The following is a 72,089-nucleotide window of genomic DNA, read 5'->3' as shown; positions in this document are numbered from 1 at the left end:
CAGTACCCCGAGACCACAGGGCCAGCACTCCCACTCTTGGCCGTGACAGCGCCGCAGTCCAGTACCAGGGTGAAACTGATGTGGTCCACAAGAAACACGCTGTTGTAAGAGCGCTTGAGTGAAGTCCAGCTGTCACCTGACCTGACAGCACCGTCACCCCCATGACAGACAGGCTCATCAGTTGTGACCACCGCCGGACCCAAACTGAAGCTTCCCGCTTCTCTGGACAAGCCTCAATGGAAGTTTTCCTGGCCCAATTCAAGCTCACAGCTACCGAGTATGGCTGGAGCTCCCCCGTAAAAGCTTCCTACTTGACTGCATTAGAAATACTGCTGGACAGATCCAGATGAAAGAGACAAATATCAAGCCCTTTTATGGGACCTGAAGAGACAACTCATTGCAAGACAAATCCACTTGCTACTCCAGGACCAGTTACAGAACCGCAGGCAGACCTCCCAAAAAATGATTGGGAGCCCTGGGAGCCGACTTCGCCTGCCTAGCCAGGAGAGCATATAGTGATGAGAGCAGTAGCTTTGTTCGCGGTGTCGTGCACCATCAAGTTCAGCTCACTACCTTGGTCTCTTTGGACGAAACCATCTAACGGGCCACAGCCATTGAAACAGTGCTTTAGGACCAACCAACCCCAGAGCGCCGCTCCACCTGTCGATCAGTATCCTAGACCCAAGCTATGTTGAGAGGCGAGAGAGCGCATGAGAAAGAGACCAGAGAACTCCCCATCGCTAAGAGTAGAGTGCTAACCCGTGAGAAAGGTCACAAAATGGAAAGGATCTGCTGGTGCTGCAGAGAGCCCGACCATGTGATGGCTGATTGCCACCAGCTAGAAGAAAAACTGACCACAGGAAAAGGAAGCGGTTCCGTGTTGAAGGGGAGAGGCACCTGTTACTGCCACGAGATCTGGATAGCAGCCTGTGACAGAGAGCAAATGAATCCTAGTCAACAGTCTCCCTCTCAACCTGTGAGGGTGCGGTATAACAACAACAGTGTTCCTCGTACTGGATGGTTCGGCAGTTCATTCTAGGGTCAGTCAGAAGCCGGCCATCCAGGAAGGGGGTGGAGTCACAATACCCGAAGTCATTGCCCTAGTACGATAAGCGATGTATCAGTAAACTAGCTATCTGAGGGCACATGACTAAGGGTATTTTAGGGGATTTGATGATGCAATCTGTTCCTTTGTTATGGTTTTACAAAAGGACCAGGAAGGAGTAAAACAAAACTGTGTGTTTGTATTTGTTTTGTTAACCACTGGTTATCTGTATTTAGTAGATGGCTAACAACTGTGAGCTGTCGCTGGTGCAGCCAGCATTAAACCTGGATTCCAAATACTGCACTAGTCACACACACACACACATATATATATATATATATATATATATATATATTATATATATATATATATATATATATATATATATATATATATATATATATATATATATAGTGGCTGCTATTCCAAAGACTGAGGCAGAAACAGAAGTGCAGAACCAAAAGGTGAGAATTTATTTACAAGGAAAACAAAAATGGAGAACAAACCAAATATAAACACAAAATAAAAGACTAACCCAGTTCTGGGCACTAACTCACTTCTGGAACCCTAACTATTTATTATGGTATGGCTAATCCATACCATAATACAAAAATGTGCACACAAAATATGTCACTTAATTCCCCATAGAGTTTCACTTTAAATCCACAGGTAAGTGCACAGTTTCTCATCAGTCTTTTAAATGTCCACAATTGAATCAATGGTGGAATGATTCAAGTAACAGTAACAGTCTCTCTTTATTTATCACCGGTATTCAGGTTAGCGTACCAGCAGCCCCACCAAGTAAGTATGGGAATTGCACACATGTTGTAGTGATTGTACTCATTGGTAGATGTAGTGTTGCAGGTAAGTTTGTATCCGGTTTCAAAGCGCTGTCTTCAGTATCACTGTTCTGTTACAGTCCATTGTCAAATCCTTTGTTAAACAATTCTGTCCTTAGCGTTTGTCTAAAGGCACCAAACATTCATTACAAAACAGCACACACTGCTGTATTTACGTATTTCACAGTCCTTTGTAGACGGTCCTTTACATCATCCACTAGCTGTGTAACCGTGCTAACGTTCAGTTTATTAATAATAATAATAATAATAATAATAATAATAATAATAAATAATAATAATAATAATATGCTCTTCTGCATATCATTCATGCAATCAGTGCACAGTAATTTGCCCTAGGCTGCTCTCAGTCTAATTACTCCATACACAGTGTGTACAGGAGCATTTTGACTAGGTTTTCATAACACTTAAAAAAAACAGTACACATACTTGTCTTTTCTGTGTTGTCCTTTTTTGTTTCCAACCAGAGTGGTCTCTACTGGTTGTAGTTCAATCCAGTCCCTTCTCACTCGGACAACTTACTGTATCCAAAATATTCAAATTTTGCAGTCCCTCACTGCCAAACCACCCTTCCTGTTGCTGCAAAACACACCCCTTTTTATTTCTCAGAATCCTGCCATTACAGATCCCCAGAGTTCCAGGAATTAGGCGAATTGTAGTTTTTTTAGTGGCGGCCATTTTATAAAATCCTGTAACAAACAGTACAGTTATCATTGTCCTTTAATAGAAATCCCCACTATTTCTATCGGGACTAACATCTGATAACTGTCTATTTATGACAATATATAGTAAAATCGGTAAACATATAGATTAACCGGTAAATCCACTCCACAATAAAAATAAATAAGTTATCTTCACTACGCCTTAGGCTTGCCTACTGTATATTAGAAAATGTTTTGTGACAACTTTGGGAAAATGAATGCAAACTCGTTTGAACCAATGTAGTTAACTTCCAAATACCACTTATTTTTTACCACTAGTTCATGTACCCCCAAGACCGAATGTCTAAACACTCATTAAGCGTACATTCATTTAAATGTAAATTTACAGCCTGAGAAAAAACAAACAAACAAATGCAAACGGTTTGGTACACAAACCATTTATCTTAGAATCGTTCTTATTGTGATGTCTTCTCTTGTTTCTTGGTACTAAACTTCACTACTACTTTTATAAAAGTTCAGGTGTTGATTTAAAAAATATGTAATAAATTAATTAGCTTTTTTTTTCCTGTGCAGGTTTAAGGAGGGCATGAAAACATGTGGAATTTTAGAGAAGATTAAACAATACCCAGATACATTTTTCCCCAACTTTGTCAAACTCATTAAATTAACTGCTAACATCTTGGACGACCTCTTCCACATTAAGTGTAGATGGAAGTAACAAGAATTTTTTTGAAAGCAGAGTGGTGGCATTTTGGCATGGTGTGATTACTTGAAGATGTAGGAGGCAAGACATTTGGTTTAAATTCTTTTTTTTTGTGGTGGGGTGGAGGGTTGCAGATTATATTTTTTAATAGAAAAAATACCTGCAAACTTATTTGCAGCAATAATATACTTTATACTTTCCAGATTTTTCAAACACATGCAAAGAGATTTCACTGTTGAACTTGTGCCTTGTTATTTATTCAAGGCAACAGAGTACTCTATTAAAGTAATTCACAATATCCTCTTCATTGCATTTGTTGTCAAAAGGGAATATATAAAAGCACAACTCAAACAAAAGATAATCTTGATTTCAGGGTGAAAAATATTCTACAGCGTTACTATCAAAACAAAGGCCTAAGCTTTCAAATAAATCATCATTATTTTGTCAATTTTAACAGGTGTTTATTTGTAGTTTTGGCAAAGTAGTTAACAGTGTTCAGGTGCAAATGATCAATAAACAGATAGACAATTATAATCCAGGTACAATGTTGTTTAATGGTTGTATTTTGTAATCCAAATGCCTGATAACAAAGTGCAGTGTTGTGCAGGTTTGTGCTGGTCTTTAACGACAGCTCCTGGATCGTGTTTAGCTGTCTAAATAAATCACAAACAGTATTATTCCGACAACAATAAAAAACAACACTCACAAGGGTTGTGACCCCTTGGCAAACGATTGCAGATGCTGCTCCAGTCCGTGGCTGCAATTTTTTGTACCGAAGCTCTGCCCCCATTCTAAATGACTGACTTCCATTTAACCCTAGGAATTAAGTGTCAGTCCAAACAGTACAAGGTACTCTCTTCCCGTTACTTAGCACCCTCACAGGTCAGGAGGGAGATTTACTACCAAGAATCATTTTCTGTCACAGTAGTGTAAAATTATTAGTGTATAAGGTTTCTACACTGGGCAGGCATTTCATCTCTTTTTCTCTGTCTCCGCAAACTCTTTAACACCTCTCCCTCCCGCTTCAACCCCAACACCCTCTGTCTCCATTACTATCTCACCTTCCTTCTCTCCCCTCTCAGACTGACCTCTCCTCCAGGGCCACAAGCCCACCACATACACCCTGGACCCCCTCCACACTCACTTCTTTCAAGCTGCTGCTCCTGCTCTACTCCCCTTCTCCTCTCTGCCCTCTTTCCCTCTGCCTTCAAACAAGCCTTATCACTCCCCTCCTCAAAAAAATCTACCCTCAATCTTACCTCCTTCCAGAACTACCATCATGCTCCCTCTTACCTTTCCTCTCTAAAACCCTCAAGCAGCAGTACACCTCCAGTTCTCTGCTTTCCTGTCTAACCACTCTCTACTCGATCCTCTCCAATCTGGTTTCTACTCTGCTCGCTCCACTGAAACTGCTCTCCTGTCTGTCACTAACTTGTTAAACTCTGCCAGTGCTGCCTGTCTCTCCTCTGTTCTAATTCTCCTTGATCTCTCTGCTGCCTTTGACACTGTCGATCACTCTATTCTCCTATCCTCTCTCACTGACCTGGGAATCTCTGGCACTGCTCTGGCCTGATTCTCCTCCTACCTCTCCAACCGCACCTACCAGGTAACCTGGCGTGGCTCAACCTTCACACCTCACCCTCTCAAAAGGAGTCCCGCATGGATCAGCCATGGGTACTCTCCTGTTCTGTCTCTACACCCGCTCCCTAGGCCCCCTGCCTCCAGAGGCCTCTCCTTCTCCACCCTCGCCCGCAAGTGGTGGAATGTCCTTCCTACAGATGTCAGGACTGCCCAGTCCCTGACCACCTTCCAGCACCTCCTCAAGACACACCTCTTCAGACAACACCTGTAAAACTTAACTCTTCCCTTCTAGACAATATAACAATCTACTGTTAATGTACTTTAACATGCACTTACCTGCTCTCTATGTTACTGTATTTAATCCTGCACTCAAACCAATCTGTAGTACTTTGTATTTCACCTGCACTCGTATCTAACCATGATGTAACTATCAACACTGTTATCTGCTCTTGAACTGCCCCGATATCAAATCATACTGTGTTTTGTATTTTCTCTTATTAGGAATGAAGTCATTGTATTTTGTATCTTGCTCTTAATTGTACTGTAATTCTTGATATGCATTTTTTGTATACAACTGCAAGTCACCCTGGGTAAGGGTGTCTGCTAAGAAATAAATAATACTCACCCATTGAATGTATTAGTTATCTATAATGACCTCAACCTCTTTTGATTCTGATTGTCTAAAGTCTTCCTGCCCACCCTCAGCTATTTATGAAGAAACTGCTGGCAAATTAAGTAAGCACTACATGCCTGTCTGTTTCCTGGTTCCTAGGTGAATGTTTTGTTATTTCAAAATAAATATTTAATTTAAAAATAGTATATTTAAAAGAAATACAGTATTCAATTTCAGGTTTAACAACCAGCTTTATACATTTAAAAAAAAATAATAATAAAACAAACACCTTTGCAACTGGATATTGTGATTTCTTTTTTTGTTTTTTTTTTTTTGTTTGTTTTTTTTTTAGATCCAAAGGGAGGCTGTTTTTAGTTTCTTTTTAAAATGATGGGAAGCACAAAACGCAAATGTAACATTTTGTGATGTGGACTACAATACAACAGATATTTTAAAGCTAGTTTACTATGAATGTGAACTAAAAATAAAATCAGCCGTGTTTGAATTGTTATTCACTGTATTTGCTTTACAGTGTCTGGAACCATCCCAGATAGGGTGACCACATGGCTTCCAGTTCACTGGAACAGTTTAGGCTTTTAAACTTTAATCACAATGCCTTTAACCTATGCCAGGTACCTATAACTTTTAAAAAACAAGCAGTCATTTGGCCACCCTAGTCCTGAAGGAACCATATGGGTAGGGATGGGTCGGTATACCGGTTTATGTACATTAAGGTATTAATACTATTCCTATTATTCTACACCGCAATTATTGTAATTCCTTTATACAACAGTTAATGCATTTTTCAACTGCAAACATGCTTCTTCTAAATCAAGTGATGGTACTTCCAGCCTTAGCAAAGTGTCTGAGGAAGATTTTTTTGTGAACTGATACTGTATTTTGATAATGGTTTTGAAGGAAACTGTCAACGACACAGAATACACGTTTCAATTGCTGTGTTCTGTTACTTTGTTTTGCTATACATATTTATCCTGTTGAAAAAATAAACGATTAATCTCTGCTCTTAAATAACCTGTGGTACATGTTTGTGTTTTAAGCAAAAGACGGATCATTTCCCAATTCTATTTACCATCATCTAAACAAAGTATTTATTTATTGAATTAATTTTATACGTTAAAATGTTTTAACAAACTACAGCACCACATCATTTTGACCAAATAGATCGTAATACTGTTGTAGTATAACACTGAGAGTGTACAACTTTAGCTTTTTTAATTATTATTATGATAAGTTATTTGGCATAGTAAAATACTAAATACCAAATGTTTAAATCATTCCATGAAAGGAAGTGTGATTTGTTGGTTTTATTTTTATGAATTAGTCTTTCTTCATTTAAGCCTTTATTTTATAACTTGCTTGATGTATTGTATACCGTTAAGGTTACCACAGTATTTTTCTGTGGTTATCATACCATGCAAATTTCTTACTGTCCCATCCCTACATATGGGTCTATATAGAAAACCTGGATAATCCAGGCAAACTCTTTTGTAAGAATGAGCAGAATGCATTTGTTTCCTTTTTTAGATATTTTTTAAAGATCCTTGCACAAACACACACAACTACATTATACAATGCGTTCCTCTTCAAAGGCCCAACACATAGAAGGGGGGTTCCGTCACTGAGGAGCTTTGACAAACAAAAGGGGTCAGCACTTCTGAGGAGACCCGACACATGAAGAGTCTCGCGAACCAGAAAGGAAGAAACATGGAGTTAGTACATATTAAAACATATAAAGAGAGGGGCTCCTCCTCTAAGACCCACCATATAGCAGGGGGGTTCCGTCTCTGAGGAGATCCAACATACAAAGAGGGGTCCCTCCGCTGGGGGCCTACACAAAATAGAGGCTTCAGAACCTGAAAGAGAGGAAGAACAGATGATGTGATGCTAATAGGTGGGGTTTGGCAGGGGGTCCCCTCTGACTTCTGTCAAGGGTCAGCTCTCATTGCAAAGTTTTCAATAAACCTTTGGTAATAACCTATCAGACCTTTGGCTGGGCATCTACAGGACTCCTTTAATCTTATTAACGTAAAGTTTTAACTCGAAGAACCCTCCTCTTTGAGGTAAATGAAGTGCAGCTTAAAGGGTTGGAGAAAGTGGAATTGCTACCCCTCCAAAGATGGACAGGCAATGTTCAATGCTGTAAGTTGGTCGTTCTACAAGGGATAAAACCCTGTGCCACCCACTTCCTTTAAATCTTTGCAGGTCCAATGTCGAACGTGTCCGAGAACAAAAGACATAAAGCAGGGTTTTTGTCGTTTTTTCTCGTCAGAAAAACGAGCTCACTTTAATGGCCGAGTGACGACCGGATAGGAGCTAAACAAAAAAAAAAAAAGGGGAATGAAAAGGAGCCAAAAAAAAAAAAAAAAAAGGAAAAAGGGTGTTTCTCACAGCCCCATGCATTCCAGGACATAGCAAAGGAGGTAGACATTTGCAGAGCTTTTTGAGATGTTATAGTAATAAAATAATGACTTGGATCGCATTATTGAGGAGTTTGGTGATAAAACGAGTGATCAGGAGAGGATTTATCAGTATGCACGTCTATAAAGAGGTATGTGAAATACAGCGAACAAAGGGCGGGGCTTGGCTGTAGATACAGTACTGAGTTTTTTTGCAATTCAATGCCTTTTGAACCTGTTTTACTCTGAAATTCTTTTTTAAATAACGCATGTAAAATAAACAGCGTGTGTGAAAATAAATTGCACCTGACGTGCCTGACGAGCGCTGAATAAATGGACTGCAAAGGGTTAAACCAGAAAGCAAGTTTCTTAAATGGTCCATCACCAGCAACTCCACAATGCATGCTGGACTGCTGACCTTTGGTTGTGCTGCTTCTCTTATCGTTACAGCCACGCTCACCTGGGTGAAAAGACTTTGCCACTCCCCGCCAACCTGTTCTGCTTGCTCTGCTAAAATTCTGTTATTTTCTGCAGGACAGCAGTGGCGTGTTGCTGCACAGTAGTGGCTTTCAAAACAGTTTTTAGTACTCCTACCACTAAGTGGTCTGCAAAACTCCACTTCTGGTACCATGTGTGATAAAGTGCCCCTTTTATTTTACTTATTGAAGCAGCAGCCCTGACAATAGGACAGATGAGACAGTAGGTAAACTGAAAATGCCATAGTGTGTCTATTATTTACAAACAAAAACAGAAATAAACAAATCAAAACAAACCTAAAATTTCAGGTCCTAACGAATCTGCAGTTGACCCAGTCCAGTCAACCAATACTAACTGCAAGGGGAAAGGCTACTCCTGTTTACCCCTCAAACAAAAACAGTTTATTTTCTTTAAGTTTTTACAACTGAATTACCTACTACCAGCACTCTCCATGCTCTCCTCCACCTAACCAGCACACCTGCAGGGATTTTAAAGGCACTCTGATCAGGCACAGTGAATCCTCATTACTCTGTCTGGGTCATTAATCAAACACCTTTACCAAGATGGAGTTATTCAGATTCCTCCATCAAAATGGAATGCACTTTCCCTATTCCTAGGGTCCTGTAGCTTCCTATTCGGAATATACACCCCATCATATATAAGTGTGTGCGTTAAAGTCTTTGTTACAATACAGTATACCATTAGTCATGCAAGCTGGTATTTAAAAAGCAAAAAAGTGTTTAGATTTTACTGGTTTACTAGTTAATTAACTTATTGCCTCTTAAATAAATAATCTAATAAAATACCATCTACAAAAGCAAAAAAAAAAAAAAACATTCTATTGGTGTGCTCATCATAAACCAAATGTATATTTATATTTATCAGTTTAAAAATACCACAAAGGTGCCACCTTGTGGATAAATGTAGACATTATAAATGTGTCAGTATTTAAGGTTACATACTTTAAATTGAGTGAGAAAGCAGACCTAGAAATAATCGTTTACAAAGGTTGCCATGCTTATTTACTGTATATACGGGGCAAAATTGAATTATTATTGAATTGTTTTTTTTGTTTTTTTTTTGTCATTGTGTAAGCAATATATATGTTTACCATAATACAAGCATAGAAAAGTTTTAAAGCATGTTACAACAAAGCCTAGCAGGTAGGGAAAAGCAAAATAAAATAAAAAAAAGCAAACCATTGTGAAATATGAGAAACGCGTATTTTAACTATGGGGGAATCATGGGTAAAATGCTAAATTTCAGTGCAAATTTACTGTGAAACTTATGAGGGACCAATTGTGGAAAACTTATGCACTTCTGTATATATGTACAATACCAACACAAATTATGGAAACAGCAAATGATCCTTACTCAGACCCCTTACTTACTAAATACCTTGCTATCTCTGAATGGAAAAAAAAAAATAAGTAGTCTGTCCCAGTATGGTATGTAGATGAGGTCTTGGCATCCAGACTACAAGCTCTGAAGTTGTTTCCTTTCTATTAAACGGGAGTAAACATTTTGAAAATTCCCCTTTAGTGCTCTATGCCAAATCAGCTGCTGAAGGAAGGCTAAAAAAAATGCCTTTGAAAGACATGGTTCGTTTTTTACCAAGTACGGTAGATCTTCAGCTTGTAAAACGTACAATGCAACCTCAGTGTCTCTTAATTGATGACTTGCAAAGTTTGGAAACAGGTTTAATTATGCCCTTAACAAGCTGAAATAAACATGATCATTTTCTAAAGGGCTGTTATGTGATCCGATTGGCTGAACCAAAATCTTTATATTACATACTGTCGCAGACCATTCCCTATAGTTCTGCCTTCACTGAATTTTTCAAATATATATTTTCAAATAGTCTTGTAATCTTGTATCTGAGACTAGACTTAACAATTTTCATGTTATGTGCTTTATCACTCGCAAGTAGACTGAAATCAGCAATGGACTTCATCGTTGTCATCATCTACAACTCCCCTATTACACCTCCTTATTCCAGGTACCCCCTCCTGGCCATTGGTTGAGAGCCTTTTGGACATTTTATGGAAAGGCAGACTAAAAAGGCAACACAATATTATGGTAAACTTTCATATACTCAATACATTAAGTGAATTTGTAAAGTTTAGTTGCAGTTTGTAAAGTGTAGATTAGGTTTGGATTATCTGGGTAATATACTAACAATTTGTGAAAGTGATTACAATATATTACAGTACAAAAACTTGAATGTAATTTTTACTGTAATATAACAGTAAATCCTTATTAAAAATATAATGTAGAACCCTATTGTGATTGTCTGAGGAATCAATTAAATGATCTTTTAGCTTGAAAATTCATTTTAGAAAAATATTAATTTGAGATTCTCATTACAATTATTATTTGATTACAATATCTATTTTATTTCTACACATTTACCTTTATGTTAAATGATAAATTAATAAGAAAGAGGTTGGTGTTTTCCAGGCTTTATGGTAAATTATTACAACAGCAGCAGGATATGACTTGACATTGGTTACTAACAGGGGTCTTTTTAAACAAAAAAAATAATCATTTTTTACATACAGTACACATTTTAACCAAATACTTACTAGGCTACTAACACAATACTTGTGTAATGTTGTTGTTTGTCTGTGTGTAGCTTGAATACCATAAACAATATGGTGATATATTTAAGATGAAACTTGGAAATTGAGCCTGTGAAGATTGGACATTCTATACATCTGGAAGAATTGTTAAGAAACGAAAGCCAGTTTCCACAAGGACTTGAAATCAGACCGTGGAAATCGTATCGAGATTACAGAGGCTATTCTTATGGGCGTTTAACACTGAGCATTTTCTTTATTAAATATTGCACCTTCCAAGGTACCAGGTTCTATATTAAAATGTTGATATTTAGTACACATTTATGGCTCGGTAGACCGACAGAGCAATTTGTGAATTTTACCAAAATAATTTTTTGGAGTTCACCAACTGTCACTCCACCTCAGCACATAGGTTACTGCAATTTGGTCAGATAGTCTGGAGCCCACCTCACAGTCACACAATGAGAGGCAGGAGTTCATATCAAATAATAAAATAAATAAATGTATAGTCCTAGAGCAAGGGTTCCCCCTCCTAAATAGCAATGAAAAAATAAAATAGCTATATTGAAGTAGTTTACTACAGGGCTCCCTCATTATTTATGTATCTGAAAAAAAAAAAAAAAAAAAAAAAAAAAGAGTAGTGTACTGTCAACATCAACTAACAGCAAATGTAAACTCATTTGAGAAAGATCATATTGGGAAACAACAAGGCAGCACTCGGTATATTCATATGAAAACTACCTGTTGTATATTTGTTCAAGGGAAGGTGAAGAGTGGATTGCAGTAAGAAGGCCCCTACAACAGCAATTGCTGAAGCCAAACCCGACAGGCTAATGTCATGTCAGGTTCAACAAGGTATGCCTGATGTGTTCCTTAAATACACTTCATTTACTGTAAGTTGTTAAAATCAACCGTGAATTATACAAAATTCCCTTGGGTGCACAGAGGAACCAATTTGTAAGAAGGTGCTGGTTATACACTTAAAATGTATGCTTTTATCTTCAAGTAGGCATCATTAAACACAATTCTGCACAATTGTATTTCAGGTAATAGAAAAGGTAATCACACAAATTGATCCTACTGGGATGAAAAACGGTGCATGAAGGACATTGTGTTTGGACTAAATAAATGGACATTTCAATGTAAGTGCTTTCATTATCTAGCAGTGACTTGTTTAACAATGAACAGCTAAAACAATAATTTGATTGCGTTGTTAGTGAAATTACCTGTAAAATGCAAGACTTCCTGAAAATAAGGCAAACTACATGAAAACTTATTATAGCACCGCCATGATTTTTACAGTAACTCGTACCACTTCAGTAAATCTTCCACACAAAAAAAAACAATAGAAATCAGATTAAAAAATTGAGTTGTCGTAGTTAAAAAATAAATAAGAATTGCAATTGAAAGGATCCCAATCAAAGTGGTCATCTATTAGCAAAAATCTAAAATGAAAATGCATGTTTGTTTTTTTCAAACATATGGAATAATTTCATAAGCCAATATAGCACGTATTAATTTCCATTTTAGGTACTATAATAAGGTTGGACTATTGCAGCCTGCAAATAGCAAGCAAGCTTCAACCTTCATAATGTTGTCTAAACAGGTAACTAACTGAATTTCAACAATCTTGGATTTAAATATGTTGTTATTATTAATTTGGCAGACGCCTTTATCCGAGGCGACTTACAGGTGTTACAGGGCAGTGCAGGGTTATAATGCAAGATTAACATTTAAATACAGTTTGGACAAATAATACTACTAAAATACAATATAAACTAGGATGCAACACATTAGGATTACAACAAGTTATATCTACAGTAACACGTTAGTAGTGCAATAGCGCAAGGATAGTGCATTAGCTAAGGATCCAGTAACATGGTGCCGAGGTCAGGCAAGTCCAGTGCATAGTAGGAGAGGTAGATCAAGAGATCTACAAGTGCAGTCTAAACAGGTGGTTCGAAGAGGCAGCAGAAGGCAGTGAGAGATGGAGCAGCCCTTCTTAACTTCAAATCAATTAAGTTAGTCAAGAAAGGCTATAACTACTGTAATTGAGTATTTTGTATTAGTATTTTTCAGCCGGATTCAATGCTATGATGTTAAAAAGTAAGTAGCGGGGTTCCGAAAGTTGCAACATTACACGTCTTCACTTGTTGCTCCAGCTGTTTGAATTTCTTTTCATTGTTAACATCCTGACAACTTTTTACACTTATAACTTTAAAGTATGTTTCAAAGCTATTTTTAAAATGGCCGCTCTTTTGCACTAATAGTGTAAGGATTATTGCCCACATTGTCAAACAAGTAACACAGCAACAACGATTCATGATGTGTTACGAAACAGAAAAGCCAGAGCACTTATTTATTTTTAAAATGCTCTTCCTACAGTGATTTAGAGGATAGCTCTCAAACCACAGTGCACTAGAGCGGCCATTATGAAATGAGCTTTGAAACAGATTTTAAAGTTAAGTGTAAAATGTTAATGAAAATAAATGACAGTTACGTTATTTAAACATCCAATTTTGTTCAACACGTGGGGATATGGTATTTACCATGCTTGCCTCCTAGTTGCTTCACTCCACAACTCTATGCTTTTACTTGTGTCCTGCAGTTTTTTTTTTAAGGGTGTGACTAGTAATTTCTATTCATTTTTTAGACTGCAAATTAAATGCTATGGGTCGACTTTAATCTTTCAAAAAACCCTCAGGCCCGATGGGGCAGGCACCTACAGTCATGGATGTAATGAAATCCCATTTCTTAAGGCTTGTTTGAAGGAGTCAGTGAGGTAAAGCTTGAGCAGATTATACATGTACACTATTACATGTTCTTACAGTGTTTCTCTTTGATCTACTTTCACCATTTTGTTTGTTTCTAGGGTTACGCCAACAATACCTTTCACAAGTTGTACATTGGACAGACACCTGTGTAGGGGGATACTTGCTTCCCAAAAGTGTATGCACAGATACTAATAGGCGACACTATACTAACTTGCCATGCACATCTGAGTTTAGTGCAGGCCCGTCTGATCACTAAGGGATCAGTTTGCACATGACCACCATGACTCTGCTTAAGGTCCAGAAAACATTACTTCAGAAAGAAATATTGCACAGCCATGCTTGATGGGGATATTGTGCTCACAATTTCTGAGGACAGATGCTTAAAATCATTTTATTGCTAAAATTGCATATACAAGCCTTAAGAAATTAATCAAAGTATTAGGAATTTTAAACATACCAAAGGACAAGACTGTGTTAACAGTTTCAAGTTCGGTGAAAAATAATCCTTCAAGAGGCATTGCATTTACTTGAGCATCTGTGTTTTAAGTTTAACCACATCATTTTTTTGTTTTTGTAGGTTGCACACCGTTCCAACTCTTACGTTTATGATTAAGCCTCTTGTCATTAGAACATGCAGAGACCTCTCGTCAAAAGGCACCTAAAAGGTTTTGAGGGGCATAAACAATTTAAAGGGTCTATTTCAGTGATCTGAAAAGAGGCCAAGCTTAATATTTTTATCCAGTTATTGCACCTTAAAGCGGCGTATTGCATTTCTTTGTTTATTATTTACAGATATAAATGTGTTACAGTCATAAATACACTGACAGGGACAAAGATCTGGCAATTAAATATTAATATCCTATGAAAGTGAAAACCTTGTGAGTTTCAAGTGGCATACCGTATAGAATGACTGATTAATTACCAGTATCTTAAAAATACCGTCTTCTGTTACGGATGCTCTTGCCTTTATTGCATTACTCAATTTGCTTCTTGATGTATTTCAGACAGTTATTATGATTCATGCACATACCGTGAATGACAAAGAAACATATTTCTCAGATGCAAAACTGTTTAAACCTGGGTGATGGTTGCAGGAAGAAGACAAGATACATCCATTTGTAACAAGCCATTTGGCTTTGGAAAAATAATTTGCATTGGGTGCCATCTTGCAGAATTACAATTGCATTTGGCCCTCTGTACGGTAGGTTACACATTTCTGCTTGCTGTTTATAAATATGTATTGTGTTTACATGAACCCTGCCTTCTGCTTCTTTCTCTTCATGCTCGGTTAAATTCTATTTTTTGAAACTGAAGTTAAGACAAAAAATGATTAATATTACAGCTGCAAAGTACATTTTGGTCATTAGGTGGTGTAGTACTGCATCAGGAAGAGATACATCACTCTTCATGTGTAAGGAAAGAGATCTGTTTTGGTTGCTGTGAGTACAGAAAACCAGGTTCATTGTGTTATAGATTTTCTAAAAATGTTTTTTTTTTTTTCTTTTACAGACATTATGGACCATTTTCTCAAAGGGATGCATGCACACAAGAACACAGAAACAAATCTGACTTGCATGCATGTATGTCTTGGAGAATCAGGTCACTTTTTCATCTGACACCCACTTATGAGATTTATTTAAGCTTGGCATGGTCATTTCCATGGAAACAATATGTATATTAATTAAATTACATTTTGTAAGGTTGTTTTACAAATGTTGCATTTAAAAAGAAGCATAATAAATTGAGACAAAACATTGAATGGACTTATAATAACCAGATGGGTCATAAAGTTTTGACTTTGTATTACCAAGTTTGGACTGTATGTATCTTACAGTTAGGGGGGTTTGTTTTCAATGTTTATTTTTGAGGCGTACTTAACAAACTATAATACAACACTCATATTTTAGAGTAACATATTTATTTGGAGTTGACGTTTTGAAACATCATTAAAACATGTTGGGCAAGATTTTCAAAAGGTCGTAAATGAGAGTGCTAATCAACAACCGGTATTTAGCATTGATTTTCAAGCAGTCTGCATGCTTATTTCATTATTAAATAATCATGCTAATGTGATTTCCGAAATGATGTTGATTCAAAATAATGTTAATATCTTAACAAGCAGTGCTTTCTGCGACGGTTTCATTTGTCTGTTGCATGGGAATCTAAAAGGAAATCTGTGTTAATTGTCATAATTTATCAGGAGTTAATTTGCACTTGGAAAAGGAGGGTTTTAATTAACAAAAAATATACAACTCACCTTTTTTTTCTTCACCTTAAACAGTTCTTTGAAACTATAATATATATATATATATATAATAATATATATGTGTGTGTGTGTGTGTGTGTGTGTGTGTGTGTGTGTGTGTGTGTGTGTGTGTGTGTGTGTGTGTGTGTATCCTACAATCGTACATACAGTAGTCTACCACACCCACCATCTCATTTCTTAACCAAAAAAGAATAGCAACATGCACGTTAAATTAAATGTACATTAAATGCACGTTATATACACATATAGATGTGTATATAAGCTGTGGCAAAATGCCCCCCCCCCCCCCCCCTTTACTCCTATTTACTGGTAACCCTAAATTACTGGGATAAAAATAAAATTTATTTTTTATTTTTAAATCCATGGTGTGTGATTTACACCCAGACAATCGTAGTGTATAAGTGTTCACAAAAGATACATTTACATTCTAGCTGAAGATCGCACAAGTTTACAAAATTAAACAATAGAGTATTCCACTTTTATTCTATTTTCCATTAGGTTGCTGCTTGCAGGTGTGAGCAGACTGTATGTCCACTGTATAGGGACATACGAAGCATCAGTTTCCATACGAGCATCAAAGGGGCCATAACAGCGAATTCTGCTTCCATTAATTTTGTTTGATCTTGTTAAAATGCATTGTAATTAACAAGTTCCCCTTCTCTAGTTGTTCAGGCAGGAAGTGATGTACATGACCTGCGACAAATAAACTTTAAAATTAAACTAAAAATTAAACTGGGATCATTAATGGCCGCATTGACTGAATTTCAAACCATTAACAGATTAATTTTATTAACAAATTTAGTTTGAAAATCACTTCATACTAAAGCTGTTGTTACTGTACCTTGAGTTCAATACAATAACACTGTTTTTTGCAAATCCTGCCCATTATGTACAATTAGTTGGTGCTAATGGCGAAGTCTTTGCGGCTTCATGCATTGATATTTAATTTACTTGTTTCTTGCAAGCTGAAACACAGTTTGACTTGATTGTAGTAGGAGCAGAGATATCCAAGATGGAAAAAACCTGTAGGAAGCCCCCTAAGTCCTTTTAAAAAAATATGCAAATAATGAAGGACATGGAAGAAAATGAACACTACTGTATTTATAATAAAAGTAAAATAAAAAAAAAAATGAATATGCAAGGGTTCTTGAAGTTGATATGTTTTCCGTGTGCTTTCAACTCATTTGCTTTTTTACTGTTTACCTAGATATATCTGGATACAGTGTATCTTAGTGAATAATCCTTTCAATTAACAGGTTTCACAGTGTTTCAATTAGGAACTCGAGTCTCACTCTAAAAGGTGAATGATAAATTATGGTATTTTGTGCGCTCCTCCAAAACAAAAAAAAAACTAATTATTTATTCTCTTTTAACAGATACCACTTACTGTATCCCTAATCATTGACCTAGGTAGCTCACAATGAATTTTAAGTGTTGCGTTTTGGCAGATTGTGCAGAAATTTAGAATAGTGGATACTGACAAGGACCCAGTAGAGTAGAGCAATTGATGTCTGTGGTTAAGGTGCCCAACAGAGAAATCTCTATTGCCTTTGACATCTACTATATTGGTATGCAACACTCTTATAAAAATACTATTGTGATATTGTAAGGGTTGGAGTACATTATAACCATTGCATATATACATAGTACAGGTACTTCAATTTGTAGAAAATCAGTAGTCAAATTATGCCTAAATATAATATTTGTTAATATAGGATAAGTGTAAAGAACATTTGTGAAAATTAAAGGCAGTTATTGTGTTTACCATGCAGAGTGTAGTTAGATTGACACAATCAGTGCATGAGGATTCCCATTTCGAAGAAGACTCTAAAAACCATTCAGGAAAAAGGGAATCAATATTTTCTATTGAAAAAGCAAATAAGGCTTTCAATAGGAAATCACATAGGAAAGTATTTTGTAACAGGTACAAACCATGATCTTAACATGTTTTTATTGGTCTTTTATTTTAGCACTGATTCATGATTATTGCCTTGCCAAGGAGACTCTTGTTATAGAAGACCTACTTTTATTGTGTTATCTATTTTTAAATTTAAACTGTATTCATATCCATCCACTTATTTGTGTAGTTGCCTATGAATCACTCTGTTATGCTATTTATTTTTAGACTATGTACTAGCTGAAAATTAATAACATTATTTATATTTTTTCTTTTTTAAAAACATTTATTCATTTTAAGGCTGGGCCATTGGATTTAGCATGTTGTCTGGTGTTAGTATTTCTTGCTCTATAGTTTGGAAGGTACTGTATGTGTTGCCAGAGATATGCCGTTCCCTTTATTAGGATTGTTTTCCCAAATCCACAGTTGGCTTACTTGTGATTGCATGACACCATAGGATTTCTGTTAGAAGAGGATGTATTTATTTCTAACCATAACAACTTATATTATATGGTTAAAAAAAAGTATCTAGACAAAAATCTGCACCTCATATCATTTTAAGAATAACCTTTAGTGATTCAAATAACTCCCTGTTAAACTCATAAATGCCACAAAATACACTTATGCTAAATTCCAAATAGGAATTATCAAGACCACCAGCATTACCATCTCATTTGTTTGTATCACTCAAACCTATCTTCGTGAGAAACGAATGACTCAGATGAGCCTTAGTTGAGCTAATTAAAGCCAAGGGTAAAGAAGGCTGGGAGGAAAATGAATAACACCATGACACAATTAAACCATGGAGTAGTGAGAAAAGCTCCATTGCTACCAAACCATTGCTGTGTTTAAGACCTGTGCACTCTGACTGCAGGTACATGCGGGTTGGGCTGTTAATGTAACTTGCCTCTGTACAGGCAAAATGAGAGTTGCCAAAAGCTATATTCTGCATCCATGTTATAATCTCAACATTGTCCAAAATGCAACAGCTAACATATTACAGATAGAACAACATCTGTTTTTTTCATAATTATCACTTCTTTTTAGTAAAAGTTTTGTAATTAGCCATTAGTCAATGTTTAAATAACATTTCTTTAGACATGTTTAGCCCAGCACAGGACTAATAGTATAGCATCAATAGATTGTGCCTTTCCATTACAAATGTTGTCTATTTATGTGTATATACGCACAATGTTGTTTATCAACAAACCTTTCACTACTGCAGAATTAATTAACTTTTAATCATACATCTAAAACTACATCATGCTCTTAACATGTTATTAAAAAAAAACTGTTTTAGTTAAAGATAAAACATAACATAGCCTACAATAATTACACATAACAAATTGGCTGTTATATTTATATGACAAAGCTCCATACAGACAGTAATAAAATTGTATGGGGTTAATGTTGTATGTAAAAAGTATGCAAACAACTAATATAAAATAAAAATGGAAAATACAAATAAAATCAAAGTGGATGTTCAAAAGCTTATATATTTCCTGTTCTGATAGGAACCGAGACATTAGAGGTCAAACCCTTGTTTAGGAAAATTTGGTAAAAGCAGAGCTTTGGCAGTAGGGTGAGAAATTGCATGTAAAGTTCATGTATCCATGAAGACACACAATACGACTCCATAGCCAAAGTTCTTTTAAAAGTAGGGGGCTGAGAGGAGCTTATAACTGTGGGAGTCTGGTACTCTTCCCTGGAGAAGCAATTTGTACAAGACTGTTGGAATACCTGTGCTGAAACAATGGGCTTCATGTACAGAGGAGCATAATTAAGTTTCAATTGATTAATTGATAATTTAAGTGTGTAAATTATCAATTAGCCCTTATAAGATCAGTTGGTTTTTCTAGAAGTGTTATCATAGATAACCTAAAATAGCTACTGAAGTCTGAGTGGAGGATACTATTGTCAAACCACTCTAATGCCAAGAAGGAAAGTCTATTTCATAGAAATGGCAACACTTCTAGCCAATTCCCAGCGCAAAACAGTATTTATTTCTTGACAATAACAAACAAAGTCTGTCTTACCCAACGGTAGTTCCCCCAAAACCTGTTCTCTCAGCTCACAATCTCCAAACTCAGTAGCTCTCATTTAATTTAAAATCAGTGCTTTCTATACATCTATGCTAAATGAGAGACAGCTGAACTATCTCAATGGGGACTCACACAGTGCTGCCTGCAGATTTAAAGGATCAGTCACGATAAATATATAAATCTTAACACTATAAACAAAAGGGAATTTCACACCACACACATCAAGTGAAATCAGATAAATAGCGAGCGAGGTAACCAGTGGAGTACCACATTTTATTACAGTGTTGTTTGTATTTTAATACTTGCTTATGTTTGAGGCAAAAAAGTTAGTTCCATGATCAGTCAGTATCTCTTTGGGGATCCCTACTCTGACATAATATGCACTCATTCTTTGGCTATTGCAGCGGCACTAGTAGACCGCAATGGAACTGCCTCCAGGTATCACGTTGCATAATCTACCACTACTAATATATGCGTATACCTGGAATCAGAAGGTAGCAAAGGGCCTACAATGTCCATTGCAATGCGTTCACAGGGAGTGGACCAAAGGTGTGGGGTGCACTTGACCCGGTGCTACTCGCTGGCAGTCTGGGCATGTGGCTTCATATTTCAACACTTCCTTATGAAGTCCTACCCAATAAAATCAGGTTTTATAAGCTCCCAGGTGTACCAAAAAAGGGATGTCATGCATCATATACTAGGATATACTAGTGCCCTAGCGCTTTCAACAACCTTACCTTCAATGGACCGAACCTGTCCCCAAGCATGCACCAGTGTGGGGTTGTTGTGTTGGTCCCACACCAGGTCCGCTCTTCGGTCCCAAACATATATATATATATATATATATATATATATATATATATATATATATATATATATATATATATATATATATATATATAGTCACCATATATACAGGGCATAGAGGTACATATGTCCTCTAGCGGTTGACCGGAACACCGGACTTGTTGCGTTGCGGGTTCTCTTGACAGGCTTAATTGGGAATAGTCAGGTAAATAAGTCGTGATACAGTCCGTGTAGTCCAGGTCAAATTATTTTGTGTGCGCCAAAATAAAATGTGCGCGACAAAGAATAAAAAAAGTCTTATTTTGTCAAATTGTCCGTAACGTACCGTTTTGTTGTAGTCAGACATGATATCTCCAGCCAAGCCCCACCCCTTGTTCGCTGTTTTTTTCACATACCTCTTTATAAATGTACACACTGATAATAGTGCATGGGGCTATCAGATAAGTCCTTTTTTTTCTTTTGGCTTCATTTGGCTTCTATCGGTCTCACTTGGCCATTGAATGGTTTTCTCGGCTTTAACCAGAGAAAAAATGACTCGAGACCTGTGCTTTACGTCTTTTTGACGATGTCGGACTGGAAAGGGAAAATTGTAATGTCGGACCTGGTCCGACACAGGACCGCAAAGGGTTAAGGTTTGCCCACACCCTGAGTCCCAGAGTGCAAAGAAGAACGACCAGAATTCTTGGTTTAAGGGATCACAAATGGAGATTAGATAAATTAGGCATTCAGAATAGAAAATAGGAGGCACTTCTTTACACAGAGAATTGTGGGAGTCTGGAACCAACTCCCCAGTAATGTTGTTCAAGCTGACATGCTGAGATCCTTCAAGCATCTACTTGATGAGATTCTGGGATCAATAAGCAACTAACAACCAAACAAGCAAGATGGGCCGAATGGCTTCCTCTCATTTGTAACCTTTCATTAACCTTTGTTAACCTTTAACCATTTATGTTCTTAATGCAAACAAAAAATCATAATACAATAAGATAATTCACGCACAATAATAACAATAATAATAATAATAATAATAATAATAATAATAATAATAATAATAATAATAAACAACACAGACCTTACATTAATGTCTCAAATGTAATCTTTTCAAGACCTGATTAAAATATTTGTATTTTTGTAGGGAATATCAGTTGCACAAGTAGCTAATGCTTATATTGCATTACATTTAAGTGTATTCTTTGTTGTTTTTACACAGAGTGTTAAGTGGTCCACTAGGTGGACCCCCAATGCAGTTAATAGTCCTGACTGCTGTTCACCTGAAGCCTTGTGTATTGCTGCTCCCACGCTTTCAGCTTCTGTATACACACACGCTGACACCACCATCTCATCACAACCAATTCTCCATATCTTTCTGCATGTGCTGTGGCAGACATCCTGGTGACGTACATTTTTGCTTTTTAAATGTTAAAATAATGAACTTGTTGCACTAGCAATGTGTCTTGTTTAATTGTACTGTCTTGGTTATTTTTGGCAAAACGAATACTGCACTTGACATCCTGCACTTTGCAGTGCACCATGATAAAGCCAATACAGCTATTTTAAATGCTGCATACAGAAATAATTATATTCCTCTGTAAATCTCCAGGAAAAGACAAGCTTTGTTAAGATGTAGGAAAACATTGGTATGTTAGTAAGCAACATTAGCAACTACACAACAAACAAAATAACATTAATGAAGTGCCTTCTATGGCAACCCATCCCAAGTCACTGTATAATAGCAACTGCAGCAAATAAAAATGAATATATACAGTGCCTATAAAAAGTCTACACTACACTTTTTTTTAAAATTTATCTACACATCCTACCCCAAAACTTCTACTTCTAGAAATTTGTAGGAAAATTAATTAAAAATATAAACTTAAATAGCTGGTTGGATAAGTGTCCAACCCCTTATAATAGCAATTCTAAAGTAGCTCAGGTGTAACCAATCACCTTAAAAATCACACACCAAGTTAAGTGGCCTCTACCTGTGTTAAATTGTAGTGATGCACATGATTTCCCTCTGCTGGGTAGTGCATTTCAAAGCAAAAACAGGGACACAGATCAGGGGATGGGTATAAAAAAATATCAAAGACCTTGAATATCCCTTGGCGCACAGTCAAGACGATTATTAAGAACTGGAAGGTGTATGGCACCACCACGACCCTGCCAAGATCAGGCAGGATCTGCCCTCTGCAAGAAAGCTGAAAGTGGGACGAAAGTTCACCTTTCAGCATGACAACGACCCAAAGCTCACAGCCAAAGCTACATTGGAGTCACTAAGGAACAAAAAAGGTAAATGTCCTTGAGTGGCCCAGTCAGAGCTCCAACCTAAATCCAATAGAAAATTTGTGGCATAACTTGAAGATTGCTGTCCACTAACTCTCCCCAAGGAACAGTTTTGTAAAGAAGAATGGTCAAATATGCCAAATCTGGTTTGCAAAGTTGGTAGAGTCCTATCCCAACAGACTCACAGCTGTAATTGCTGCCAAAGTGCTTGTACATCAACATGTACATCAGGAGCAGAGGATGACCAAGTAACTATAGAAATAAAATACAATTATAAAAAAAAAATGTAACTTGGTTGTATTAACACTAGAACGACCGCATATAGGTATACCTAAAACAACTATCACCGGTCAATTTGACCAGCATATTAAAAACAACATCAATATTATAATGAAAGGACAAACAATTGAAAATGCGTTATTTTATTCAGGAATGTCATACAAATCATCTACACAGCCGGAATGTTGTAAATAATTTGAATACAAATGTGTTTATATACAAATATATTACATAAAGCACAACCTCAAAAAACAGTAAAAAATTAAATAAGCAAAGGTATATCATGTACATACAAAACTGTACAACTGACATGTAAATAAGTATCAAAATATTTTTAAATAAATGGATTTATATTGCCTACATAACAAAGCGTATATACGCAATGGAAGCTATGCGTTTCTATACAGATATACTATAATTGAAATGACATGAATAAACATTTGAACAGAATGAGCAATCATTTACAAAGTCTAAGTGCTAGCACAAATCACACAGATACTGCACTTTTCAAAATATGCAATGCACTTACTGTCTTTTTGGCACAGCTATCAATAGTAACCCAGGCTTCTGTCACCAAATTGTCTATGGCAGGGGTCGGCAACTTGTCCCTACACGGACACGCAGTAGATTGATTATCACAAAAGATTAACCCTTTGCAGTCCAATGACGGACCAGGTCCGACATTACAATTTTCCCTTTCCAGTTCGATGTCAGACCCTGTCCGACATCATCAAAAAGATGTGACGCACAGGCCTCTAGTCGTTTTTTCTCCAGAAAAAGCAGAGAAAACCTTTCAATAACCAAGTGAGATTGATAGGAGCCGAATGAAGCAAAAAATGAAGGCATGAAGAGATATAAACAAAGGAGATAGCTGCTTCCGCATCCAGCACTCAAAGAATATAACAGACATTTGCAGAGCTTTTTGAGATGTTATAGTAATAAAATAATGACTTTAATCGCATTAATGAGGAGTTTTGTGATAAAATGAGTGATCAGGAAAGGAGTTATCAGTATGCACATCTATAAAGAGGTATGTGAAAAATACAGCGAACAAGGGGTGGGGTTTGGCTGGAGATACAGTACTGAGTGTCCTTTTGCGATTCAATGCTTTTAAACCTGTTTTACTGTGGAAAAAAATATTTTAAACAGCATGTGTAAAATAAAAACAGCGCGTGTGAAAATAAATTGGACCTGATGCACCTGACAAGCGCTGAATACATGGACTGCAAAGGGTTAAGATAGATTTTTCTGCCAAAATGAGCCCCAATGATAGGCTGCGACAACAATAGGGAATACTTCAAGTAAGGCTGCAGATTTAAGCTCAGGAGGAAGATGTTTTTTATTTTTTTATTTCTGGGGCCAGACATCTGAGAACCATTGATTTAGTGTGTGTGAGCTGGACTGATGGTTTTCACCTGTGACAGGGGGACGCTGACTGCTGAGAAAAGAGACATGAGTTCTAAGAGTGCTTCAGCTGGAGAGGCTGATGGAGGAGATATAAGGAAAAAGTGAATGTCATTTAGATGAAAGAAGGCACAGAACTGCACATATTTAAAAAAATGACATCCTTTGGAAATGCAGAATGAGGAATTGAAATTATTGTACAGCTGTCTGCCGCCGGAATGTTTGATGGGTCTTCCATGAGAATCTTTGCTTGTTGAAAAAAGAGCTGAAGAATGAATAGGAGAAACTGCAGATGCACGGTTTCTAATAAATAAATAAATAAATAAATAAATAAATAGAAATGTTGTCGAGAGCAGGGGAAGATAATTTGAGGCTGTGTCCAAAAGCAGCCTCCTCTTTGGTCTCCTCATCAGAGATAGAAAGGGTGGTGGAAGCACAAACCGCAAGCGTTAGCATAGAGACTACAGAAGAATCTATTAAAGATCATGATTGGGCTGAGACCAGTAATCAGTGTATCGTCGAATGCTAACCGAAAAGCTTTTTTGGCTGAAAAAGCTTTATGATACTGTGGTAAAGTGGCTGCTGATAGTGAACAGGTACAGAGATGATGCAGTGCAAGAATAATCACAGGCAGACAATTATAATCCAGTCTAAAATAGGGTGCTTTATTTATTATTCCCGATCTGGCGACCAAACAAGAAAGCCCCTGCAATACGTACCATTGTGTAAAGCATGGGGAATTAAATAATGTAAATGGTTTTGCAAACCAAAATAGTAAAGCATTTTATCCACCCTACAATAATACAATACACAGTCACCAGTCCAGGTGCGTGCTGTAGTGCTTGTGGTAGGTGATAACAATTTTAAACAGTGAGTGGAGTGCAGCGTTGATCCAGTTTAGTGCTGGCCCAAGGCAACAGCTCCGGATACATGTTTAGCCGTCTAGTGATACAAACACAGACACTTACTTAAACAGACATGACCAAACAAACAAAACACTCACGAATATTTCAAGTACGCTTTTCTCTGCATCTCACACAGTCCTTCCAGTTTGTAACAAACAAACCCAAGTGAAGGAAAAGATTAATGATTCTCCGGCTCTTGGTAAACAATTGCTTATTGCTTGCAGCTGCTACCTCGTATACCTTCCAGGTCAATACGTTCCTGCAACAGAGTCTCACCTTCTTTCAGGCTGACCGACTTCCCGACCCTGGAAATGAACTGTTAGGCCAGCCCGTCCAAAGACTTTCTCTTTTGCTATTTAGTCACAGGTCGGGAGGGAGATTTCCAACCAGAACTATATTTCCGTTACAGATACTCATAAAAGTGGTACCACCATATCTGACCGAGAGATCAACAATGTTAAATAATATGTGTCCAGTTTTTGTTGTTATTAACCAATTAACTACTGAAACAGCAGAGAATCCTGTAGTAGATGCGGTCGCTAAAGTCAAGATTGGCTGCTCGAGAACAGGTATGGATGTGGTTGAAGCAGCAGGAGAGGCGAGAGAATTTCTTCAGATGAAAACGAAAGCTGCCTCAGGTGAGTAGTCATTTTATACTGATTGAAAACGAAGGTTTTGTTTTAAGAGTGGGTCTGCGTGGTAACCTCAAATGAAAAGCAAGATGAGAAGCTGGCTATGGTTTAAATAGGGTGACTGGCAGGTAATTAAAGGTTGACTGACAGATATTTTAGCAGGCCGACTCAGGGGAGGAGTCCCGGCTCCAGGCCCCAGAAATACACCAAGGTTCTATTTAAGTTGTCCCGAGTTCAAAGACCAACAACAGGAAAAAATAAGACCTTAAATGGAAGTCACAATTAAGGCCAAAGAAAAAAAAAAAAAAAAAACACTATTAACAATGAAGTAGAATTTTCTTTTTTTTTCAGGAACCAGCAGATGATTTATATAGACCTAATAAAAGACTGATAAAAGTTCTATCCAGACATTTTTAAGCCAAGCATAGCCAGTCCTGTCTGACGGCTGGCTGCTACTGCACATGTGCATGGCAGGTTTAGGTGCATGCATTTCTGAGCAAGCACAGCCCAGCTTCAGCCCATTAAACAGATGGGATGAAAAGCATTGTTGATGTGACAGTGTTACGTGAGAGCGGGGAAATGAAACACATATCACCCAGAAGAAGGGAAGCGCAATTCATTAATAACAGACTGGGGGTTCAGCGAACAAGCGAACACTGTTAAGTGGACGTGCCTGGTGAAATGAAAATGGTGTGCTATTTTGATAAAACTTTGTTTCATTAGCAAGGGGCTGAAATAATATTTTATGAGAGTGACTTACCAAGTAAAGTGAATATAAAGTAAGGAAACACGGTTAATGGACGGCCCTTACAAGGACTCTCTGAAAGCAATCACACTTATATAATTTTGCAAAAGAGAAAGGAAGTACACTGACACACTCATTGAAAGCTCAAGCAGTTTAATGACGCAGAACCCAAAGGGTATCTCCTGAACGCAGTAAAAGCAGATGAGGTCGCTACAGGGAAGAGTTCCTCTCTCATGGTGACCACCGGCTCTCACCCCCCCCCCCCCCCCCCCCCCCCCCCAACCCCACACAACCCCGTGTTCCCTATGTTTACACAAGCATATACACACCCCAGTCCCTCCCCACATTTAAAACAGCCCCCCCCCATGTTTAATTACTCCTTTATGCCACTTACAGGTTACCCATGATCCTATGTGCTATGCAACTAATTTGCAAAAGCCCCCGTGTGCACCTCACAATAACACAGCGATTTAAGAAATTAAGTAAAATTGAACAAATGAAATCGGTGTTAAGTACATGTGTCGATAATTCCGATTATAGGAAATTGAATTTAACAACAGAATGATAAAATAATTAATTACGATTGCGTAACATCTTAATAATTAGAATTCACTGATATTTGTATTCTAATATTTACTGACTCATATTTACTCAAACAGTTATCCTGCTTGCATATGCACATTGTTTGTTATTATTTTCTAGAAGAGTTAATTGAGGAATGCATTATTTTCCAAATTATCAATATTTACACTGACGCTGAAATATTATCTAAGTATTATTAATTGTTGAAATGTAATGTACTGATTGATGCTATTTTGATATTTATCTTCTTTTCTACATTTGTACCGTATGTATTTTTTAACTTTCTTAGTTAAATCCATAAAAAAGATAGAACAGTTGTGTGCTTTACTGCTCAATTGCTAATTTCAACAATCTAAAACGTGTAAGGAAGAAATTAATAATTACAGATTGCTAATTAAATGAAATTCATATGAATTAATTGTATTCTTAAATTTGACACTTGATCTGAATTCTTCCTACAGTCTATTTAAATATAATTTATCTGGCCTGAGCCATAGTCTGGAATATCCACCTCTTGTTTGTTTTTGTTAATCAATTAAATAGATTTTTTGTTTTGTTTATTTCTTTTTTTGATGTAATATTATTTTAAGTTTGTATTTGCTTTAGCTACATTGTCATGGTTAAGTAAAAGGTATTGTCTGTTATTGCAACTTGAGCACCTGCTTTGCAGTTTTTCTTTTCCCTTTTTTATTTTGTTAATATTTATAATATAAAAAGGAACTACGGTCTCAAACGCTGGTGTCATTATGTGTATACTAAAATATTTAAGACTTTTATACAGACGACACATGAAATGCTGGGTGCAGATATATGCAGTTCTTATCTGCTTAATTGCCTCTTTTTTCTCAGTCTAAATAAATGCATTTCTATACATTTTAATTGCTTTTTTGTTATCAGGCTGAAGCATAGTAGCAGAAAAGTAATAACTAATAGCCGTGAGAACAAGGCGCAAAAGGAAGTAAAGATAAACATTGAAAGTATTAAGTGAATACAAAGATATGGCAGGTTCCCTTGGGAAAACAATTCACTCATGTTTTATTCATGGATATACAACTCAGTGGGTGTTAAATGTTATATAGATGGATGCATTGTGTTCTGTTCTTCATAAAGTAGAAAAAACATGCACCCAATAAACTATTGTAATACTTTTTTCTCAATAAAATAGTCATTGTTAATAAGTGAAACATTTTAAAGATTTAAATTTGTTCTGTGGTACATTGAGTTCTTGTCAATCAGTCAGTTTCTTTTGTGTGAAAAATGCAATTTACTTTATTCAAGATTCCATTAGTGCAAAAGGTTTAGTGGCTTGAAGTAGGCTTGATGTTTGACGTAGGCAGACGTACAGAAAGCTAAACTTACTCTCCTTTTTAAAAGCAGAACAGCCGCATTGATACAATTAAATCCACATTAATTCATTTCTGTTTTCATATTAAGTGAACTTCCAGGTTTTAAAATCAGTTAAGAAAAAAAAGTCTGAAGCAGTGGCTTTGGGTCTTTCCCAGGAACATTAATTGCTTAAAACCAGTCTTCTGTTTCTACTGGGCTGAAATACATTTCTGCTATAGGAGGTGGAGATCATTCCCAAACTTTAGAAGAGCTCATTTTATTAAACTAATTAGTTTAATTAAAGGAGTGTGATACAGAAAGAATGAATCTTGGTTATAAATCACCCTCCCGACCTGTGAGGGCGCTATGTAAAAGGGACAAAGTGGCAAGGACTGGATGGCCTGACAATTCATTCACAGGGTTAGGTGGAAGTTGGCCATCTAGAAAGGGGGCAGAGCTATGGTACACCAAGTCATCGACCAGATTTTTTTCCCATTTTTCTAAGTTAAGGAATTTTGCTGGAGGTGCCAGCCTTGCTTCTGTAAGCATTTCCGGAGACAGCTCTGTCGCTGTCAGCATTTCTGAAAGTGTAAGCTTAAAACATTGATAATGTTTTATTTTTTTTTTTAAATATACGTCCAGTTAACTATAGCTACTTTATAAATATATACACTTTACTTTTAGAAACAGTTCCGTAAGATGTTTTGCCTTGATCCATGAAATTTGGCACACACATATATGTGGCAGGTGATATTGTTCATTGTGGAATCTTTGTCTATTGTAAAAATCAAACAGGAGCATGCAAGGCCACATGTGTACAATCAACTGCTCCCAGTATTCCAGGAAAACCAGTAATAAAGCAGCTGTAACCAGAGACACAAAATTGGACACTGACATCTGGCTGATTCCACATACATCACCTGCTGGAGTCTAAAAGGAACCGGTGGCAAAGAAATAAGGATGCAGTTATCTTGAGTGATACTGGCAATGCATGACACCTCAGGGTGCTTGACTATAAATCCTGTTCATCTCAAAAATACAATGCCCAGGGTTCTCGCCAGAGCTGTTGAGCGTAACGGGCCGTTACATTGGTACCTGGAAAAATGATATTGTATTCAGGCCTCTACGCTGTGATTTCAATTTGCGTAACGGCCTATAAATAATAATAATCCTGTGAAACATTATTGATTATTTCTTTATGTGAGAAATTGGTTTGCTTAAAATACTTGTTTCAGCTCTCAATACTCTTCAATTGGTTTGTTGTGACAGTATGTTCTTTAGTTCGGTGCGTGTAATGTATGCGACTAGGAGACGACATTGAACTTCAAGGAACTTTATTAGCACATTCCCCCCTGTTGACCAATGAGATCAGATCCTGGGTGCCTCCCTGATACACAGCTCTGTAACAACCACCGTTGCAAATCTTTATCATTATACCATAACTACATTCAATGTGGGGCTTTCTCTGGGCGTCTAGAGATACTGGGCTCTCTCTCTGGTGCTCTGGCGGCACAAGGTACTCTCTCAGGACAGTCTCTTCCGGGCGGCAGGAGGTACTCTTTTGCTGTTGTTGCTGTGCAGTCTCTCACTGGCGGCAGCTCTCACTAGCAGTGTGGGGCACTTTCTCTTGGGTGGCTCAGGTCACTCTCTGTCAGATGGCAGTTGTGGAGTGTAGCTCTCTGGCAGCAGCTGCGGTGCGGGGTTCTTTCTCAGGTGGTAGCGCTGGGCAATCTGGAGATGCTGGGCTCGCTCTCTCTTGGGCTGTGGCGCAGGACTCTCTGGCAGCAGCTGTGGTATCTCCAGCAGTGACTCGATGGCCACCTGGATGACCTCATCCTACTCCCTTTCTGAGCGCCACAGCTTCTCCTTGTGCCCCATCTCCCCCCCCCCCCCCCCCCCCCCCCCCCCCCCCCCCCCCCCCCCCTTCGTCTCCGTGCAGATATTGAGCCGCACTGCCCTTTAGTTTTAAATTATAATTCTGTGCTTAGTCATTGTTTTAATTAACGGCCAGTGCAAACCATTTTATGTTAAGTTTAGTTTACCATCTGCATTTAATAAAATGATAGTAGTGTTGTCAAAAAAGGAACATCATTTCTGAGAATTAGTTATGCTGAAGGATATATATCTAGTATAAGTAAAACACAAATAAATAAATACATTAAAATAAATATTGAAATAAATGAATATTTCTATGTTGTTCGTGTATAAACGTGTAACATCTTTCGTTAAATAGACTCACAATTAAAACAATGTATATGATATATTTGGTAAAAGATTATCATAACTTTGTATGGAGATAAAAAAAAAAAAAAAAAATGTTGTTCTGTGAAGCGTCAGTAATTACAATCTGTTTATTTCCTGTAAAATCAGATTCAGTGAGTGACGGCTAAACGGTTAAGCTAAGCCAAGAAGACGTCTGTTCAGTTTTCAAGTTGTCTAAAATTACAGGTAGATGGATGCTGTTTGCAATTGTTGTACTTTTAAATGTGTTAAAATGTTTCTGTGATTTCATATTAGTTCAGTAAAATAATACATGTAGCACAATGCATTCTGTTAACGTTAAAGGCATATTTTATGTAAGGACTGGGAATCACCACCCTGCTTAATTGTGTTAAACTGTACTACAGTATACTGCAGTTTTGATAGACAAAGGCTGACTGAGAAATCTGTCTGGGTTTGGTCTGTGGAAAAGTTGGCAGCCCTACCCTGAGTAATACTCCCTAAACATGAACACATTACAATAAACTAAATGAACAGAGCAAGCTTATTCTGGTAGTTTACAGAATTAGATGAAAACGTTCAATACATAATCATCATTTACAAAATCTTGTTAATCTCATTACTTTTTATGAAAACTGTAACTTTACTGCTATGCTATGTGCAAACTTGCATACTACTTTGTGGTGTGAAAACTACAGTGCCTGCACTGCAAGCTGCCCATGCCTTGGGTTCTATTCCCACACAGGGTTCATATTGCAAACTTTAAAAAACTCTAATGTATTTTATTTATGTGTAACAAACATATTTGTAACGTGAAAAAAATGTAGTCAATATGAATTACACTTACATTGAACATACACATATCTTTAATTGAACATATGATTGTGTGTGTGTATATATATATATATATATATATATATATATATATATATATATATATATATATATATATAGTTGATAGTTTCTATTGTATACTGTGTTGATGAAATAATATGAAATCATGATCAAATTTGGATATGTCAATTGCATTATGCTGAATCAATTATTATATTTATAAAAATAAAAAAAATCACTTTAATTCATGTGGCAGATTTCTGCTGAACATATGTAGCACCCGGGAGGGGCACTTGTTCTTTCTGATCAGGGTGGGATCAGCCAGGAAGAATACCGGAAGGCTGATTGGCTGATTTACTTCGACAATGCCCTGAAAACATTTAAACCCATCCGTGCTGTATAGATAGCCACTGGCAGTTCTCACAATTCACTGTAACTTGGTGTGAGGAACTACCGTTCGTCTCAATTCTATGAATAAAATTAATATGGATCGGTTGATGATTAGGATTTTTGGCACAGCTTAAATTATTCCAAACAGTAGATATTGCCCTATTACAAATAGCATTAACCAACAGTAGGTTATACAGGGCTCTTAATAGGTAAGTATAAAGTGTGGATGCTAGCCCTTTTGTTTTACCCCGTGTTCAGTATATTATGCAAAGTATGAGATGGCAGTTCTGTCTCCTAGGGAACCCCATAGGCATGCATTGCAGAGTGAAGACTTAATTTAAAAAAAAGAAAAAAAAGTACCTGGTGAATTATAATGCAGTTGTAGCTCTTGGAATGTGCAAGGGCAGTTGTATTTAGCCATATCCACCAAAGTGTAAATACCCTTATCTCTCCATTGCGGAAAAGAAAAGGGGCGGAAGCCTGATAAAAGCACAGAATTATGAAAAATAGGTGAATGAGAGTGCCATTTTGTTCAAAGTTTAGTGTGCTTTTCCATCAAATGCCACACTGTGATCAAATAAGAGATTATAGCACCAAAACATAATTTGCATTGCTTAAGGGGAATGCCAGAATAAACCAAGTCTTGAAGTCTATGTGGAAATATTAAGTTTTCTTCTTACTGTCGCCATGAAACAGGAGTGTTAGAGTCAAACCACACTGTGATCGGCCGCAGTACGAATGACCAGAAATAATATTTGACATTTGGTAAAGATAGTTTTCCTGAGGATTTCTCACAATGTAGTGTAGAGCAGTGGTTCCCAACCCTCGTCCTGGAGGACCCCCTACCCTGCTGGTTTTTGTTCCAACCAACCTTGCAGTTACTTAATAGAACTAATAATTTGCTTAATCAGAGCCTTTTAATTATTGTATAAGGAACATGAATTCTCCAACTTTTTATAAGTTACATGATTTAAAAAGTTCAAATTAAACAAATTATTACTTAAATTAAGGGTTCAATTAAATAATTGAGACCTCATTGGAACACAAACCAGCAGGGTAGGTGGTCCTCCAGGACCAGGGTTGGGAAGCACTGGTGTAGAGAATCTAACACATGGCTGACTCCCTCCACATGGAGATTACAGAATGCAATTTATCCCAATATCCAACAGGGGGAGGGTGTGGGAGCATCGAACTGAAAAAGTTGATGCGTCAGAGTATGTTCATTTTGGAAATACGGGCTTGGAGCGAGTTAGGGAGCTGCATCCACTTGATTAAATTGCCCTCAACTTGTCTGAGTATCTTATTAAAGTTAGTGCATAACAATCACTGATGATCCAGGTGACATGAAAGTACAGGAAAAAAAAACAAAAAACATATGGCCCAGAAGAGCCCAATGTTGTAATCAGATGATAGTCCTGCAGTCAAGTCAAAGCAGTCGCGTTCAAAGAACCAATGCCTCAGTGTCGAAATCCGAAGACAGCAACAAGACAAGCCGAGTGAATGGAGCAGGATTTATTGTATTGGAGCAGGATTTATTGTATTGTATATTGTATCCAGCCAACGCCGTGCAGACCTCCGCGTCACCCTCTCAGACTCCATCCCCTCAGCAGAATGAGAAGAGGACAGGTCAGCTGTACCGCGAGGCCGAGGAGAAACTGAGATGCCAGTCAATTTCAGGAAATCCTGCACTTCAGACGATGACTGAAACAGATGAGTTTGTTTACCATGAGAGATCTTCTGGACTGAAGGATATAACAGAAAGGCCTGCAAACTCTGAGAGCAAGCTAGTCTGTGAAAAGGCTCACCTGCGCTGAGCTGTGCAATTGCTATAGTCGGGATAGAACCCTTCCCAGTTTGATGAAGAGATGTCTTCCTAGCAGCCTGAAGAATAAGCTGGCGGTTTGTATAGTATAGTAATCGTGATCTGTCATCCATCTTGGACCTGTCTGTATATATGTGGTCTGCCCTTATAATTTCCAATCCTTCCTCCAGGCCCACAAGATGTAAAATATTACGTCGGTTTCTATCCTCTAGTTCGGCTATCTTCACTTCCATGCGGTCGATCCTGGAATTAGCACTAGCGATCGCTTTCACATTGGCATTTGCCAAAGAGCGAACCAGAGTCATGTCGGCCTTGACGTCCTTGAGCTTGAGTGTAAAGCAAGCAATTTCTGCTTGAATTGAACTCAGTTTGGCATCCGACTTCAGCATCGTTTCTTCCAACCGGGAGAGTTGATGCTCGAAGAACTGCTTCTTCTTCGCCATACAGGCCTCTATCATGGTAGTCGAAAAAGCTTCGAGGTCGATTCCTTCATTTTTTGGAGGGACCCAACATTCCTGGGATATCCAAAATACAGGGGACCAGCAATGAGGTGAGTAGAATGATAGTTAAAATTACTTGAAAAAGTAGAAAAGGTGAAGGGTAGAGAGGAGCGAGATCTCCACGTTGCCATTGCAACTACAGGTCACGTGATCCTCTCTGTTGCTTTCATTCTTGTTCAGTATTAAAGTACCAAGATAAGAAAGGAGAATTACAAAAGTTATATTATACAGTTGACAAATGTTAGCCTACTACTGCAGGCAAGCTATTTTCTTGTGGTGTGGTCCTGCGTCTAATTCATCCTGTAAAGCTACATTTAATCTTTTCCATTTGCTACAAGCATATCTAATGCAAGGGATTTTCTGATATGTGTCATCGATACCATTGAAGGGCAGGGAAGCAATTGAATTCTTACAACAAATTTCTGAAATGCAATGATAGCAAAGGGTCTCCATCATATCATCTCTAATCCCTGGGGCTACTCAATGTTATCAACCATAACGACAGTAGTACTGTGAAAAAAAAAGACTGGGATATATATATATTTCCTTTTAAGATTAACAGCTGACAATAGAAGAACATTTACGAACAAGAGGCTATTTGACCCGTCTAAGCTTACAAAAGAATATATAAAGCACCTTTAAATTGATTCTATATTTGTAAAGTATTGCTTTCCTGGCTCCTACCTTTTCAATAAATATGGGGGAAATTTGTAATAGGGTCAAATCAAGGTCAAAATTGCTGAAAGCAGATGTTTGCAGTTTTTTCAAAGCTACCACCTTTTATTTTGACCATCTGAAATTCACATTTGTATCTCAGTGCTGACAATTGAATTTATATTATTACAAATAAAACAGGCACAGTAGGTTATAGATGTCAAGTGACATGTGTGGATAATAGGTTAATTTCGTATTATTACTGTCACCTATGTTGCTAATGCATAGTATCATTGAAGTACATACCAGAGTGTATGTGTATCTCAACATGTAATAGTGACGAATGATGAACAGGAAGCAACGTGATGTATTTACGTCTGTTATTGTTTTTATTATCATTCAAATACTTTTGATTTTCATGTAGCCTACACTAATGTACAATTACATGTCAGATATATAGTTCAAAATAAAATGCCAGTTATAAACTCAAGCCAGAACATTCAATATTATACTCTATAAAAGCATGTATAGTCTACTGTACTGTTAGCGAGTGTATCTGACACAATACATGAATACATAAATAATAATGTTGACACAGGAAATTGGTAGACCATGAAAAGAGTAGATATCCGCTATACTGCGCATGCGCAAATTTCTGCTTTTAAAGGGAGGGTGCGTAGGACCGAAAAGGCAATAGTTGATTTTCAGAAATGTGACATTTGTCATCTTATTGAGTTGTAAATTCATGTTATTTTTTATCTTCACAAATGTGTGTTTTTTATTCTTTAAAAATGGCTGCATTTGAATATTTAATGAAATGTGTTTTTAGAAAAATGATATATATATATATATATATATATATATTATATATATATATATATATATATATATATATACATTTTAAAACTACATTTCTAACAATTTATATTTGTGTGTGGTTGAAACCACTGACAAATGTACTTTTTGTTTATGTGTTTATGTAGGCTTGCTTAAACTAAAAATGACCACAGTAAATTTGCACAGTGATTTTTGCAGTTTTCCGATTGCAAACATCTGCATTTAACATGTTTTTAATATGCTGTACCATAGTACTTCACTGCTTCAATATGCAGCATTAAGTTTGCCGTACATTTGTCAGTGGTAAACGTTTATAAAAGTTCTACTACCTATTATTCTAATTAGGGTTCAATAGATAATAATTCAGCAGGGGGGCAGGTATTGCAGATGAAACATGAGTTTATTTAATTTGCCTGCATGTTTGTTTTAAATAACAATAAGCTAATTTAATTATCATGCAATATGTGTAATACATAATTAATTCCGTTTCAATATTACAACTTCAAAAAAAGATCATTTCCACTCAACTGTATTGAGATAGGTGGGTCATACAAATCCTGTTCGATTTTTATAAAATGATTACACATTAACAAATATAATTGCACGATAAATAGATGGTTAGTCACATACAGTATATAACATAATACCTTTATTAATTTTATTTTAACATTTGTACCATGAAAAATAATATACAGTTCCCGGCTTTTAGAAAAGTTAATCACTATAATTAAATGATAATACATAATAACAAAAAATACAATATATTATTAAATAGTTTGCTGTGTTTTACAATTTTATGGTAATCAACTTAAAATAAAAACTTTGTTTTTACCTTAAAATACAAGGTGCTCAACAGTTAAAGTTCACAGATAGAAAATACCAACTGATGCTGTGAGACTTTAACTGAACCCGGCACAAAGGGCCTCCACAGGATTGTAAATAGATCGAAGCATCCGACTAGCATTTCTGGAGAAATATTTAGACAATTTATTCATCCCAAAGCAGAATGAGGCAACACATTGTCCAACATAATGGAAGAAAGTGGTAGGGGAATGTATAGGTCTTTATTTGAAAGTAATATAAAACTGGTAGCTTGCACCCAGAATTTGAATTCATTTTTGAGTCTGACAGGGTTTCATAAGAGAAGTTAGCGTGAAGCGTTATACCTCTGGACTGCAAGAAGTTTCTGTACCCTGCAATAAACAAACACTTAAGAAAACTCCATGTCGGACTCCTGCTGATGGGAAAGAGAGACGTCTGTGAGTGAGTTTATTTACGCATCAAAAAGAACCGGCTGAAATCAGCTTGTTTTCAGTCATAATCACAGCATATCGAAAGACTGTCGGCATTCAAGGTGAAGCTTTCCAGAAAGAAGAAACACACTGGCAGTGTGCGAAGCCCCAATTGCGGTGAATATTTGTTGCAACAAATTGAAAACTGAACTACACTGGAAGATTTATTCTACAAAATTTTGTGTCTTTAAGGAACCGTTGAGAATAATTTCTATACCTTTCCCTTGTGGAACTAGACTAATTAATTGTAATTGCAAACACATAAAGTTGATAAAATAGTTGTGTTAATTTATGCTTGTAAGGTCTGTATGAGAAACCTCAGAGTTTGAATCTAAAAGTAACTATAAGCTGCTTAACTCATATTTTCATATGAAGTGCTTGTTTGAAAGTATACTTGTGCAATTGTTATTGAACAATTGTAGTTTACTATTATCTGTGATCTATTACTGTATTTGAATAAGGGTTAGGCTGCATGTAAGCAATAAAGCTAGCTCAGCAAATAACTCTGACATCATCACAAGCTAAAAAGTCTGTGCAGGCTAGGTTGAGATTGATAGAGAAGAGTTAATGTACTGTGTTGGAAGTGTTGAATCTAGACTTAATTCTAGTAAAACAGCAGGATTTCACTTGCTCTGTATATAAATGCATTGTTGGAGAATTATATATATAGTATAATATATATATATAGTGTGTGTGTGTGTATTTTGTTCTTTGTCATATTAATTCGTGGCTAATATTCACTAAAATAGTTTGATTAAACATACAGATGAAAGATAATATTCAAGGTCCTTTACCAAAGATTAAGGACCTCATATTGACCAATCAGGTTAAAGGAAATCTGACCATTTTCTAATAAACAACGATACCCTGACATAAACCTAATATATAAATATGAAGTATTATTCTCGAAAATACTTACTGTTCAATTTTAGAGAACACGATTAGTAGTATGTGTGTGTGTGTGTGTGTGTGTGTGTGTGTATGTATGTGTGTATATATATATATATATATATATATATATATATATATATATATATATATATATATATATATATATATATAACAGGTAACTATGATGTGATAGGTGTTACAGAAACTTGGTTATCCGAGAGTGATGGAGACAAATATAATAGTGGGTATACACTGTATAGGAAAGACAGGCAGGACAAAAGAGGTGGAGGGGTAGCACTATACATCAAAAATAGTCTTGAAGCCCAGGTGTTACATCTGGAAGAAAAAAACAATGCAGAATCAATATGGGACAGAATAATGGACAAAAATTCAAAGAGCACAATAATAGGGGCATACTATAGACGGCCAAATTCAGGCATGCCTTGATTTAGTATTTTCAAATAGCAAAGACAGAATAACTAAAACAGAGGTCAGAGAACCATTGGCAAACTCAGACCACAACATGGTCTCATTTGAAGTGCTTTTTAAAATCCCAAAAGTAATGACTAAAGCTAAGGTTTATAATTTTAAGAAGGCAAACTATGAAGGAATGAAACAGATACTAACAGTAGATGGCAGTAAAATAGAGAAAACATCCACAGAAAAAGGATGGCTGTTTTTTTTTTTTTTTTTTTTTTTTATGTAGTACTAGGGGTACAAAACAATTACATTCCAAAAGTAGACAAATCTAAATCTTAAACAAAATTGCCAAAATGGTTTAATAGATCAATTAAAAAATATTCAGAGAAAAAAAGGCACTTTACAGAGCGTTTAAAAGGGACCAAGAACAAAATACACAGAAAGAGTACTTAGAACTGCAAATGCAAGTCAAATAGGAAGTGAGAAAGGCCAAGAGATAAATAAAAATGAGCATTGCTCAGGGGAGTAAAACCAATTCCAAAAAAGCTTTTCCAATAATATAATAGCAAGAGAATATTCAAAGAGGAAATAAAGTGTCTAAGAGATACAAATGGCAAAATCATAGATGAAGAGAAAAAAATAGCAAATATACTAAATTATTACTTTTCACAGGTTTTTTATACAGGTGGAAACAGGCAACATGTCCCACATGTTGGCCTGTTCATATCCAGTTTTAAGTAACTTTAGCATAACAGAGGCAGAAGTGTTAGAGGGACTAGGAGCTCTTAAAATAAACAAATCCCCTGGGCCGGATGAGATCATCCCAATAGTACTCAAAGAAATGAAAGAAGTTATTTACAAATTGCTAACCAAGATCATGCAACAGTCTCTTGACACAGGCGTCGTACAGACAGACTGGAGAATTGCAAACGTAATAACGATCCACAAAAAGGGAGACAAAACCCAACCAGGTATCTACAGACCAATACGCCTGACTTCTATTTTATGTAAACTTATGGAAACTATAATAAGATCCAAAATGGAAAATTACCTATATGGTAACAGTATGCTGGGAGACAGTCAGCATGGTTTTAGGAAAGGGAGATTGTGTATAACTAACCTGCTTGACTTTTTTGAGGATGCAACATTGACAATGGATAACTGCAAAGCATATGACATTTATTTAGATTTCCAGAAAGCTTATGACAAAGCCCCTCATAAAAGATTAATTCTTGAACTATGCACAGTAGGGATTCAAGAAAAAGCATGCACATGGATTAGGGAGTGGTTAAAACGTAGAAAACAGAAAGTACTGATTAGAGGAGAAACCTCAAAATCGAGGAGCGAGGTAACCAGTGGTGTACCACAGGGATCAGTATTAGGCCCTCTGATATTCCTATTCTACATTAATGACTTAATGTTGATTCTGGGATAGCAAGCAAACTTGTTAAATTTTCAGATGACACAAAAATAGGATGAGTGGCAGACACTGTTGCAGCAGCAAAGGTCATTCAAAATTATCTAGACAGCATTCAGAACTGGGCAGACACATAGCAAATCACATTTAATAGAGAAAAGTGTAAGGATCTGCGCGCAGGCAATAAAAATGTGCATTATAAATATCATATGAATTGAGGAAGGAATCTGGGAGTTATTGTGGACTCAGAAATGTCTTCATCTAGACAATGTGGCGAAACTATAAAAAATGCCAACAAGATTATTGGAGCATTAGTAACAGCTCATCTTGAATATTGTGTGCTGTTCTGGTCACCTCGCTACAAAAAGGATGTTGCTGCTCTAGAAAGAGTGCAAAGAAAAACAACCAGAATTATTCCAGGTTTAAAAGGTATGTCATATGCAGACAGGCTTAAAGAATTGAATCTTTGAGTCTTGAACATAGAATATGCAGTGATCTGATTCAAGCATTCAAAATTCTAAAAGGTATTGACAATGTCGACCTAAGGGACTTTTTCGACCTGAAAAAAGAAACAAGGACAAGGGGTCACAAATGGAGATTAGATAAAGGGGCACTGAGAAGGATCAATCAATTCTAGGATCAATAAGCTACTAACAACCAAACGAGCAAGATGGGCTAAATGGCCTCCTCTTGTTTGTAAACTTTCTTATGTTCTTATATATATATATATATATATATATATATATATATATATATATATATATATATATATATATATATAGTGTATGTGTGTATTTTGTTGATGTACATGTTGATGTACAAGCACCTTTGGCAGCAATTACAGCTGTGAGTCTGTTAGGATAGGTCTCTACCAACTTTGCCCCCCTACATTTGACAATATTTGACCATTCTTCTTTACAAAACTGTTCAAGCTGTCAAGTTCCTTGGGGAGCGTTGATGGACAGCAATCTTCAAGTCATGCCACAAATTTTCGATTAGATTTAGGTCGGGGCTCTGACTGGGCCACTCAAGGACATTTACCTTTTTGTTCCTTAACCACTCTAGTGTAGCTTTGGCTGTGTGCTTTGGGTCATTGTCATGCTGAAAGGTGAACTTCCGTCCCAGTTTCAGCTTTCTTGCAGAGGGCAGCAGGTTTTCCTCAAGGACTTCTCTGTACTTTGCTCCATTCATTTTCCCTTCTATCCTGACAAGTGCCCTAGTCCCTGCCGATGAGAAACATCCCCATAACTGCTGCCACCACTACGCATCACAGTAGGGATGGGGTTCTTTGGATGATGTGCTGTGTTGGGTTTGCGCCAAACATAACGCTTTGCATTTAGGCCAAAAAGTTTCATTTTGCTTTTTTTTTTTTTTTCTTCCTATTATCCTGCGCTGATAGCTCGAATACATGCAGGCTACTAACATCTTAACATTAATAACATTCTGTCTTCAACAAGGGTTTCAAATAATTTGGAAAATATTACTTAACAGTTAGTTCTATTTAATTAAAAAAACCTGTTGATAGCTGAAGGGTTAAATTCTTATTATTCCTAATATTCTTAAACTCTCTTTTGTCATTCTTAAACCTCCTTAGAACTTTGTCGTTGGCATAGTAACAGCCATCAGTGAATCTTTCTATGCTGTTCTCAGCAGCATGGGGCCTCTTTCTTTCTGTATGTCTCGGTCTCTTGCAGGTGGCTTCTCTCCCACTGGTAGCAGGAAGGATAAGGTGTTCCTCCCTTCCTGGTGCAATGCTTGTTTCTCAAGGTACAGACACAGATGGCATAGGGAGGTTGAGAGGATGATCTAAGGTTGGCTCCTTAGTAGGTGGAAGAATTCCAGATCTGAACAACTCGGACCTGTGTCTATCACCTGTTACTGTCTTACTGTTTTGCTCCTGGGAGGAGCACCATTGTAACTTGTAGTTTATTGGCTTGTGTGCTCATGTTGTCTTGCTGCTAGAACACTTCCACTCCATCGCTTCACTTCTCCTATGGGACCCCTGTTAAAAGCTTATGTTTCTAATTTTGTGGTAGTCTATTGAGCCTAGCAAGCAGACGTTGACTCCATACTGCAGTGTGTAATAAAGAAAGACCGATCTGCTTGAATAAACCCAAAGACGATCTCCATGTTTTATTCCTTCAATAGTGAATTTTTTAAACCTCAGCTCGAACAACACATGTGTACAGCACCAACCACATGGGACAGTCTCATACTCATTCTGTGAAAAGTGCAGTCGGTGGACTGTGGCAGAGTGGTTAATAGTGTGCAGGTGCAGGTGATCAAAGAACAGACAGACAATTGTAATCCAGGTGCAAAGGTTTGTTTTTACTTGTATTTGTCCAGTGTCTGATGGCAAAACATACAGTAAATAATAATGCTGGTAAGTAATACAGCCATGCATATTACTTAAGTTTATAATCCCCAAGCTGGTCCCGAAATAATAGTCCCATTATTGTATCCCCACATTAAACACAAAACACATACACAAGTCTGTTTAGTGTGTGAACTAGTGATTGTGGTAGAATACAATTTACTGTAAGATAACTGTTCCGGGTTTGTGCTGGCCTCTGGCGACAGCTGCTCCTCCAATCCGTGGCTGCCACATCATTTCCCTTCTGGGTCAGTGAGTTAGTGTACCGAAGCTCTGTCTCTTTTCTACATGACTGACTTCACAGGGAGATTTACCACCAAGAATCATTGTCTCTCAGTCACAGGTACTAACAGTTTAATAGAATTGTAGTAAATTAAAAATGGTGAAGTAAAGTGATACATATAGAGAAAATAGGATCCACAGTCCCTAAGAAATCCCTATATATTTGTATTCAAATTCACTGGAAACATAAATAACACAATCCATTGTATTTACTCCTGCCCTTGGTGGCGGCTTTGCTTTGCTGTAAAGTAAAATAAAAAAAACTATTGTCAATGTGGACTGGAAATTATGATTAACTTTTAATTTAATAATAAATCTATGGGGGAACAAATCTAATTCTGGTAATTTTAACCTGCTAGTACAAAAATAAACAATTTCAAATCTAACTTTTAACACCACATTATTACTGTAGTTGGTCGCATATTTAAAAATACCACTGAACATAAAAGTCCCATCAAAAATTATATTATTCATGTAATAATTTAATAATCTCTGTCGGGGAGAAAATCTAATTCTGTAAATGTAAATGGCTAGTACAAAAATGAACAAACATATAATATGTATTATATTTTTATGACATTGGTCCAGCACTGGATGTCATAGTATCTCTCTCAAAATGAAACGACGGCAACAGCATCGAGACTAACTGGCGCAACAACTACTTGAGCTGCGACAGAGAGCTCCTGTGCCACTTAATTGTAGGTACCTGGGATACACTGAGAAGATTTTAGGCAAAGTTATTTTCCTGGATTTATCTGCAGTGCCTGATATATTATGCTGCTCATTTCTCTAAATGTTTGGAAAAGGATGACATCTTCAGTAAGCTGAACAACAAAAACCTGAAAAAGAGTACCTTTATCGTCACATTTATTAAGTGCTGTTGTGATATATTTAAAAAAAAAAATAAAGCCAAAAAAAGCAAGTTTTTTTCTTTTTGTTATTTTTTAGCTGGTGACTTTGTTTCAGAATTATGCAGAGATAAGCTATGTCTCAAATTCTTCTTAATGTCTTCTCATTTGTGTCTCTGAGCAAGAAAGGAGATAAAAAGAGGTCTCAAGAGCATTTTTTGTGTGCTGTGGGCAGTGCTCCCATTTTATAATGCTGTAGTTGGGAGCCATAGTTAAGAGACCATACTGTTTGTGTTCCTCCTTATATCCTTATAACGAGAATACTAGTGTTAGTGTAATGGCATTATGGGGCAAATGGGAGCCATGACCGTACCGACTTATAAAATGTTCCACAGTATAAAGGGCCACCTTATAAAGGGGGAGTACTAATATATATATATATATATATATATATATATATATATATATATATATATATATATATATATATATATATATATATGTGTGTGTGTGTGTGTGTGTGTGTGTGTGTGTGTGTGTGTGTGTGTGTGTGTATATATTTGTTCTGTACCATAATTAGTGCCTACAGAATAGATCTTTCTCGTAGTTGCTAGGTGAAAGCAGAGCCATAATCTAAAGCATGCATTGCATAGCTTAAAGTAATTGGTATTAATAAGGTTTTGCTCACAGAATGAAGGGGGGTAAACAATGAAGACAGGACATGTACAGCGAAGTACAATATTTTTTTTATTAACATAAAGTCACTTAACTGACAGCCAAGAGTGCAATGCTAAGCAAGGACATTTTTCAGTTAGCAGTACTTCATGTTGTTAAAATACATCAATACACAATCGTCATGGCACTGCACAAGATCACAATAACATTACAGGAACTGACACCGCTATTGCACTGAGCGAGAAACATAACAATAAAGGACATCTACAAGGGACAATACATGACACTGCACAAACATGTTTTTGTACTTTTAGTGGGGTTTTTTGTACTTTTATGGTTTTTTTTTTTTTTTTTTTTTTTTTTTTAAAGCAAGAGCTTTCAAAATAGTATCTGCATTTCTCTGGGGTGCAATATTCAGAGTAGTAATAGGCAGTGAAAAATGTATTTTCTCTTTGTTTACCTTCTATGTTTTAGGCCCCTTTTACATTAACCATTATTTGTACAGCCATCATGATCTAAACGTATCTTTCCAACATTCTACGAACTACCTAGAAACATAATTTAAATCCATTAAACTGTACTGTATATGCTTGTTTCAGTTTAAGATAATGCTTTACAGAGTACACTGATAATGCTTTACAGAGTACACTGATATATAATTTAGAAAGCAGTCCATTTCGGTGAGATAATGTTAGAGCTAGACAGCAATGGAAAGTGGAGTTACATCACGCTTCTTAACAATGAATTTTTATAAGTGCTTCAGTAGGTTTTGTGTTTTCTCCATTTAATAATGGATGTATTTCTGGAATAGACCTAAAATACAACCTGATACTACACAGGTGGTTACCTGGGCAACCATGTCGGCTATCCCAGAGGAATACCTTTCCACCCAAATTAACGATCGCAGATTAAGTTACAGGCTGTCAGCTGCACTCATAAAACATTTGTTTATGTTAAGTGAATTGTAATCCAGTGAGTTTTACGTAATGCAAAAGCATTCATGAATATAGTCATGTTAGTGTTTTCTGTCATGTGCACTTGAAAGCAAACAATACAGTATTTAGTGTCTGTTCAAACAAACACGACAGGAAAAAGCAGAAGAACTGCACAACCAAGATTTTTTTTTTTTGGTAATAAGCAAAAACTTTAAAGCCTGAACTTGGACTTTTCATATCTGTGCCTGGGACTGATAGGTAAAAATAAAAGACCTGTTAAGTCGACAAAGATTTCTTTAATGCTTACATCAGAGTATATAATGAAGACATGATTTTGTTTTTCCTCATTAGGTTTTCCTCAGATATATTGTTATGAATGAATGACAATGTTTTTTTTTTAAGAAAAGGCTAGAAATGTAAATCAAAGAATGAGGTATACACAGTACATAAAACAAAAGGTAGTCACAGGAATATCAAATAGACTTCTAAAGACAACTTGGATGTGTATCAGCAAACATTGTGTTGAATATGGATTGTTTAAGACAGTACAGTAAGTTATCCTACTGTTACGGCTTAAACTGTTTATTCTGAAATATACTGTAATGCATGTAAGCTATTGAAAACTTATGAAAGTTTTGTAATAAAGGCCTGCAATAAGCTGTAAGTACCATGATCCCTAACCGCAAATGTTTCATACATAAAATGAATACTGTCACTTGAAAATTAGTTAGCTATAGTTAGATCATCAAGCCCTTACTATCCCAAGCATTTTTTTTAACAGAAAAGGTGCTAAAAAAAGTTAAGAAATTAGTCTATATTAGTGTAAAAATACACAATTCACATTAAAGTGGTTGTTACCAATACAGAGTATGTACTTTTACAAATATTATTTATTTATTTATATTTTATTTTTTTAATTTGGAATCGCCAATTATTTTTTTCTAATTTTCTCCCCAATTTACAAAGCCCAATTATTGTTTATTTCAACCCAGCTCACTGCTGCCACCACCGGGAGTTGGGAGAGATGAAGATGGACACACACGCCCTCCGAAACGTGTGCCGTCAGACGTCCGCTTCTTTTCACTCTGCAGGCCCTCCATGCAGCTACCTCAGAGCTAGTGTTGGAGGACCATGCAGCTCTGGACAACTTACAGACAGGACTGCAGGCGCCCGGCCAATATATGGGGGTCGCTGATGTGTGGTGAACCGAGGACACCCTGGCTGATCTAAGCCTTCCCCACCTAGGCCGCCCCCTAGGAACTCCTGTCCACGGTTGGCAGTGGAATAGCCTGGACTTGTGCCAGCGACCTTGAGGCTATAGGGCAGATCCTGCACTCCGTGCAGAGTGCCTTTACCAGACCACTCAAAAGCCCTCCCCCCCAAAAAAAAAGAATTATTTATTGACCATTAATTTATAACACAATACAAAATTATTATATACAAATATATATTCTCTAAAATCACAATTTGGAAACATTATCACAATTCTGCAGCAAAATTATAGTACATTGGCACTTTTGCAAATACATATTATTAAATGAAATTAGAAGTTAGACTTTTTCATCCCAGTCTTTATAACAAAATAACTGAGGAAAATGAAATTGTAACACAGCAACAGAACCTATTTTATTAGAGCACAATAAAGAGGAGAGAAAACTGGTTTCCATTTCCTCTTTCATCTCAGTGCATACAATACTCTTAGTTTTGAGGAGAAAATTCACCCATAACTACTCTCTCACCCTAACTAGCTGGTAAAAAGCCTTTTAGCTACAGCTTTTCAGCTCTCTACAAGGTTTTCATTGTGTGTGCACAGGTAAGAGACCTATGCTTTTAAAAATAAAATAAGGCTGGGTAGAGAGGATTGAAACTAATTGAAAGTCCATCTAATCGCATAAGTAAGTGTTTAATTATTTGGTCTTTATTCCCTTGCCCTCATTCATTAAAGGGGAGTAGCTTGAAATTACTTTTTTTCACCTTGCTTTTCTGAGATGTTTGCAATTGCATTGGTTCTGCTGATCCAATATTTTTCTCATAATCTTCTCAAATCATAGTCTTTGCTTGTCTTTGGTCTTGTCTGGAAAACTGCCTTGGACTGAACAGACTTCCTCATTCCATTCAAATCATGTGACAAACTGTTCTTTTAACTTGGCTGGTCCACATACTCACCCTCTAAATATATAATGAGTAGATTGGGCAAGCAGAGTTGAAGTGGTTTACGTAGTTTGAATGGAATGAAGTCTGTTCAATGCCAGACAGTTTTCTCCAGAAAGCTTAAAGCAATTCAGGTAAAGACAGATATGTAAGCAATAAGACCCAACACAGAGGGTGTAAGCTGAATTGTAACCTGGTCTTTACATTAAGCTTATATTGTGGAGCTTGCTTTCGATAGATAAATGGAAACAGAAGTTAAAGGACAGGAGTGGGCATGGGTAATTCATAAGACCATATTTATAAATGTAGCCGTAAAATGGAGGTGAAATGTTTGGGGTTTCTGTACATCACTAATATAGAATATTGCAGAAAGTATATATATATATATATATATATATATATATATATATATATATATATATATATATATATATATATATATATATATATAGGCTATAGCTTTTTCGGCCTTATCTTTCATGCATGTTTGAGTATCTAATAAGGAGTCCTGATTAGTATTGACACCCTATGGTTATTTAAAGAAGAAGTAGCTTTGTATGATAGTAGTTCTGAGTGTTGTTGCTCATAAATGAAGTTTTGTTTATTTTATTTATATGACCTTGGAAAGTGCTTTGAAAGGTTAAGAAAAGGCCAACGTCTTTCCCATTCCAGTTAATGAATCTCCTTGTCTATCTGCAACACCCCTTGAGCCCTCAGTGACGTCTAACAATCTGATTCTGACAGTTATACCTGTATGATAAAACACATACAATGCGGATTGGTCAGTATATAAGATGCACATAGAATGTTATGATACCACAAATTATAAACTGACAAGTCTAAGTATTACCAAAAAAATACCTGCAATACAATTGCAGTGGCTACACGTCCTAGAGAGGGGATCAAACTAAAGGGACTCTGCTGGTAACCATGGAAATGTACTGACCAGAATGTTAGCAAAATGTGAAGTTAAAGTTATATAAAAATTCACATAAGAACTGGGTATTTCAAAGTATAACAGAACATTTGGAGGTAACAATATTAAGTAAAAAAATTAATAAATCTGAAACTTACTTGCACTTTAATTAACTTTCAATGCAAAAAGTCCAAAGAACAAACAAAAGAACACAAACATGTTTAGTAAAGAACATTCTTGGTCACAAATACTGACACCTGTTCAGTGTATCTTAATTCACATTTGGTTTGATCTCCTTTTGATTTGTCACAGCTTCAAGACAAATGTTCATGTCAAAAGTCAGGGGATATCTTTGCCACTGCTCTCCACAGATCAATTTCAACTTCTCAATGCTTTTCATCAACCTCGATTGGATTCAGAGTTGCCAATAGTACTGATTATGCACCAGGAACCTTGATGCTTCCACCCTAGTGTTAAAGCATTTAATCAAATCAACATTTATTGTATGCAAATAATTAAATGAATAGAGGGAGTCATCATAGGTTCTTGTTCTGTTCCAATAACATTCTAGGTACTAGCTGTTGTCAGAAATGTACTGTCGGCACTGTTAAATAAGTCAAACTGTGTTCTTGTGTTTATGAGTCTCTATGATATAGAACAGCATCAATGTTCTCAACAACTGATGGGGTGAGAAGACTTATAAACAACTGAAAATAAATCTGTCTCCTTTTCCATGTAGAATTGAATCAGCTGTGATAACTTTTACCTTTAAATTTCTTGTTTGATATCGTCACTCCATTTAGGACGCTGCATTTCATTTAGTAATGAAAATGTTTAGCTAGAATTATCCAAAAAGCCTTTTTTTCTGTATGCTTTGACATTAAGCAGGAAACAAAAAAAACCTCCATGAATGTTGTCAGACATTGGTGCAGTTAGTGGATAGTGGAGTGTCCTTGCTTCTTATTTCTTTGACATCATTTAGAGGAGAGTCACTGCTGACCTTGCACTTAAATACTTGTTTATAAGCCTTCCTGAAATTCTCGGACAGGAATGCATATATAATAGGATTCACAGAGGAATTACTATAGGCAAGGCAGTGCGCTGCAATTCTGAACACAAATGAGGCTTGATTGAGAGGAAATGATCCAAACTCTACCCAAAGGTGGACCACATGATGTGGCAGCCAGGAGATGCAGAAAACTACGATCACCACCAGTACGGTTTGAGCAGTCTGTGAAGAATGACATAATTAAATCTGCAGTGTCTCACAAACATGTTTTATAGGTAACATAATGCCTTGCTTTCTGTTTACTCAATCTTATATTCAACATAGTGTGGAACCCCCTTCCCTTTCAACATATTTGACAAAAAATGGAGATCAATAAGATGATTTTTCTGCTTTGCAACAAATTGTGATTATATAAAATCTTCAAGCTCTTTTGTGCCTAGGAAGCAAATTAAAATGGGCATCACCAAATTGTGACGAATATTTCCCAGATGTTTGATGTTATATTGATAACATTTTACAAGTAACATCTACAACACATAGCTGATACTGTAAACATTAGCCTATAAAACAACCATGTTTAACATGTTTTTAAAACCAAGGGAGACTATACCTTTAACCGATTCGTAATATTAGTTTGATAATCAAATATATATATATATATATATATATCTATATATATATATATATTATATATATATATATATATATCCGGTTCACGGGACCAATAGTAACGTATAAAAGAAACTTTTCTTAGAATATCATTTGTACCCTAGTTGGAAAAACCAGGACACAAACAATAAACTCATAGTTGTAAAGGCTCTGAAAGATCTTTAAGATGTAAAACTATTTTTCTAAGCACACAAGCATCTAAGTAGCTGTTGAATCCCCAAACAAACCAAGTAATCTATGTTCTAAGACAGACACATTTTCTCAGTTGGTAGTTCTGCAAATAGTAAAAATTATGTTGAAGGTGTCTATTATTAGGAAACCTTTTGGTTCTAACACCAAAATAATAATAATAATAATAATAATAATAATAATAATAATAATAATAATAATAATAATAATAATAATAATAATAATAATAGAAAGAAACACTGCTTAGATTTGAATATACAATAAATGCAAATTACATTGATTCATTTGTAATTTAAGGGTGAAACATATAGGGGCTGGTGTAAATCAGGACGCAGCATCCGCAATGTGGATGATTTAAATTGCAATTGAACAGACGATTTAATGATAGATGAGACCTTGCCCGTGGGTGCTGACAGCTATCCGCATTGCTGGGTGACTAGCGAATACACAATGACATCATGTAGTCAAGTGCCGCAGATAGGAAGTGGCTCGTAAGGCCATCTCCCCCCAAAGACAAAGCATGCTGCAAAGGGTTTATAAAGCAGCTATTTTTGCACTGTCCCACCTGCTGTCTAAAAATTCCACCTACATTTATAGATTTTAGGGGGGAAAAGTCTGCAAGCTGAGTGTTTCATGTAAGCCTCTACTTGCCAGGCAAGAGTGATACACTTCATAAAAAATAAATTCAGTGTGTGACAAAATAGTGCCTTATCTAATAGTACATTGCTCCACTTTTATAACGCTATAGTTGGAAGCCATAGATATGATATTGTGCAATTTGTGTTCCATGATAATAAAAGTGCTAGTGGAATGGCATTGTGAAGCAAATTGGAGCAACAACCATGCTGTCTTATGGTTATGGTCTTATACTGGTTCAGCAGTTTAAATAACCACTTTATGAGAGGGGAGCATGGTATCTCACAAATTATTTTGTTAGAAACAAAAGAAAAATGGTTTCATACATTAAGGGCTTTAGTGACTATAATCATTATTTTCATAACCACACCAATGAAAAAAACAAATCCTTGTTGACTTGTACATGGGGCAAATCTGGAGCATAAAGTAATAGGATATATTGTACATCTTCAAAAATTTTTTAAAGCTTATCTAAATGCAGGCTTAACGCTTCATTTACAAAGCATTTACCGTATTCAAAACATGATTACCGTGTGCAGTTTTGCCCCAGTCCTATTTACTATTCCCATTTCTGTGTGGGGAAACAAGGATTTAGCAGATGCAAAATAAAAGGGGCAGAATAGCCGTCGCCTCATTTGCAGTCTGGCAAGGTTTTTGCGCTGGCAAAAATAGCCCACAAATTCTTCCGACTGAATGCTGCCATAAACCAGAGAGCATAGGCAAGATTCATAAGTGCTTTTATTTGGTGTTCCAGCTAAAATAAATGTATTGAGTTAATACTCTGCCAAAAAATAAGACACACAACAAATGGCTTTTCATTGTCTTATTTCATAAAAATACCAATTTGAAATGGCAGATATTTAAGGTCCTGTATAGCCATGTTAATGCGACACTGTGATTTATTTTGGGCTAATTGTAAGTAGATTAAGATTCGAAGAAATTACACTGAAATAATTTAGTTTAAATTTAAAATAATATTTAATTATCTATAATAATAATAATCTTTATTTTTATATAGTGCCTTTCATAGTGGACCACTATCACAAAGATACGAGACAACCCGTGTGAACTACGCATCAGCTGCAGAGTCACTTACAACAATGTCTCACCCGAAAAACAGAGCACAAGGAGATTAAGTGACTTGATCAGAGTCACACAATGAGTCAGTGGCTGAGCTGGGATTTAAAGTACAGCCTGTGGTGTGTGTGTGTGTGTGTGTGTGTGTGTGTGTGTGTGTGTGTGTGTGTGTGTGTGTGTGCACCTATGAAGAGGGATATGATTTTTGTTTGAAGTGTCTCCAGGTAGGCAAAATGCACAGTAGCCAATTTTTTTTTATTCAATAGGTGGTCACATGGTTTGCGGCGATCACGTGGGTGGGTTAGGAATAGGGATGGGATGGTATAAAATTTGCACGGTATGATAACGGTTAAAAAAAAAATACTGTGGTAACCTTAATATCACAGTATAAAGTAAATCATGCAAGTTATAAAATAAAGGCTCAAATGAAGAACGACTAATGTAAATCACTTAAATTACTGAAATTCACAAAAATAAAATCAACAAAACACACTTCCTTTCATGGAATGATTTAAACATTTGGTATTTAGTATTTTACTTTATTTTTTATAAAGACAATCAAAATAATAATTAAAAAAAAAAAAAAACCTAAAACTCTACACTCTCAGTGTTATATTACAACAGTATTAAGATACATTAATTTCTCAAAATGACGTGGTGCAGTAGTTTGTTAAAGTATTTTAACATATAAAATTGAATAAATATTTTGTTTAGCTGATGGCAAATAGAATTCAGAAATGCTTAAAACACAAACATATTTCAAATCTCGGAAGCTCCCTAGCACCAGAAAAGAACTTGGGTCCTCTCACTTTCATTTAGTTTCTAGGTATCACCCTGGATTCTCAATCTTTTTCAGCTTCGCCCCCTGGGAAGAAAATGATTGTATCACATCTATTATTTCTACTTTTCTTTCCAGTCCCCCTCTTACCAAACACGATCTTCTGTCCCTGCTAGGCTATTTGAACTATGCCATGAGAATAATTCCTCAAGGAAAAGCTTTCATCTACTTTCTTCTCCTGAACCCTTCCATTAATTCCTTTAACAACGTCATATTCTTTCTTTTTGCCGCAAGGAACTCCGCCTGTGGTAGCTCCTACTAAAATAATGGAATGGCATTACATTCTCTTATGATGACTGTCTCCTGCTGCCCAAAGACATTCAACTCTTCAGCGATGCAGATTCCTCTCTTGGTTTTGGAGGATACTACAAGGGAAAATGGTTTTCTGCTCCATGGCCTGAAGCATTCAGCTCCATTCCTACACCCAATCAGTCCTCATCATTCACGAGATATATCCAGGCGCTGTAGTCGCATTTCTTTGGGGGTCCTCCTGGGCCCAAAAATCCATTCTTATCCACAGATAATTCAGCTGTAGTCCAAATTATTAATTAAGGTCATTCACCCTCCCACCATATAATGAGGGGATTACCTGGTTATATGTTAGCCATCAGTTAATTCTCGGCCACCTGAATGTAATCGCTGATTCTCTTTCTCATTTTCAAATGCAGAGTTTAAGAGCATTAGCTACCAAAGCAGACCTCCTGCCAACTCAGATTCCTTCCTTTTCAGACCTGACATTTCTGTGAGCCACCCGCTGCATTCCCTGGTTCAGCAGGCTCAACAAACAGCACTTCTCGGCATCGCTCCCCGCTCACTGCAAACATACTGGTCATCCTGGAATTGCTTTAAAAAATGCCATGTTGCATTGAACATTCCCTTCACTGCATGTTCAATACCTGCAGTGTAATCTGTTATTATGTCCCTTAAAAACAGAACTATAAGTGTTTTCTCCATCAAAGTTTCAATTTTCAGTATCCAGTTTTTTCACAAACTCATTTTTGGTGCCCCCAGCTCTACACTTAGCAAATTTTCATTAATTCTGAAAGAGCTTCAGGGATCAGAATCGCACCCTCCCCAGGCTTGCCTACCTATCATTCTCTCCCTGTTTATCTCATTCATTCACTCCGGCTACTTCTCCCAGTTTTTAGATAAAACCTTAGAAGCCCTTTTTCTCCTAGCCTTCTTCGGGTTCCTTAGGTGCTCAGAGTTTACTTCACATTCAAATAAATTCAGCCCCCAGATTCACCCCTGTATCTCCGATCTGTCTATCTTCTCTTCTGATACCCTTTCCTTCCTGCTTAAAAGAAGTCAAAGTGACCAGGAAGGAAAGGGTTCCTTAATATGCTTGTTTAAAATAAACTCCTATGTTAGCCCTTACACACCATCATTGGTCCTCCAGCAAGTTACTTGTCCGCTTACAAAGTTTACATTAGAACAAATATTATAGATCTTAAAAATGTTTTTACTAAAATGTACCCTTAAGTATTAGTAGCCCGCCCAGAGGAAGGGCAATCGGATCAGCCATCGATTCCCAGAGGTTTATTTCCCCAAAAATTGGGGTTTTGTTTCCTCTCCTGCAAGCTGACGATCCTTGTAGGTCTATTCCTTCAAGTGGGCTGTCCTTTTGTACTTGCGGCCAGGCAGTGAGTCCTCAAGTTAAGTTAGGTCTGATGCCAAATTAATGTTTATAAATCAATGTTATTCTGTATTGTCAGTCCTTACATACTCCACATTCTTTAGTAAATATTTTTTTTATCTAAAGCACGTTTGATTGGTGTTTGTCCCAAACTGCTGAAACTAACAAATAAATAAATAAATAAATAAATAAATAAACCTTCCAAGATAAAGAAACACCTCTCCAAAACCTGAATAAAAAAAGAAATGTAGTGAAAATTGTAAATATATTCTTAACCTCAAACAAAAAAAACAAAACAAACAAAACAGGTCCGACCTATAGTTGAACAGGGATCTGGAGTTGTAGACCTGAGAGCTACGTATTACACATGTACGCAGTGTGAAGTAGTGGTTAGGGCTCTGGACTTCACTGGAGGGTGGTGGGTTCAATATCAGGACACTGCTGCTGTACCCTTGAGCAATGTTTTGCTCCATTAAAAACCCAACTGTATAAATGGGCATCAGAATTTGTATGCAAAATAATTAATTGCGTCAGCCAAATAAATACATTATTATTATAAACAGGCAAGAGCACCACTGTGCTTATACTTTACGATAAATAGCTACCTTTATTCATAAAACTGTCTGGAACACTCAGTTCTGAAGTTCCATCTGGGATGAAAATGATGCACATAATAAAACTAAGTGAGTATAACATAATACTACTGAAAACACCTACCCAACCGACCTTTAAATACTTTTATTGATCAAACGATGTCAGAAGCAAATTGCAACTGTTTGACACAACGTCAGTTTTTAATTAAGCATATTTACTAAAATTGTAGCAAAACAGTTACAAAGTACATTTTTTTGTAGGTTCTTTCTGGCTTTAACAAAGTTCGGAGGTTACGTTGTAACAACGGATCTTGAAGAACCTTGTGACGTGTCAAACAGTTAAAATTCTGGTATCTATTTATACAGTTGGGTTTTAACACTTGAACCCCTAAGGTAGTCATTTTGACAGTTTTCACTTTTAAAATTTTAATTACTCTGTAGTGTGTGATAAAGATCCGCAGTTGTCTGTTCTTGACTTTTACTAAATACATGTATTAAACACCTTGACGGCATTTGAAAGTCTGAATCGCAAAAATAAAACAAATAAGCAACTTCTACCTGTTGTCCTCTAACTGGGAGGAGGGGGGGGCAGTTCTGTGGTGTCCTGCACATATATTGAGAGCTATACCCCTGCAATTATTTAGTTTTGAAACATGTGTGCTATCTGCTTCTTCCCCTGGCTGGAATTCGTGTTGCTATTTGAGTCTGCGGTGAAATAGGTAAGTGGATTGTAGTTTATTTGTTAGAATCGTTTCTTGCTTAGGTAAGCAGTCTGCACTTAAATGTTTTAAAAAGTAATTAAGCAACCCAAACTGTGTTGGGTGTGTTGCATTGTGAGGTTGATGCAAATTTAGTGTTAAGTATACGGCTCCAGGCCTACAGGATAGTATATATTGGCAATCAGTGTCTTAGAATGCCAGACGTTCTAAGAGCCAGCCAAAGGACCACAGATCCAGGGGCAGTTTGAGATGCAGCAGTCTAAGGGCCACAAGTCCAAGGGCAGTCTGAGCTGTGGCAGTCTGAGCTGTGGCAGCCTGAGCGAGGACAGGTAGAGTGAGGACATTTTGCTTTTCCAAATATCTCCCACTGACTACTAGAGGCCTCACTCCAACACTTAACATTAGCTATATTTAAGTAGTGTTATTAAGGTGCTGTTTTAATTGGGTGATCCACTGTTGTGCTTAGTACCAGGTGAGCGTGGTTAAATTGAATATAGGTTGATTTCCAATTTGATTGTTTTCCATACAGTTTTTATAGTTGTGTGATCCCACTGACATGCAGTGAAGCTATTGTATTGCTTAAGTATTGTCTTAGTGCAGTTCAGCAGCTGTTATCCAGTTCCCTTGCAAAGTGAGGGTGTGAGAAGAGGGTGTTGGAGAAAATCCAAATCTAGCAGTGCTCTGGAAGATGCAAACTACTAGACAGTTCTGTAACCTCCCACTACTACTGCACCTCTGTGTCTCACCTGTCTTGCCTGTCTCTCACATCCCTGTTATTCTGTCCTCTCACTCCCGTCCTCTGTCCTCTCTTGGCCACTGCTCCCCTAATCCATGTAACCTCATCCCTCTGCCTCTCACCCCTCCCACTCTCTGACCTCCTGCACTCTCTCTGGTGCCACTCTTCTGCTAAAAAAGCTGATTTCATATCTGCCTTTGCCTCCCACCTCTCTCTTGATTTCCTTCCTCTCACTGAAACCTGGCTCTCTCTTGATAACACTTTAACTCCTGCTGCCACATTCCCCTCTCTATGTCCTGTCCCATACTCCGTGTCTCACTGGACAGGGAGATGGGACAGGTCTTCTCCTCTCTCCCTCCTTACTCTTTTCTGTCCCCTTTGATCTCTCCTCACTCTTTGTTAACACCTTTGAATTTCACGTTATCCAACTAACCTCTCCCTGTCAACTCCTGCTAATTGTATTGTACCGTCACCCTGTATCTCTCACTCACTTTCTCGATGAACTTGACTATCTCCTCTCCTCCCTCTCCTCTCTGTCTACCCCAACTGTCTTCTGGACCTCTCTGATTACTACTGCATCTCTTTTTCTCCCCTCTCTCCCTATTCCACCTATCCCCACTGTCACCTCCCGCCGTAACCTCCGCTCTCTCTCCCCCTTTGTCCTTACCTCCACCATTCTCTCTCACCTTCCTCCTATCGACTCCTTTTCCCAACTCTCTGTAGACTCTGCTACCTCCACCCTCTTCTCCTCCCTCACCTACTCCCTCGACTGCCTCTGTCCCCTAACCTCCCGACCTGACCATCCCTCCCCTCCCCAAATTGTCTCAAACTGCGCTGTGCTGAAAAGAAACGTAAGACAACCACACTCCCTGCTGCCCTAGACCTCTGCCGCTCCCTCCTCTCCTCCTTCTCCTCTACTCGCTCCTTTGCTAAACGCTCCTATTTCCATTTCTATTATCCAATCCTCCACTAACAATCCCTGCAAACTATTCTCTACCTTCTAATCCTTCCTCCTCCAACGATTAGCTCTCACTCGACAAGAAGCAAACTGCGCTAAGCTAAAAAGAAATGTAAGAGAACCACACTCCATGTTGTCCTAGACCTCTACCACTCCTTCCTCTCCTCCTTCTCTCCTCTGCTAAATGCTCCTACTTCCAATCTATTATCCAATCCTCCACTAACAACCCCCAGAAATTATTCTCTACCTTCTCCTCCCTCCTCAACCCTCCACTCTTCTATCTCCTCTGACGAATTTGCCTTTCTTCTCCTTTGCCTCTTCCTTCTCCTTTCTACTATCCGCAAACTCTTTAAAGCCTCTCCCTTCCCCCCACGCCCTCCCGCTCCAACCCCAGCCTCTGTCTCCCCTACTAACTCACACTCCTTCTCCTCCTTCTCTCCCCTCCCAGACTCTGATCTCTACTCCCTCCTCCAGGGCCACAAACCCACCATGTGCGCCCTGGACACTCTCTCCACTCACCTCTTTCAAGCTGCCGCTTCTGCTCTACTCCCCTTCATCTACTCCCTTCTCAACACCTCTCTCCCCTCTGGCTTCTTTCGTTCTACCTTGAAACAAGCCTCTATCACCCCCCTTCCTCATAAAACCTACCCTCGACCCCACCTCCCTCCCTCTTACCGTCCTGTCTCCCTCTTACCCTTCCTCTCTAAAACCCTCGAACGGGCAGTACACCGCCAGCTCTCTGCTTTCCTGTCTAACCACTCTCTACTGGACCCTCTCCAATTGGTTTCCACTCTGCTCACTCCACTGAAACTGCTCTCCTATCTGTCACTAACTCACTAAACTCTGCCCATGCTGCCTCTCTCTCTGTCCTAATTCTCCTTGATCTCTCTGCTGCCTTTGACACTGTCGATCCTATCTCCTATCATCTCTCGCTGACCTGGGAATCTCTGGCACTGCTCTGGCCTAGTTCTCTTCCTCCCTCTCCAACCACACCTACCAGGTAACCTGGTGCGGCTCAACCTACACACCTCACCTTCTCTCAACAGGAGTCCCCCAGGGATCAGTCTTGGGTCCTCTGCTGTTCTCTCTCTACACCCGCTCCCTGGGCCCCCTCATCGCATCCTATGATTTCTCATACCATTTCTATGCTAATGTTATTTTTGTAAATAATTACTTTTTACAATTTTGTATGTAAAGATACCAGTTTACAGTGGTTTACACAATATCTTTTGAAATGTTTATTTTATTGTAGTTTTTCATTTTTTTACATTATGCATTATATGCTGTAATGTAAAAAAAAACAAAGCCTTTTATGTTATTTTTGTAATTACTCCATTTTTACAATGTTGTATGTACATCCAAACTTCTTTTGAAATGTTTATTTTATTATAGTTTTTCTTTTTTTTTTTTACGTCACGCTTTATATGTGCTAATTTTGAAAATAAAGCCTTTATGTTTATTTGTTCATTTAAATACACTGTTTCTGCTATGAAATGTTAGATAAATAAAACTTTTGAGTTGTATCTCAAACACTGAAGCTGTTTGTATCTCATATCAAAGCTGTTTAAAATGTACCCATCAAAATGGCTGCTGTCGGCGGTTCTAGGCAGTCGCATAAACCTGGCAGTTCTAGTGTTAACAGTATTTTTGCTTCTAATTAGTTAGTAAATAGGACATGACACTTTGGGAAATACCATCTCAATTTTCCTCCCGCAATTCTGGCCATATTACTGCTGCTTAGTAACTCAATCCCTCTGTGTCAGCATGACTTAAAAAGGCAGAGTGGTCTAAGAAGCAGTGCTCAGGTCGCATTCTCTCTAGGGGAAATAAATGCACTGTCAATATGTGATTACAAAAAAGAGTCATGCCTATACGATATGACACAAATAAATGAGCCTGTTTATCAAAAAACTATTGAGTCAAACTCAGACCCCTCACTTACATGCTCCGAAGATCTGTTTAGACTATAAATAAAACGGACAAACCTCAATTGTCTTTTTTGACTTGCCCATTTTGATATCCCTTCTGCATACAGATGATCCTCAACTGTAACTTAGCCTTTTCTGTTGATATCCCATGCTTAGATGGCTTTATTCAAACTAGGCTGTTATGCACTTGAAAAGTTGGTCAGATATACAGCTTTACAGTCAACAGTCATTTATCCCGACTGCATATGTCAATATGGAAAGGAACAGAAACAAGTAGAGTGCACATGCATTCAGATACAGTAGCTGTCATTAGCTTAACCATTACCTTAACTTGCATTGCTGGGCAATAAATAACTGAATATAGACTGCATATTACAAATTGGAGGTTATTTGTGTTTTTTTTTTCTCTCAGAGATTTTAATAAGTGATCAGAAATCATCTGAAACATACCTAAAAAAAAAAAAAAAAAAAAAAAGCAATTTCATGTATGAAAAGCTTTGTCACAAGAAACAGATGTTATAGTGACACAAATCACAGAAACCTTTTACACTATTGTACAGGTATAGGTACAGATGAAATTGCAGTAATCACACACCGGCCATGAATTTTGTAGACATTAAAGTTTTACTGAAATAAGTGGGTTTAACAGTAGGATACGGGAGAAAATCTGTCATGGGAGATGTCCAGGAGAAGGGTCTAAAATATGGGAGATTCCCGGTAAATACGGGAGAGTTGACAGGTCTGCACTTTAAGCACACTTAAACAATATACACGGAGCTTTGTGTTATTGGCTATTAAGGATATTTTCCAATTGTTTGCAGTCAATGTACATATCTGCTGCAGCCTATCCCTATAACCTGTTATATTTATGTTTTTTTTAGCTGCAAGAGAGCTTGAAGATGATATTCATGACCTCTTTCTGTTGCAAGCAGAAGTAGGAACATGATCAGTGGGCTAAATGAATGACAGTGTCAGGCAGATGACGGTATCTCCATAAAGACACAGAGGTTTTAACTATAAAAGAAGATCCTATGCATTATAACAGTGCTAGGTTGAATATGATTGTGTAACACTCCTTGCTAAACATGCAAAAGTCTTAGCTGTGCTTCTCACCTTATTAACATTAAAATGTGTAATATATAAAACCATACATTACTGCACAAAAAAAGCTTTTGAAATACTGTAATATTTCAAACCCAACCTAAAATTTATTTAAAAAAAACAAAATTCTGATATCACATTTAAAAACAGTGTAGTTTAAATTGTATCATTTATAGTTGTACTGCTTTTGTTCATATTTACATTTAGGGTTTAATAGCCTATTGTTCTGTATACAGTAAATGAAAGACAATACTTTCAATGTTTTGGTTCTGAAGGTACTGTACAGTATGAATAAAAAGGGTTTCAAGGTCAAAAGTCCTGGATTGAGGTCATTTTGTCAACTCATTAAACTTTGTTTTTATGTAAACCATTTCCGCATAAACCCACATTATTTTTTCTAGGTCTTATGAATGTGTACAATAATAATAATAATAATAATAATAATAATAATAATAATAATAATAATAATAATAATAATAATTCCATATGGGCTAATACAAAAATAAAATGTTTACCTTCTTTTTGGACTCCTCTGATTTCTTAGACATGTTTCTTAACTTCTTGTGCAAGTGATTTAAAACCTATCAGAATGGTAAAAAATGAATTTATTTTTACACACACACACACACACACACACACACACACACACACACACACACACACACACACACACACACACGATAATATTAACAAAGTCTTAAATAGACTAAAGAGAGGCAAGAGATTTATTTGCCCAATAATAGCTGCAACTTTATCTTCAAAACATCAACAGCCAACCAGCAACACTAACTATAAATTGATTAATAAATAAAATAATAAATAATAAAATGTGCGCACTGTGTAAGCTTTTATATAGAGATAACTGATATTGGACATGTTGTATGGTATTTTAGTTCAGTTGACAAAAAAAGTTAATTCAACTAAATTTATACTTTTTTTGTTGCTGTTTTGTATAGTAACACTGCATCATGTTACAACTATGCATGCAAGAATCACAAGAACAAAGCAAGCAGTGGTATCTGTAGTGGCTGTAATGGTAAATATGTATTCATATTTGTGAACGTATGCGAATTAAACGAGCGCAAATAAATAACAAATTACCGACTTACCTTAGCATAACATAAGGAGATCAACACCAACGGCAGCACATAACCAAACACAAATGTGCACACCACATAGATTTTCTTGTGCTTCAAGTCTGGCCAGACTTCCCAACAATATGTGCTGTTTCCTCCTCTTTTTACGATGCTCTGGTGGTAAGCCACGGGGGCTGCCATGGCAAGCGACATGATCCAAATTGCAATCACCCCAATTAAAACATGCCTTGCCACTCTTATAGAAGATGCCTTTCTGCAGTGCACAATAGCGATGTAGCGGTCCACAGACATGGCAGAGAGAGTGAAAATACTGACCAACATGGATACTGTAAAGAAGTAGTGAATGAACTTGCAGATAAAAGCTCCCAACACCCATGTTGGCAGCATGTAGACCGTGGATTGGAAAGGGATGCAAAACAGAAGGTAAGAGAGATCGGCGATGCTGAGGTTCAGGATAAATGTGTTGGTGGTAGTGCGGTGTTCACCAGGTTTAGTTCTAGCTAGGACCGTTATGACCATGGAGTTACCCAAGACTCCCAGAGTAAAAATCAGTCCGAATATCAGGAGTGTAATAACGTTATCAGTGCCGATTCCCAAGAAAAGTGTGTGGGTAACGTCACCGCTATCTGTTTCATTTAAATATTTAAGTGATTCAGTTTGGTTATTTGTAGGCTGGTCCATTACTTCGGATATACAAAACTACAGTCCTTGAAATGTTAATCTTTCCAAATTAATTTAGAAAACAACCAGGTTATTTTTTCGTTATGTTGTGGCAAATTATGTTAGCAATTAAATACGTATAGGCTACGTCTATCATAATCGCCATGGTTAATACTTGATATGTCTTACTTTCATGTAAAAACTATATCTAACAAAAAATCTATACAATGATTACATGTTTGAAAAGCTGTCATTTGCAATAAGAGAGGTTACAATAACAAACAACGGATTTTAAACATTTTCTCCTAACTAGATGGGTCTGAGAAAACAATTCTGCTTATTTGCAATCCGAATGGATTAATACTTGATATTGTACAGCTTTTCAGCACCGTTAATAATATAAATAATAATAATAAAGAAATATGCAATTTTGCACCTCTTACTATTTTATTATTTTCTTATGTATCGGAATGCAATCACTTATCTTCTTTCTTTTTTTTTGCTCCGATTCGTGTCGCAATGGTCTGTTGCCCTTAGTTAAGCACTTTTTTTTTTCCTCTCCCGAGACAGTTTTAATGAACTTCAGCTGGCGTTTCGCTCCAATGTAGTCCGCTCCAATGTGAGTTTCTACCTCCTATGATACTCTTCCAAGTAATGGGAGTAGGCTGTGTCGCTGACGTCACCTGTCAAACCCAACCATTTTAGACGACGTGACATTTACTTCTTAGACTGAAGAGCTTTTAAGAGATGATATGTTGTCATCTTGTAATTTTTAAAATATTTCTTTGGATCAGTTTTCTACACAGATAACTGAAAAAATATCTTCTGAATCTGACTATTCAGAATGATAATAGTAGAGTAGCTGTGGTAGTAGTTGAAAATCGGGTAGGATTATTTGAATAAACTAGAAGGTAAGTAGTCGCAATTACATTCATATGATTTATCAAACATTCAGGTACATAAAAATGCAAATGTTATATTGTTGTCTCTGTTTAGTTTTTTTCCGTGCAAAAAATAGATTTAAGATGTTGGATATGGGGTAATGAATTTGTCTGCAGTTTACCTTAATTGTAAGTCTGATCCATTTTGGACATTCAGAACTATTTCATAGTTAAATATTAAGAAATGCACAGAAGATTATATAATTATGCAAGTCGCCAAAAACAAACAAACAAAGGTACAGTGAAAAGGAGGTGTGTGCGTGCGTGACAAAATAAAGCTGGCAAGTGTATACGTCTTTGTGAAAAGTATTAGGTTTTGCGCTTAGTAATCTTTGTGTGTTTTCCCTTTGTTTATGCCATTTGGAGGATGTATACTAAGTTTACAGTTGAAGGCAGTATTTTAGGAGTTGTGCTTGTAGGGTTAAAAATGTAAAGTGGCGCGGTAGGCAAACCATCCTTAAAAACTGCATCGGGGATCGTCTCTCTCAAAACCTATAATATAACACAACCACAATAATGTACTTCTCCAAACAGCTCTGCCCAAACACATTTGGTATATCCATCAAATTTTCCAATAATATGAATTATATACATTTTACATTGTACACTATATATTCCTACGTACATGCTAACAACTTTATGTAACCCCCCATGTAACTGCACTGAAAGGAAAAGGCTAACCAGTTACTGAATTTAATTCTAAATTTGTTCCTGAAACCCAAACACAAGCCGCAATTACTGAAACTGCTGTTTCTTTTTAGTTCTAAATAAGACAACTCTTTTTTTTAAATTATTATTTCTCACAATGCACTTACCTTCCTGTGGAAGGAAAAAACAAATCCCTGGGGTTATTATCTAAACCATGGAGCTGCTATAAAGTGCTAGTGTAGTGCTATAAATATCTATACATTACTCCCAAGTGTTTTTTCTACACTGTAAGCTGCAGTTTCATTACCATATAAGCCCTTGAATTATTATCTGGATATTATTATCCAATTATTAGTACAGCTTCCATTGCCAATTTTAATTAGTGCACACTGTTTCAGTTCTGTGATAAAATTAAATTTTCAGTTTAGTCAACCAATTCACTGGCTTGATTTTTTTACATCACAAAATAATTTACATTCATACCACCTTGTCCCATAAGTATAAATAAGGAAGAGTTTCTTAAATTAGTATGGACCTGTAATACAGTGGTTATGACCTGATATTTTAATGAACACTGTTTTAAAGAGGGCTCTTTGTCCTGCACAGTATATGGAACCCTATGGGCTTTCTCTGAGTTTTTATTTTGTTTAGATCTAAACACACATTCATACACACTTAAACAAAACAAACAAACAAACAAATACTGGAATTAATTAATTTTAAACATAATAGCAAAAAGAGCAATTAGAACCATAATTATTCCAAATCCAACTTTACGTTTGAATTAGAATCCTTGAAGAACTTAACTCTCCAAATGCCATTGTTTTTGTATACCCTGCAGTTCTATGACGGTTCAAGCAATCTGAATAGTTCCAAGTAATGTTGCTGTAATATATATGTTGCTCTATACTGCAGCGTGATGCAGGTCGAATCAGCATAAAACTCACCTAATTTCTTAATTTTAAAAAATACAAAACAGATTTAGCACCACAGAAAAGATGCTTTCAATCGATTTAAGTATAATTTGTTATCTGTTTGAATATGCAGCATATAAGTACTGTACCCTGCGGTTCTGTTTAGGGCAGAACATGTAACAACACAGTTAGTTTAGCAGGATATACCAGGGATTTACTTGAGGTTTCACATTATTATTGGTTTGAATTGGAACTTTTTCCTTTCTTCTTGGTATAACATATTTTCAAAAAGAAATGAGGGTGTCAGTTGCCAGATGTAAGAGCAATTGGCATCTTTTAAGCAGGTGAAGCATGTGAAAGAGAAGTGCAGCCATGATTCAAGTGTTTGGATGTGATGTTTACCCCAGATTTCACTCCACCCCCACCATGTAATCAAATCTGAACAACATACACTAAAAGGTTGCTGTGTTGAAAGTACTTGGAAGTCAAGTAAAATGTACTCAAACTCGAACTTTAAAGTGTTTTGTATTCTGTAACTACAGTAACTGTAGTAGCTCATATGTACTTCTTCACAATCTTGTTTAAAAAGACCTAGGGGTCAAGCAGTGCATTGGAAACTAGATTAAGGTCAATAAAACAGTGCCTGAGCAAAACTACAAACAAGTGTCATTCTCCTGTTCTCCTATTGCTTGCTTGTCATGTTCTGCCTGACTACAGTGGTGTTTACTGCTATTTAACTTTTAACAGCAACAAACAGAAAACTAAATATATTTACACATGAAGGATGTGTAGAAAATTCAGATTTTACTTGTATTTAACTGGTGATTTCAGCCGCAATTTCCTACTTGGCCACTCCCGGTTGTGTGTGCTTATGTAAAATCCTCTAAGAAGTTAAAGGGTAGATAAGGACCATTTTATTTTATTGTGTTACATGTTCCTATCATCCTCCTGCTCACTGGTAAATCCATCTCAGTTACATATGTGAGCAGGAGGATAATGGGAATAGTCCTGAATAGTCCATGTTGATACATATGAAGCTACCTTGAGGCAGGGAATGCAATTAAAAAGTTTAAAAAAGTGGTCAAAATGTAAAAAAAAAAAAAAAAAAATTAAAACAATACACACACCTTATGTATAACAGTTGTAGCAACGCATGGTAACATGTAACACAATAAAGGAAAAAAGATTCTTATGTACCCTTTAAGTCAAAGAGCAATGCACTTTTTTTTTTTTTACATGTAGACAGACACATGTCAATGATATTGTTACCATTATTATTATTTGCATTACTATTTTTAATTGCAAATCATAATAATAACCTTAAATGATCCACATTTATGGAAAATATTAATTGATAGTAGTACTGTAACTGCAATTCAGAATCAATATACAGTGAAACTTTGCTATTAAGGCAAGTCAATGAACCAACAAAATGTGGCCTTGCAATTTGAGGTACAAAGAATAAATACCATAGTATTCTGACTAAGTTAATAGTTTAGCCAATTTATTTAACTGGTTAAGACTTTATTGGCTGGTTTAACCATTTTCTTGATGGTATTTATTTCAAGTTTCATTGTGCAAACTGTTCTAATTTGCTGTTTTAATCAGGTTTTTAATAGGTTTTCAAAATCAAAATGTGCAAATGAGTTACATCACAATGCAACCAAGATTGCAGAGGTTTTAAAAAAAGGCTCTTGGTAGTTTTTACAGCATGCTGGTTTTGTTAGCGAGAGCAACTACTAAATACTATTCACTAAAGTTATTTTAATATATATAGAACATCATATTGGGTGCTGTTCCATACAAGCTAATATCCACTGTTAGAGTGGCTGCCTGGCCACAATGATCTTTTGTGGGTGAAAATCAGTTTGATCCTAGAAGTACCGTATACTGTAGTTTTTATAACATAAAGTTAAAAAATAATAATTAAACAGTATAGCTTATCTTAATGTCACCATCTGCTACAAATTGTCTGATAAAAAATCAATTATATGTGTTACATTAAGATTGTATATTCTCCGAAGTTTAAAATTGCAGTTAATACTTGAGTCAGACCCATACATGAGGACCAAGAGTTCTCAGTCATTACCCTTCCCAGTTAATTATTTAAACAGCTTGTCTGGAGTGCAAAGATAATTGCATGGTGTACAGCTTCCATAATTCTGCTATAATTACATTTTTTATTTGAATCATGCAGCCCCAACCATTTCTTTGAGAGGCCATAGAGCACATCCTTTAACCCTGTTCCAACTGATACAGAGATAGTTTTTTAGCCTGCCATAGGTTTCCTATGGACAGAATGCTAAAACAGCCCCATTAAAAAAATAATCCTTGTTAGAAATATGTATAAATATACTAATAGTTTAGAATGCTGACCTTATGCAGGTATACTGTGGTGTCCTGTTTTCCACATATGGCATTTTCAGATCACCGCCAACTATTAAACACTCAATAGTTTAGAAATACTAAAATAAATGACATTTAATGACAAGCGTTTCGACTAAAATACTTGTAATGTCTTCAACAAAATGCAGTGACAGAAGTTTTGACTTTTACTTGAAATGTTTGTCATTGGATTTATTTAGATATTTCTAAACTTTCAGATCTTTCTCAAATCTTAGAAGGATAAGGTCATAATCTGTATACCTTTATCTTGAAAATGTTGAACAAATGTTGAAACATCATTCTTTTGTTGCCTACAGCCACAAACATAAGTCAGATATACTGAAAGTATTTAACTTCAAGTATTTACATGGATAACAAAATCTTCATTTGCTAATGAGTCAAACTGAAATGTAATAAACATAGACAGTATTTGCAATGTAATAAATGAATAATTAAACTTTACGCCCTACCTGGAAGGGGTAGGTTTTTGTTAACCCAATTTTCTTATTCTTGAAGAAAAGAGGTTCTTAAAATATTCATAGCTAACTTTAGTCGTAGCAGGTTAATTTTTCTTCCCATACATTTCTGTGCAACTCTGCTCCTACCACAAGATGGCATATTTTGCATCAGAGAAGGAATTATGTATGTAGCGTCTTCATTATTTTGACAAACAACATAAACTTAAAGTTGCAGTGTCTCCACTTTTCAGTTTTTCTATCCATAACATAAACCATACATTCTGAGATAAGACAATAGCAGTTAGTTTTTGTTTAAACCTTTAAACAAATGTATTGCTTTATTGTTTAGTACTGCTGTTAAACTGAAACTAAAACAGGTAGACACATGTTTCAGAAAATTGATTAATCAAGGTGAATGTTTATATCCTTAGTTGTGTGTTAAAGATGCATGCTTCTGCTGCAGCAGGTGGTTGTAAATGTGATCTCAGTGTAGCACACGGAATCAAATGAAATGAAAAAAGGCAATCACCATTTTTAAGGGTGTTTTTAGAACATAAGAACATAAGAAAGTTTACAAACGAGAGGAGGCCATTCAGCCCATCTTGCTCGTTTGGTTGTTAGTAGCTTATTGATCCCAAAATCTCATCAAGCAGCTTCTTGAAGGATCCCAGGGTGTCAGCTTCAACAACATTACTGGGGAGTTGATTCCAGACCCTCACAATTCTCTGTGTAAAAAAGTGTCTCCTATTTTCTGTTCTGAATGCCCCTTTTTCTAAACTCCATTTGTGACCCCTGGTCCTTGTTTGTTTTTTCAGGCTGAAAAAGTCCCTTGGGTCGACACTGTCAATACCTTTTAGAATTTTGAATGCTTGAATTAGGTCGCCACGTAGTCTTCTTTGTTCAAGACTGAACAGATTCAATTCTTTTAGCCTGTCTGCATATGACATGCCTTTTAAGCCCGGAATAATTCTGGTCGCTCTTCTTTGCACTCTTTCTAGAGCAGCAATATCTTTTTTATAGCGAGGTGACCAGAACTGAACACAATATTCAAGATGAGGTCTTACTAGTGCATTGTACAGTTTTAACATTACTTCCCTTGATTTAAATTCAACACTTTTCACAATGTATCCGAGCATCTTGTTAGCCTTTTTTATTGCTTCCCCACATTGTCTAGATGAAGACATTTCTGAGTCAACAAAAACTCCTAGGTCTTTTTCATAGATTCCTTCTCCAATTTCAATATCTCCCATATGATATTTATAATGTACATTTTTATTTCCTGCATGCAGTACCTTACACTTTTCTCTATTAAATGTCATTTGCCATGTGTCTGCCCAGTTCTGAATCTTGTCTAGATCATTTTGAATGACCTTTGCTGCTGCAACAGTGTTTGCCACTCCTCCTACTTTTGTGTCGTCTGCAAATTTAACAAGTTTGCTTACTATACCAGAATCTAAATCATTAATGTAGATTAGGAATAGCAGAGGACCTAATACTGATCCCTGTGGTACACCGCTGGTTACCACACTCCATTCTGAGGTTTTTCCTCTAATCAGTACTTTCTGTTTTCTACATGTTAACCACTCCCTAATCCATGTACATGTGTTTCCTTGAATCCCAACTGCGTTCAGTTTGAGAATTAATCTTTTGTGCGGGACTTTGTCAAAAGCTTTCTGGAAATCTAAATAAACCATGTCATATGCTGTGCAATTATCCATTATCGATGTTGCATCCTCAAAAAAATCAAGCAAGTTAGTTAGGCACGATCTCCCTTTCCTAAAACCATGTTGACTGTCTTCTATTACTTATAACAGAAAACACTTCTATTACTTATAACAGAAAACACATAAGGGAGGATATTTTAATATGGGTTTATAAAGCCAGGCTTATTAAGAACTGCATAATTTAACATTACATGCAAACCACTTCTACATCTTTTGCAAAAATATCTTGGCACAGGATCATTTTGTTTCAATTTGAATAAAATCCTACCTCTATTAGATAACAATGTACACTAATCTCCTTTACAAAAAAGTCCTACAGTAAAAGCATAGCAAAGTGTAATAAAGCACAGTGAAAGCATGGCAAACCATAGGTAAGCATTATAAAGCACAGAGAGGTATAGTAAAGCATATTAAAAAAACATGGCAAACCAGGGTAAAACTATGGTAAATGCATGGTATAACCATAGGAAAAGCATGGTAAACAATACAAAAAAATACAGTGCAAAAATTCTGTCGTACTTTTACAGGGGATATGTAATGCTGCAAGCTATCAGTTAATGGTTTCAACAAGGTATGGCAATGACATACAGTAGTCATTCATTTAAATGAACACACTACAAGTGTCAATATCATTATAAAAATGGATTACCTTGACACATAGTTTAGAGGAAGACAAGCAAGACATTTGTCCAGGGCACAAACAGCCTGGATTTAATATACAATTAGCTTACCGTTCCCGTGCCCTAGTTTGCAGTGATTCATAACAATGTTACGCCTCTTCGTCTTACAGACAGAGAATTTGGACACTGGAAAGTTGCTGAAATTCTGGAAAATACTTTTAACAGGTTATCATCTTGCTGATGACATGCAATTAACGTTAATGTTCCTAAAGCTTTAATTTATATATTTTATTAATTTATCTTTAATTATTTTGCATTTTCTATAGAATCATACCAAAAAAACAAAAATAAATGAACAAATCCGATGTTTGGTTGGGTCACATTGATGTAGACATTCATTCACTTAGTGAATACATATTTTAAATTAACTGACAAATACATTCCAGAAATCCAACTGTTTTCCACTTTCATTAGATACATAGATACACATTTTGAAAGAAACCCATGTTATAGTAAACATGTATGTTAATTTTAAAACATGATATTTGATACAGAAGTCTCCGTGTATAGACGAAGAGAACACTTCACCTAAGAGAACACCCTCGTGGTGAAATAGATTTTTCCCATTCTAATTGCTCTGGCACAAGGAACAGGAACTTCACTTAAAAGAACACCTTCTTGGCACAGATAGCGATTGGTTTTGTGGCAAAGTGGTTGATCACGTGTAGGTGCAGGTGATCAATGAACAGATAGACAAGTATAATCCAGGTGCAAAGTTTGTTTGATGATATTTTTATGTCCAGTGCCTGACGGCAAAACAAACAGTAAACAATAAATGATGTGACGTGTCTAATTGTGTCTGTTAAAACGTACTGTGCGGGTGGTTAGGGGACAGAGGGAGTCGAGGGAGGAGAAGAGGGTGGAGGTAGCAGAGTCTACAGAGAGTTGGGAGAAGGAGTCGATACAAGGGAGGTGAAGAGTGGTGGAGACAAGGACAGAGGGAGAGAGAGAGAGGTGGATATGGCGGGAGGTGACAGTGGGGGTATGTGTAGTAGGGAGAGACAAAGAAAAATAGTGATTAGAGAGGTCCAGAGGGATGACAGAGAGGGTGGAGGGGCAGCAGGCCCTGGATAAGGTGAGGTCCAGTGGACAACCAGCTTTGTGGGTAGGAGGGACAGACAGAGAGCGAAGTTGAAGGAGTGAAGGAGTGGAAGTATTCCGGCAGAGTGGGTGGGGTTGGAGAGATTGATATTGAAATCACCTAACAGGACAGTTGGGGTAGACAGAGAGGGGAGGGAGGAGATGAGATAGTAGAGTTGATCGAGAAAGTGAGTGAGAGGTCCAGGGGGATGGTACAGTACAATTGGCAGGAGTTGACAAGGAGAGGTTAGTTGGACAGCGTGAAATTCAAAGGTGTTAACAGAGAGTGAGGAGAGATCAGAGGGGACAGAAAAGAGTAAGGAGGGAGAGAGGAAAAGACCTGTCCCACAGGGCAGCAGGAGTTACAGTGTTAACAGGAGAGAGACAGGTTTCAGTGAGAGCAAGGAAATCGAGAGAGAGGTCGGAGGCAATGGCAGAGATGAAATCCGGTTTGTTAGCAGAAGAGTGACAGTTCCAGAGGGCACCAGATGGAGTGCGGGAGAGGAGAAAATGGGAGCGGGGGAGAGGCAGAGGGATGAGGTTAGAGGGGTTAGGGGAGCAGCAGTGGAGAGAGGACCGAAGACAGGAGTGAGAGGATAGAATAACAGGGATGTCAGAGACAGTGATAGCAGGACAGGTGAGACAGATAGGTACAGTAGTAGTGGCAGCAGGAGCGGTGGGGGAGGGTACAGACCTGTCTAGTAGTTGGCGTCTTCCACAGTGCTGCTACGTTTGGATTTTCTCCAACAGACTCTCCTCGACACAGCTAGACTCCCGGCTCCATAGTATAGAGGGTGTTCGGTTGGCTTCCGCTTTGTGCTGGCGCACCAATAGGCTAGCTGTCTATTATATTAAACTGCGCTAAAGACAATACTTAATACAATAGTTTCAATTCACTTCAATGGGATCGCACAAATACAAAACGCTGTGTGGAAACCAGTCAAATTCCAAATCAACCTCTATTAAATTTAACCACTCACCTGGTACTAAACACAAACAGTAGATCACCTAATTAAAACACCTTTATAATGTTACTTAAATACAGCTAATGTTAAGGGTAGGAATGAGGCCTCTAGTAG

The 72,089-nt window shown here is 36.8% G+C and overlaps 1 protein-coding gene across 1 annotated transcript; it reads right to left on the bottom strand.

Moving 5' to 3' along the window:
• Positions 1–46,845: 46,845 nt before the first annotated feature.
• On the bottom strand, positions 46,846–62,394 carry LOC121313327 (galanin receptor type 1-like). The gene is made up of 3 exons (XM_041245735.1): positions 61,533–62,394; positions 60,939–61,004; positions 46,846–49,565 (listed from the first exon to the last, which is right to left on the bottom strand). Exons 1-3 carry the CDS (start codon positions 62,199–62,201, stop codon positions 49,251–49,253), a joined length of 1,050 nt encoding a protein of 349 aa, XP_041101669.1. The 5' UTR covers positions 62,202–62,394; the 3' UTR covers positions 46,846–49,250.
• Positions 62,395–72,089: the final 9,695 nt, after the last annotated feature.

Source organism: Polyodon spathula, chromosome 3 (genome assembly GCF_017654505.1).
Source record: "Polyodon spathula isolate WHYD16114869_AA chromosome 3, ASM1765450v1, whole genome shotgun sequence".
In the NCBI taxonomy this organism is placed as follows: Eukaryota; Metazoa; Chordata; class Actinopteri; order Acipenseriformes; family Polyodontidae; genus Polyodon; species Polyodon spathula.
This window is presented reverse-complemented; position numbering and strand designations above follow the sequence as displayed.

Bases quoted from the DNA above. Each gene is read 5' to 3' on its own strand.
- LOC121313327 (XM_041245735.1), bottom strand. From the start codon at position 62,201: ATGGACCAGCCTACAAATAACCAAACTGAATCACTTAAATATTTAAAT. The intron at 61,005-61,532 runs GTAAGTCGGTAA...CCATTCTGATAG, and splicing joins TCTCCTTATGTTATGCTAAG to GTTTTAAATCACTTGCACAA. The intron at 49,566-60,938 runs GTAAACATTTTA...CATTCTTCACAG, and splicing joins CAGAGGAGTCCAAAAAGAAG to ACTGCTCAAACCGTACTGGT.